This window comes from Brachyhypopomus gauderio, chromosome 18, assembly GCF_052324685.1.
Source record: "Brachyhypopomus gauderio isolate BG-103 chromosome 18, BGAUD_0.2, whole genome shotgun sequence".
NCBI lineage: Eukaryota > Metazoa > Chordata > Actinopteri > Gymnotiformes > Hypopomidae > Brachyhypopomus > Brachyhypopomus gauderio.
This window is the reverse complement of record NC_135228.1, coordinates 12,536,527-12,596,526: the sequence shown is the minus strand read 5'-3', so window position 1 is coordinate 12,596,526 and position 60,000 is coordinate 12,536,527. Positions and strand designations below refer to the sequence as shown.

The window sequence follows — 60,000 nt, the reverse complement described above, 5'->3', positions numbered from 1 at the left end:
TGAGTGAGTGAGTGAGGGAGGGAGGGAGGGAGGGAAGGAGGGAGGGATGGAGGAAAAGGAGAGGCGATCTCTAAGGGCGAGTGGCTGTGGAGAGACTGGTCTCCCTTGGTTGGTCTGTCTCTAGGGGACTGCCATCTTTTGCAGAGAGAGACAGAGCAGAGGGAACACAGCTCTGTATGAGGTCACCTCCCCATGGCTTCACCGTCAAACAAATAACGCTCCACTGTGCACTCAGACGTGGATACACACACACACACACACACACACACACACACACATATACATACACACCCATTCCCACACACAAGAACATCTTTAAATCCTAAATCTTTTTTTTCTAAGACAAAAAAAAAGTTACTTCTACAACCCTTGTGAAGCTCCTGACCTGGTAGAAGGTAAAAACCTCTTTAGAAGAACTTCTGTCAGTATCAGAAAAGCCTGCCTCTTCCTCTGACGCGAACGTTCCATAAACCCTACTCCAAAAGTGGAAACCTCACCCTCCGTTAGGGCCCCAGTCTTATTGGCGGCCATACTGACAGATGGCAATGGAGAGGGAGGAGCAGCACGTCCTCAGCTTTTAAATGTCTGCACGCAGCAGCACGCAGCCCCTACACACATCCTCCGAGGAACCTGTTTAAGGGTGTACGTGTGTCATCTCACCCGGAACTCTCCGGCTTTTCTATAAATAATCATAGCAGACATTACTACACTTTACCGGTGTGCCACTAAAGTCTTTCGCCCGTACTGCGTAGAATTGAGTCGTAAGGGGGAGGCGGGGCTTACGCCGACCCGGAGCGGCCGACCCGCGGGGGGTCAGCAGGAGAGCCGCTGAACCCTCGCCGCCCTGTCCTGGAGTCGGCTCTGCCGAGCGTGGGCGGATCTGATTGGACGTCACCTCGACCTGACGCCCTCCCCTCCTGGAGCAGGGCCTCACCAGAGGCAGAGAGTCACGGCGGGACCGCGTGAGATGAGATCAGGCTTTCCCTGTTGGACACTTACCCAGGAGAGATGGAGGGGGGAAAGAGGGGAGAGAGAGAGAGAGAGAGAGAGAGAGAGAGAGAGAGAGAGAGAGGCAGAATGGCGGCTCGGTCGGGCATAATTGGCAGTCTTTGTAGAGAGGGGCCCTTGATTTAATAGGCACGACTGGTGACTGAGGCAGCGGAGTGCGAACAGTGCGGAAATGTGCTGGAGCCTGGAGCCCTCTGGCCCAGCGCCCCTCCCCCGCCCTTCCTCTCCCTCCCTCTCTTTCTCTCTACCTTTCTCTTTCAATCTCTCTCTGTCTCTTTCTCGCTCTATCTCTCTTTCTCCTTCTCCAGCCTCCCCCTCCCTCTCGGTCTCAGAGGACAACTGACTCAGAGGCTGCCTGCGTTCACACACACACACACACACACACACACACACACACACACACACACACCTTATAGTGACAGAGTCTGCACACTGCATTACACACATATACTTTACTGGGCGTGTAATGACGCGCGCACACACACACACACACACACACACACACGGAAACATACATACTGAAAAACACTATATAACCCGTGAAGCTGGTGTATACCTTATACAGCCTGTATTACACATGTACATGCAGGCCCAAACTCATCATGTGGCCCTTTTCTACCTGTCTCTGTCTCTACTACCTGTCTCCTGTCTCTGTCTCTGACTTTCAGCAACAGGTAAGAAATGCACACCAGACGCATGGCCTCCTGGAGAAAGGTGAACGGCCCAGGATAAGATGATAGATAGATAGATACTTTATTGATCCCGGGGGAAATTTCAGGATCCAGCACTCCAGGGCTGTGTGTTAGCTCAGCCTCTGTTAGCTCAGCCTCTGTTAGCTCAGTTTCTGTTAGTCCAGCCTCTATTAGCTCAGCCTCTGTTAGTCCAGCCTCTGTTAGCCCAGCCTCTGTTAGTCCAGCCTCTGTTAGCTCAGCCTCTGTTAGCTCAGTTTCTGTTAGTCCAGCCTCTGTTAGCTCAGCCTCTGTTAGTCCAGCCTCTGTTAGCCCAGCCTCTGTTAGTCCAGCCTCTGTTAGTCCAGCCTCTGTTAGCCCAGCCTCTGTTAGTCCAGCCTCTGTTAGTCCAGCCTCTGTTAGTCCAGCCTCTGTTAGCCCAGCCTCTGTTAGTCCAGCCTCTGTTAGTCCAGCCTCTGTTAGCCCAGCCTCTGTTAGTCCAGCCTCTGTTAGCCCAGCTTCTGAGCCTCTGTTAATCCACACTCTGCTAGCCCTTCCTCTGTTAGCACAGCCTCAGTTAGCCCTGCCTCTGTTAGCCTTGCATCTGTTAGTGCATCCTCTGAGTCTCTGTTAGCCCTGCCTCTGTTAGCCCAGACTCTGTTAGCCCAGACCCTGAGCCTCTGTTAGCCCTGTCTCTGTTAGCCCAGACTCTGTTAGCCCCGACCCTGAGCCTCTGTTAGCCCTGCCTCTGTTAGCCCAGACCCTGAGCCTCTGTTAGCCCAGCTTCTGAGCTTCTGTTAGTGCAGCCTCTGTTAGTGCTGCCTCTAACAGCCCATGTTAGCCCAGCTCACAGGTCTGCACATCCTTTGTTCCATCCTGAATTGTTTCAGAGCTGTTTTAGCAGTGCATGTCCCGCAGACACAGATCAGACTCCACAGATGTAGATAGCAGGGTCAAATAGGAACCAGCTCAGCAGCGCCACAAGGACCATCAGGCAGCGTTGAAGACACCTAAACATCAGCATACAAATGTGTGTGTGTGTATGTGTATGTGTGTGTGTGTGTGTGTGCATGTGCTTGCCTGTGTGTGTGTGGCTCACGTCAGCAACGTTGACGGGGCCTGACGAGCGTCTAAGCGGGGCGTGTCCGGGCGGCAGGGCTGTGATTACAGCCGGCCAGGGGGACGTGGGTATTGATTGGCATGGTGGAGACACCGGGCTGTCTTCCACGGCGCTCTAATGAGAAGCGCTGACCTCCTCCAGTCAGCAAGGTCGCCAAACCCTACTGTAATTGCACTCTCCCTAATGGCGTCAGTCCCGCTCTCTCCCCCAGCCCCAGTAATGACAATTACCATAATGCTCCTCTGCTTGGCGCGAGCCTCTCCATCACGCTCCGCCCCGGCTGTGCCGCCGTCTCGCCCGTTGCCGACGCGCTCCGGCCCGGAACCGGGCGGATGTGACCCTGCTCGTCGCCCGGCCACTTTTTTTTTCCCGCCTCTGGATCCGAGCCGCCGGTGCGCCGATACGTCGATGCGACTTGAAGTTTACCGATGGATCGATAATCGGATGGATTTTGCGAGCACTATCTCCGTCCCTCACGAGCAGCAAAACACAAGCATTGATCTGCCTCTCAGGACCCATATTTATATTCCCATCAATAGCCCGTGCGTTGCCGTAATACCTCCGAAATAGCCCTTCAAAACTTCTGCCTTTCCTGTCTGTGTGAGCTGCACTGAACAATAGCCTATACAGTCCTCTTACCTCGCTTACGGCCTGGAAGGTCTCCTGTGTAACACAAACCCCCCAGTTAAGCCATTGATCCATGGAGTCTACAATAAGCGAACTGTGAAATCTAAGCGTGCAGTGGAAACCCTGCTGCAGAGGCTGGGCGGGAACATGGGGCACGTGGGCTCGTGGCTGGGGGTGGAGGGGTGGGTGGGTGGGCGGGGCAACCTGGTGCGGGAACCACTGGGGGGGGGGGCAGCCTGGTGCGGGAACCACTCCCCGCACAAGCAGAACCTCGGTGTCCAGGAACAAGTGTCGCAGGACAAACGTCACACGAGGCCGACACGACCTTTCGCCACATGGGCCTGAAGAGAAAGGTGCAACAAAGTCAACCAATGCGATTTCTGTACAGCACGCACACACACACACACACACACACACACCCATGCACTTGGAGTGTGTGTAGAAGCACAGGTGAGGGGGTTTATGACTGTGTGCCGTGAGAGCTTTATGGTGTTTGGCGAGAGAGTGAGGGAGAGTGGGAGAAAGAGAGAGGGAGAGAGAGAGCAATCAGAAGAGAGAGAGAGAGAGAGGAAAAGAGAGTGGGGGGAGAGAGTGAGAGAGAGGGAGAGCAGGAGAGAGTGGGGTGGAGAGAGAGGGAGTGTGCGCGTCACAGATTTACTGCTGCGTCTCTAATTTCAGCCGGCCACCGTATTTAAGAGAGCGGCTCGTAAAAGACAGCCGAGAGGGGGAAAAAACAGCGAGGGAGCGCGCGAGCGCGTCCGGACGCGAGCTAAATCAGAGGCGGCACAAAGAGGCAGGCGTCTGAGAGGTATTGACCCCACATCGATCCTCAGCCTGCACACCACTATTGACCAAACAGGGCAGAGACCTGGGGAGCCGACACACACTGCGCCCGACCGTAGCGGAATAAAAAACAACCCCATACGCAGCGTGCGCACACGCGCGGGCGCGCACGCCAGCAGGCCCGCCCACCGGCCCACCACACACCCCCCCCCCCCTCCCTGACCTTGTGCGGGGTCGGCCTCCTATGGACCCGGCCGACGTGACGTGCGTCCTGTCCTTCGCGCGTGCTTTCACGCCGATGCCCGCGCGTTTCCGGAGGGCGGCTCGTTCTGCTACGGCGACGGCGTTCGATATTTTCGCGTTTTCTCTCTGGATCGCCCGCACGCACACGCACATGAGCGCTCTGGCATGACTCTGAGCTGATTGGGATCACTTCCTTTCTGCTCATCCTCCACTGGTGCAGGTGACAGGAGCCCTGGCAGGGCACACACACACACACACACACACACACACACACACACACACACACACACACACACGTGCATGCACACACACACACGTGCACACACACACACACACACACACACACACACACGTGCATGCACACACACACACACACACACACACACACACACACACACACACACACACACGTGCATGCACATGCACACATACACACACACAGGCCAGATGGTCCCAGACCCCAGTGACAGTCAAGGTGGGCTAGAACCCAAAGAGCACTACCTCTCTGTCTCTATCTCCCCTCTTATAGCTCCTGTTTTATCTCTCTCCTCCACCCCCCCCCCCCCTCCCCCCTGCTACGGTACACCTTCTAATCACAAATGAGTCATGCAGTTAAGGCCAAGCCTGGGTGAAGCAGCTCGATGGAGGAGAAGCTGAGCTCCCTGAGACGTTGCTATTGTCCGTCCCGTCTCTCTCTTCCACTATGTCCACATAACCTGCCCCGAAGAGGCAACCCGGTGTCGTGGCACCCCGTGTACCAGGTGCCCCAGCTCCCCTCCTACAGACTCTCTTACCACTTGCGAATTCCGGCCGCACCGCCGATGTGCCGGAGGATCTGTGGCGGATATTAGCGCGGGGCTTTGCGCCTGGTGCTGGGGACAACAGGTGGCGTCGCCTGCTCCCCGGGGCAGCCCCGTGGCCTCGCTGGCCCTAATTGGGGGGGCAGGGCGTGTGGCAGTCTGGGGGGGAGGGGGGGGGGGGTGTGGGGGCAGGGGTGGGGGGGGGGGGAGAGATTCTCTGAAGACGGCGGAAAGAGAGAATGAGGGCGTGAGGGGAGCAGAGAGGAGAGTGGAGAGGAGGAGGAGGAAGGAGCAGAGAGGAAGAGGAAGGAGAGAGGAGGAGAGAGGAAGAGGAAGGAGAGAAGAGGAGAGAGGAAGAGGGAGGAGAGAGGTGAGAGGAGGAGAGATAGAGGAGGTGATAGCAGAGGAGGAGAAAGGAGGAGAGAGAGAGAGAGAGGAGGTGAGAGGAGGAGGAGACAGGAGGAGAGAGAGAGAGAGAGAGAGAGGAGGTGAGAGGAGAGGAGGAGGAGACAGGAGGAGGGGGTCATTAAACTGGAAACCAGGAGCCACACGGGAGGTAGAATTTTAAATGATTCCCCCACAGCAACACCGGCCCAGCAACCCTCCCTCCCTCCCTCTCTCTCTTTCTCTCTCTCTCTCTCTCTATCTTTCTCTCTCTCTTTCTCTCTCTCTCTTTCCTGCTCTCTCAGAGATGCAATTAATTCGGATGGAGGCTGCCAAGAGCGGAGAGATAGAGGGATGAGGCGTGCTCTGTAGCAAGCAACCACTCTCTTCCTCCATTACAGCAGGCTGCTCTCCATGTGCTTGTGGCCTTGTGTCTCCTCTTAGTAACCACCAGCAGAAGCCTAAACAGCCCAACAACAGATTAGCCCACAGAAGAAAAAAGCTAAGAATGCACCTTCGTTCAGGGTGAACGCAGCCGGCACAAAGCAGGTTAGCACGTTTCACGCAGCGCACAGGCCGCTATTTTTTTTTTTATGCTGTCAAAGCTGTTGACGGACGCGACATGGAGCGGTTTGGGGTTCCAAAGGCACCGGCAGGATGTTTGTTGGCTGGGATCAAACCCGTGACCCTCTGGGTTGTGGCTGAGTTCCCAGCGCGGAGCTGTCGCTAGACCTTCCCTTAGCTGCTTCTCCCAGCCTGCACACACGCACCGAGCGCCCAGGAGAGCCGGCCAGATGTAGCGCGAGATGAGTCATAGATACTCCTCACTCCAGGGGCCATGGGCAGACAATCCCGCCAGGATCTGAGCAGGGTTAGGAGAGCTGCAAAGAGAGAGCGAGGGAAAGAGAGAGAGAGAGAGAGAGAGAGAGAGAGAGAGAGAGAGAGAGAGAGAGAGAGAGAGAGAGAGAGAGAGAGAGAGAGAGAGGGAGTCATGGTACACAGAGCACGTAGCATGTAAAATGCAGGAGGGAGTGTTGCTCAGGGCCAGAGAGAGCGTCAATACGAGGGAAATTGATCGTAATCAGCAGCGCCTGCAGAGCAAGCGGCCGTGTTCGTCAAAGCTCCTTCTCCTCCCCTCTCCCTTCTCCTCTCCTCTTTCCTCTCCTCCCTTGACTTTCCTCCTCTCTTCCCTTTCGTTGACTCCCCTCTCCTCTCTCCTCCCCTCCTCTCTCCTCACTCCTTTCCTCTTCTCCCATCTCCCTCCTATATCCTCTCCTCTCTTCTCCTCTCCTACACCCTGAACATCCAACATCCCTCACTACAGCCCCACCAAGCCCATCCCTGAGCTTCCAAAGCCTACATAAACAAGCTGGAAGGCGGGAGAAGATACTTTATCCAAGTGCATTTCTGTGTGTGTCTTTGTGTCTGTCCGCACATCTGTGTGTGTGTGTGTGTGCGTCTACCGCTGATCACCATATCGTGTATTACGTTGAGCGCAGTGAAGATTATGACACCTATTTTGGGGCAGGTACTATAATAAAGCCCTGTTCTTTAACCCCACTGCTGCATGGGCAAATCTGAGACCGTTCATATATAAGTGGACACTTCGAGAAGGACTGCAGCATTAGAGAAGGTGAAGGTCTCTCTCTCACTGTCTCTCTACCTGTCTCTCTCTCTGTCTCTCTCTCTCTCTCTCTCTTCCTCTCTCCCTTGCTCCCTCGCTCCTGCGTTCTCCACGCTGCACTGTGGTATAATTTCTCATTTGAAGACGCCAGCGTACCTGGCTGTGTGGCTGTGCTGTTAAAAGCGCCGGCCCAATTATAGCATAACACCTAGCCTTACGGTTTACCATGGCTGCGCGATGCATCTGTCCCGCGGGACGCGGCGTGGAGGAACGAGCGTCTTATCAACCATCACCCTGGTAATAACACTCCCCCGAGCCCGCGCCGCGCAGCCGGGCCTTAACGAGAAGCCCGGGTGAAATCTCCCCCGCCTCACCACCAGCCATTGATTTGTGCTTAATCTGTTTCTGCGTGTGCGTGCGGGAGTGTGTGTGTGTGTGTGCAGATGTCAGTGGGTGTGAGCGTTTGTGTGTGTGTGTGTGTGTGTGTGTGTGTGTGTGGATGTGTGTGTATCTGCGCTCACGCGTATGTGTGGGTGTACGGATGTCAGTAGGTGTGTGTGTGAGTGTGTGTGTGTGTGTGCGCGCGTGCGTGCGTGTGTGTGTGAGTGTGATCAGGATGGGGGGGGCGTCACTGGAGTGTGAGAGGTAGCGGTTATTTAACTTCAGCTCGAGGGCTGCATCTTTCCAGGCTCTATTCTGTTGATGTAGTTTTGCTGTAGGTGAAAGAGTGCAAAGGTGAGAATATGTGCGCGCGCGCGTGTGTATGTGTGTGTGTGTGTGTGTGTGTGTGTGTGTGTGTGTGTGTGTTTCTTTCTTATTTTTTTTAAATCACCTGTATTTATCTCTCAGATTCCATCCATGGCTAAAAAAATGACGCTATGAAAAATGGTGCTGAAAACGGCAGGATTGAAGCACTCTCCAAGAAATAAAAACATTGATTAGACTATGAAATGAAAGTAAAAGAGCACTCAGAAGGACATGGCGGAGTGGTCCGCTACACAGACAGCTGGTTCCCACAATCCCATTGATGTCCTCGTGAAGCGGTGTTAAGGCCATGCGGCTTTTAACTGTAGGAATGGAAGGTCTCACTGCAGGTGATTTAACATTGTATAAAAAGCAACGCTTAAAATGCAAGCGATAGAAAGGCCTATTCCAGCGTCCGTCTAGCCATGAATGTACAATCATTTACGCAACTACACCTGGTCCGGCTGCTTAGGACGGTCCGTAAATAGCACGCTAGGCACTGAGCATTCTGCCACTGCTGTGGTGTGTGTTTGAGTGGACATCGTTCTTAACAACATGAAAAAGTCGATTTCATTTCATTTCTGGACATGCTAACATAGTCACATGCAATAATGCTGTATTTTATAAGTTGTATATCTCAGTATGAATCTATAACGAAAAGGCAGTAATGTTTCAGTATAACGTTGCTTAAAATATCAATATCATATTTCAGCTTTGGTGAGCCAGTGACCCTTAAAAGTAAATTAGCACATGGGTGGTTGTTTTCTACATTAGACGCTGAACCAGCCAGTTGGCAAACTCACAGCCTAACTTGTGCAAGTGAATTGCTATGTGGTTTGATGTTACATGGTGGATGATATTATTTGAAGTCAAGAAAGTTAATGCAAACTTTTTCAACAAATGTACCGCAGTACATTCCGAACCATGACCAACGTGGTATGACTGAACCGAGCTGAACCAGGCTGAACCGGGCTAAATTGAACTCCTAACCAAAATCTGCTGAGTTGTTGTAAGGAAGATCATTGGTATGAATCTCAGTCAGAGGTGTGAGCAAACGCAAGCCTGTGGGGGAGACGTGGTCTTAGTTGGGACACATTAAAGGTTGTGCTTCTATGTATAGCTAGACGTCTCTCTCATCGGGACACGGCATAGTGGGTGTCTGGTTCATCACATTAGTCCTGTGTGGAACCAACACTTGTCTAGACTAAAACTAGACTAAAATCATGTTATATCCTAGTGGACAAAAAGAAAGTCAATACCCAGCTTGGGCAGACCTTAGGCATGGAGCCTTAACTCCAGTTTTAATGAGGTACACAAACCCACTGTAATCGAAATTAAAATTAGTAGCCAACCCACGTTCGGTTGGCAACTCGGGCAAAGGGCGTCATGAGGGGCGTTGAGAGAGGCGGGCATGGAGGGGGGGGGGGGGGGGGGTTGCTCTGCATGTGGTGACTCTTGTGGAGGCGGTGTGGAGGGGGTGGAGGGGGTGGAGGGGGTGGAGGCGTCTCCTGCGTGGTGAAGGGCTCGGGTGTGGACAGTGACACAGCAGCCTGTCTCCACCTGCTGCGCCTCATCGCCCCCAACGCCTCACACCTCCTCTCCAGCGACGCACCCTCAGGCACTGCGCCTGCCGCTGCCGCCTCCGCCCGCAACACACACACACACACACACACACACACACACACACACAAGAACCCCACCCTCCCGCAGCTCAGCCAGAGGAGAACAAGGTCGCCGGCCAGAGCTGGTGGAGACGGAGCCGCCCGCGTGCTTTGTCCTGGTTAAATTGCGGACGCCCAATCGGAGCCGCTCTGTGTGTGTGTGTGGGGGGGGGGGGGGGGGGGGGGGGTATGCAGGGTCAGAGCGTTTCACATATCCGAGCGTCAACGCAGCCCTCTCCGTGCGCTCCGGCCATGATGAGGGCCAGCATGTGTATTGACATAAATGCAAACGTTGTATCTGGTCATTATAGCTCAGTGCACACACCAGGAGAGCTCAGGACCGGCCGTTAAGGACCGGGCAGAGCCGCCCTCGCCGGTATGTGTCCGCAGGACGTCGGCGTTCTGAAATCTCCTCCTGATTCGTTAGCCACCGGTCCGCTCGTGACCGGCGCGTCGCCCGCCGTGAGCAGGGCTGGACATCTTGCCTTGGCGTGGTCAGCAGCGCCGGCGGGCTGAGCTGGCCGGCGTTGTCGGCTTGGCTGCGGCCAGAGCGAGGGCGGAGGGGTGGGGGGGGGGGGGGGGGGGGGTGTGGGGGTGGGGGAGTGTGTGGGCGTGCTCAGGGCTGGGGGGTGGGGGCACTGGCCGAGGGCGAGGGCGAGCGGATCAGCTGCGCTCCGCGTCTGTGAGGTGCTGATAAGATTCCCGGATTCTCTTGCCGTGACAGGTCCGCGCAGCCACCCTGACCCTCCTCTCCACGGCTCGCCCGCCGGCCCCGCCCACCTCTGCCCCCGGGGCCCCGCCCCTCTCGCCCAAACACCAACTTCCTCCTCTGGGATGCTGCTACTTGTGTCTTCTGTAGGTGTGGCGTCCAGCGTGGCCCTCCTCACCACGCCATCCTGACACGGGAGCGTTTACGCAACACACGCTCGTCTAGCTCAGGTGTACTTTAGCTGGTCTGGGACACTTGTCATTTTTCAGTGCGATATGATAAACTATGTTTTAATGTGGCTACTTGTTATAATTAATGAGCATATTAGTCGTTTCAATTTCCCTCTGTTTAGACATTACGCAAATGCCTCCATCTTTAAACAAGAAGCCCTGCCTCACGGCGAGAAACGGAGTGAAATCTGTGCCCAAACGCGTGTGAAATCATTCGAAGCGTAAACAAGCGTTAGTGCTGGCTGTAGATCGTCTGTCCACGTTGATTCAGCCATACCAACCCATACGGTGCCAGACTGTCCACATAAACACCTTTACACTCACCACGCTATGCTTTATTAACTCAGCTGAAACTGAGGCTGAAATTTAATTATGATACCAATTATTGTTTCCTTTACCATCTCTTACCAGCTTAAAAACTTTCAGCGGCCCACCCCTATTATTCTTTAATGTCATTTCTCTCCACGATGGTGCAAGGTGATACTGGAAATAAAACCAACAGCTATTTATAGTTGATAAACTTTTAAGTAGGTCTAGTTAATGGACCCAGACATTCGACTGTATCCCATCATTCGTTATGATAAGGTAGTTTCAAACTCATTGAAGATAGGGATTATGAATCACAGTGCTATCTCTTTCAGATAATGATCAGTTTTTTTAGTACAAACAGTTCCGAAATGCCTAGTCCACGGTCAGATGAGGTGCACATACAGTTTTGCATCCATAGATTTTGATTGTACTTGCACAGACACACACACACACACACACACATGTACATAGACAGAGGCAGTCCTGAGTATACTGGCTGAAAAGGACGTCTTGCCTCTGTCCTATATATTCACACTGACCTAAAGGGGGGAAAAACATTTTCACGCTCTCTCACGCCAACACACGCACTCACACACACACACACACACCGCATCCACTAACAAGCACCACCACACTGCCCCCCACACCTCACACCCTCCCTTCTTCCTCTTTCATTCTTTCTTTATCTGCCCCCTCCTGTCCCTCTCTCCGTCTCTCTCTCCCCCTCTCTCTCTCTCTCTCTCTCTCCCCCTCTGTGATGGCAGGCTGGGCAGTGAGCTGTGTGGAGGGGAGGAGGTGCGGACGCCGTGGTGCACATTAATAATGCAGGGTTTCAGCTTCCTCCCAGCACCGTGGCCATGGCACCGGCCCATCGCTGTCACCAGGGGGGAGCTGGGATCGCTCCCTCACTCTCTCTCCTTATCTCTCTCTCTCTCACACACACACACACACAAACACACAAAACTCACGCACACATGCTCCCCTCACTCACTCACACTCACGTGCACACGCGCGCAAGCCCAGGCTCTCCCCTTCACTCCCGCGCTCTCTCTCGCCCAGACCAACCCCACCAAGCCGGGCCCCCACCAGAGATTTCGCTTCATTACAGATCCTCCTGCGAAGGCATCGCTGTAGACCGGGCCTCATTACCAGCTGAGGACTCTATCCAGGACGGAGCGGTGCGGGACCCGCTCCGCCTCCCCCGCCAGGCTCACAGACAAGCCCCTTCCACCCCGAACTCACCCCCCGCCGCGCCCGCCCGCCCGCGCCTCCCCCCGAACACTGGTCCACTCTCACCGTGCTAACTCGCAGCTAATTAGAGACGGCGCGACACGTTTCTCACCCGCCTCCCTCCTCGCCTTTATCATCCGCCGTGCTGATCCCGCTGCTCACTAACCTGGTAAATAAGAACGCGAAGGTTGTCATTTGTAGTTACTGGCCATAACAACCCTTTGCCATTTGCAAGCGTCCGGCCTGAAACGGTTTTTGACGCCGTTCTCGATACGGCGAGGGCCGTACACGCCGCCCGGCAGCTCGGACGGGCGGCCAAGCTCGTTCACGGCGCTCTGGGGTGCCGTCCCTGGTCGGAGGCCAGGAGCGTCCGCGGGAGCACAGCATCACTCCATCTCTACAGCCAGCTCCTCTCCTCCTCTATCCCTCTCTCCTCTCCGACTCCACCATTCTGCTCGGAAAACCCAGACGGCGGAAGGGAGATACCAGCTCTCTATCAATTATTCAGCCTTCTCTAATTGTGTTTTTTACCTGTAAATGTCAGACGACGTGTTTGCCGGTGAAGGTACCTGGGTGTCTGGCTCAGCGGAAGTGTGACGTCCTCATCCTCAACGCTCCTCATCCTCGCTGCTCCTCATCCTCACCACTCTTCATCCTCCCTGAGGTAGTGCGGCACGGTTTCGGACTTTAATGTGCTTTCCTACGAGTTGCAAGCAGGGCCTCTGAAGGAGACGTCTGAGCAAGCATCACAGACCTGGACTGTGTTTCAGATTTCTTGTCCAACTGTTTTTTATTTTTACCTTATTGAAAAGGGAACAGCCTATAAGGTTTATTAACATTTCCATACCGTCTTCTTCTTTCAACTTGACTTTTTTGTTAAAGTGTGTTGCTGTTTCTTTAAAAAACATGCAGGTAGACAAGTAGACAAACATCAGAGCTGTGAATTCTTGACACAAATACATGCATTTGTTTTTATTCACAAAACCAGCCCATATTTCTAATCCAATACAAACATTGCTGTTCGATTTAAAAGATGTAGCTACTGGCAATGTCATGAAAAAAGTAAAGAACAAATAATTAAAAAACAAAAAAAAAACTTTTTTCAGTGTATGTAATTGGGCGGAGGAAGTGCTGTCTCTCTGAGCTGAGGAGGTTTGCTCTGTAAACCCCATGTCAGCACGCTAGGGACGTAGTAATGAAAACGTAAGGCTACCAGTCGAAAGAAGAAAACAGAGCAGACTGAAAGGAGACACGGAAGGTTTGGCGATAAAGGAGCCCCACATGAACCGTATCTTCCTCATCCTCATCCTGCTCATCCTCACATCCTCCTCTCTCCCAACCGTACACTGGGGCGGGGTCTCCACTTAGATTTGATCTCTCTGTTCTTTCAGAAAACTGGATTATTACATCTCGAAATAGTTCCTTTTCTCTTAAATGACAAACATTGATCAGTTTTTCAAACTATAAATTTAAAATCAAACAAAAAATAAAAAGGGAAACCATACAGAGGTTTAAGAACAACGGTGCTAAATTACAAGAGTGCTTGCCATGAGCCACTAGCTTTAAAATATAGCCGTAAAATTTACATTCTCTACACAAGTACTGTATCTTTCCACACGTGAACGACATTAACACCAAACACAGAAATTTTGTTGATTGTCCACACTCAGTCTGTCATTTCTGTTTGGCAATGAACTGTTCCATGTCTAAGCCAGAGAAAAAACCTGCTGGAAAAGGACATAAAGGTACCAAAATGGAAACATATAAAAGGGAATGAAAGTTGCCATAGATTTCTTCTTCTTTATGTTTAATTTTTGGTTCAAGGAATAAGTAGGTGCATCCATTACTCGATTGATTACGTTGTAGCGTTTCTGCTTTGCCGTGTATGTTGTCATGGAGTTTGTTGTGGTTGTTTCCTTTTTCTTTTGTTGTTGTTTTTTTTTTTTTTTTTGATTTTGTGGTGGTTTGAAAGCTTGCTAGCCAGTGTCGTCGCCGGAGACAGTCCAAGTGGGAGTTGGCATTGCACTTGATGGCAGAGCTTTGGGTGGAGGTCAGAGGTCACAGCCCTACTGGAACCACCGGAAGGCCGCGCCCGTCGGCAGCATCACCTTCTTAGAGAAACAAAGGACAGAGGGGGAGAAAGAGACAGGACATGGCAGTTAAGTAAGGGTCCTTTAAGGAGGACACGTTCACAATATCATCGAAGAAGTGACACACAAGCAGTGAGTCTGTTTCCTCTCCTCCTTCCTCTTCCTCTGTTTCTTTTTTGCTTAAGGCCATTTCCTCTATCTCACACACACACTCACTCTCACACACACGCACATTTTCTCTCTCACTCTCTCTCACACACATTCTCTCTCTCACTCTCTCTCACACACACTCTCACACTCTCTTTCTCTCTCTCTCTCTCTCTCTCTCTCTCGTGTCCCTCTCCCCCCCAGCCAGCCATGGGCCATGGACCTGGCTCCATGTGAAACCCGATACGGCACATTTATTATTTAGTCCCCACGCAGTCACGGAGAGCTTCCACCGCACTGCTCACACCAGTAACACACTCCCTCCCTCCGTCTCTCTCTCTCCCTCCCTCCCTCCCTCACTCTCTCTCTCTATCTGTTTTCCTCTCCTGTCAATGTGGGCGTGTGGAGCTCTGAGGGGGCATCCTGAGGCCTGTGGGGAGCGTGGCGTGGGGAGCAGGGTGGTGCGGAGGGCGGGAGGAGCGGCGTGGTGAGGAGGAGCGCCGTAGCTGGGCCCCAGCTGAGGAGGGGAGCTGTCGCCTCGCTCCCAGAGGCAACACTACTGCGGCAGAGAATCTCACACATTCACCAGCACTGCCCGGAGCCAGAAGGAGCTCCACAGAGCTCTCTTCACACACACACACACACACACACACACACACACACGCACACACACACACACACACATGTGCACACACACACAGACAGGGTAGCCCACAAAAGGACACACATAAACCCTCACAGACATAAGCAGGACACAAGTGCAAATGTGACACTGTGAAGTCTCAGGCATAATAAACAACAGGCCTCGGTACGCCATCAACAGTCATATTTGGCACAGTCAGGACGGTTATCAATTATCTCAGCAGAAGAAGGAACATACACGACTACCACATCAGAAGAACAAATCACCATAACGTCCAGCACGGGCCAGATCACAGGATGACGGCAAACCAGAGATGACGGCATCAATCTTTGGCTCTTCAAATGAAGCATCCTGTTAATGATTATGTCTGCGCTCTGCATTTTTGTGTCTGTGTTTGTCCGCTGCGGCAAAAACTTGGACAATCAATTCCAATTCATGTCCATGCTTTTTTCCCTCAGCTCTTTCTCAACAACTACAGTATTGTATCTCAATGAATTTCTCTGTAAACCAATTACTCATCTCCAAACAATTTCATAGGAGAGTGATCAACAGTTAAAGAAATACATTATGGCTCTTACGGCTGGATCAAAAAGGCGGGACCGTGTGGGAGTGGCCTGGGGACAGAACCAGGCGGGATGAAGAAAGGGATTCTCCATCACTTCACTCATTTACTCCAAGTCCCACAAACTCTGCCTCGGTATACATGACACCATAACGATAGTTAAACCCAGAGAAATGAAGGCGTAACACATCGATACGCCCTGATATAGGTTTATTACTGGATTCAGTAGAACACAGCAGAACACTTTAACATTTAGAAATGTGTTTTCTTTTTTTTCAATGGACTTGTATGCTGAACCAGAGCTCAGGTGTATACGTCTGTATCAATCGTCTGTCCTTAGATAAACTTCCACAATCCAGAATCGCTGTGAACCTCCACGTCAACTACTGCCAACGCGTCAGCCGTGACCTCAGGACTCACCCTCACACCTTCACACCCTCACCCCCACACTGGACGCTCACAAGTGAGGCCCAATGACCCATGACCTTTGACCCTAGTTCTATGAAAACAGCAAAGCCTGTAGGTGCTTCCGAGGTCACCGTTCCCCCAAGACGCTCTCGTCCCATCAGGGCTGCGGCGTTTAATCTCTGTTTATTGATTTTGCTATGAATATGCTAGCGAGTGTCAGCCTGCTGAGAGACCCCACCCTCCAACACGTCCCCGCTACCAGCCCACACCTGAGAGACCAACGCCAGGGTCACCTTAAGGCCTGACACTGAGAAAATAACGAACACACACACACACACACACACACACACACGTTAGCTTTAAAAGCACCGCTAACTCTTTTCACAGTATGTCTGCTCTGTGTGTACATGCCAAGTCAAAGCCCTGCCACACACTGGAGCTGCCCCTTCATGAATTACACATATTAATCACTCTTTCTAATATGGGCATCAGACACACACTCATGTACACACACAAACACACACAGACCCAGTTCTTGAATATCCACACCTGAAGTTGGCTGACTGTAAATGAAATAAACACCCCTAAACTCACAGAACAAACAGTAAACATAAACAACAACTCTAGCAGGCACGGAGCATGCTCAGACACACCCACCCTGCTTACAGCTGCCCCTCTAGCGCGGGGGGGGAGGGGGGGGGGGGGGGGGCGTGGTGTGGGGGGATGTGTGGGGGAAGGGGGCGTGGCCCCAGCGTGTGTGTCCAGCTCTTATTCTCCTGTGCTTCTCTCGTTGCTGTTCAAACGGAGCGTTCCCAAAATAAATCCAGACATCTCCCGTCAGCGAGGTGTGAGGTGGTGCTCTGTACACTACCCCCCCTCCACACTCTAGCCCCCTCTCTCTCTCCCCCTCTCTCTCTCTCCCTCTCTCTCTCTCTCCCTCTCTCTCTCTCTCTCTCTGCCTTTATGGCGCTCACTTAGGCAACAGGAACGTGCTGTGAAACCTCCAGACCCTCCAACCCCCCAAATACTGCAGCAGCATCAACTCTCGATACTCTGTCTGTCTGCCTCACACTCACACACACACACACACACACACACACACACACACACACACACACACACACACACACATACACACACACTCACACTCACACACACACACACACACACACACACACTCACACACACACACACACACACACTCACACACACACAAGAACAGACATAGATCAGTCTACACCACTCACACTGTTTCTTATGTGGAGCAGCTTTTGAAGAGTCCTTAATAAATAAAGAGGATCATTTCTATCATCATTTAACTATGTCTTACTAACGGGCTATTTGTTCTATTCAGAAAGCATCTTCACAATAACAAGCTATTTGTTCTGAGGTAAATATTTCTCATTGAACACATACTAGATACTAAATATTGTATTTGTATTATATCAACGATTAATGTTTTCACACCAGTCCATGTCAAGCCATGTATGAATGTCAAGACTGATATTTTGTCTTACCATAATCTCTGTTAGACTGTATGCCAACAATGTCATTCCGAGCTTGTTCTGCAATTAGTATTTGCTTACCAAACTGCCGTTTGCATGCCAAACAATTATGTGTCTTGTCAAAACACACGCGTTTAGTCTGCGCACACAACGGACAGTTTAATAATGGAAAAACTCTAGCAGGCAACACTGTCAATGAGATCTAGTGGAACTGTGGAGACCAAGGAGCAGCTTCTCCTGGCCAGTGTGCACCTGTTCACAGAGCTCAGAGACACGGAGGAAGGTGACCAACTCCTGCACCTCTTCACACAGGCATGTCAACGTGCGCAGCTTTAATCACTCACGTAAGGTGCCACTCTCAGCAATTACAAGCCACGACCTTGTTTGACTCCGGGGTGAAGCAGGACCCCCTCAGCTGGGGGCCGTCCCACACTGTACCCACAGCAGACTTCTTAGTGAATACAGTGTTACGGAAACGTGTATTTATAGTGTATCGATAAATACAACGATCTGTGCTGCATCGTACGTTACTGAAGACAAAATACTGCTGTGTATGTTCGCCAAACTGCTGAAACTGTTTCGCCTGCCTGAAGTTTTGGTTTGTTTAAGGTTTGTTTTCTTTTGCTTTGTCGTAACGGTTGCCACCAAAATGAATTCAGTTCTGACACTGAATTTGGCAGAAGGTGAAATTAAACAAAATAAGTATGATCATCAGGTCATTTCAGTACATCACAAATCTTATTTTGATTATTAATCATCATACATTTTCCAAGCTACCTGGTTTTGAGTCTGGCAATATTCGGCTGTAAAGTACATTTTAGAAGGTAACCTCGCTGTTTTGCATTCAAACAAATACAAACACTGAAGATAAATTAGAGCTCAAACATTTCATGATTACAAAGACCCACACAGACAAATAAACTGCTGTCATCTGAGACGCTGATAGGCCAACCACACTCTGTATTTAGCAGAGCAGCACAGATGCATTGAGGATTCTGGTTAACACTCATGCCCTTTGACTTCTTTAAGACTGATCTGTTCTCAAGTACTCTCAGACTATGCAATCCAGTTTAGCACCCTGCTGTTATTAATAGGTACATTTACAGGCAGAAATGCACGTGGGTGCAAATATTCTTTTTCAAACATTAATTATACTGCTAATTCATTACAGCGATTACATTTTCTTTGAAAAAGCCATTGTAGCAAAGGACGGAAAAAAAATACTACTGGAATTCATGCACCATACATAATTGCAAATCTTATACAAATCAATGTGCAATTTAAATACAAATATTCCTCACAGTAATTTAATTAATTACACACAAATCTTAGAAAATGAATTGTGTGTATTTTAAATGCAACAATAATTACTAGTTATGACTTGTGAAATTACCACTTTCATAAGATGAGGCTTTCGAGATGTTTTTGTACTGGGAGAGAAAGTCCATGAAGCTCGTTAATATACCACACCTGTGGCACCAGATTATTCCTTAAACATCCTCGTGCAGTGTCGGTGTGATGGTGCAGGGCACAGTGCATGCTGGGAGTTCCAGCCTAGGCACTTTGCTCACTGCAGCCGCACTGCACGCACAGCGACACTCTCATTTCACTATTAATCGTGTGTGCACGACTGTTCCTAATCACTGCGTTAAAAGCAGTGATACTAGGGATGCTCACTGTTACAAGCCACGATGAGAAGCGTGATGAGAATCACGGGAGACGTACTACACTGACACGCAAACACGAATCATCACGTCTGGCTGCCTGTTAAAAGCATGACACATGATTTAAAACAGTAATGTGATCTAACTGATCCTGAGCATAATATGCGACAGAGAGCAACAACGGGTAATTGAACAGGCACTGCTGATCACTGGCGTACGGACATCTGTAGATGATCATGTCAACAATACCCAGACAGTTAGTATTTACTCCGGATAGCAGCATATAAGGGAATATCCAAACGTGCCATTCTAGATCACGGTAGATGCGGTCAGACCAACTTAGGATGACCTCAGCAAGAAGTTTGGAGGGCCATGGACATGAGGGTGAGAGAGAGGGGGGAGAGAGAGAGAGGGAGAGAGAGAGGTAGAGAGGGACAGACTGAAGAGAGGGAAAGAGAGAGAGAGACAGGGAGAGGGAGAGAGAGAGGGCGACCACGACACCTGGTGCTCCAGATGACAGTGCTATGGCCAGATGGACCATGTCACACACAACCACACACAAGAACACACACGCACCCCACTCTGGCCACCGCAAACGTACACCCTACCTCCTAGGAGTGATTACACACATAGCTGACACGCCCTTTCCATGATTCGAACCCACCGTGTCATATGCGCAACCGTCTCCTTTTACCGACTCCCGTGAACTTACGCACACACACACACACACACACCTTTCACACTCAGCAGCCCCTGTCCAAAACCCTCTGGGCAGCCACTGCGCAGGGCCGTGACGGAAGGCGTCGAGAGAGCGTCTCTGTGCCGCTCGCTGTCAGCGGAGCAGCCTGTGTGGTGAGTGACGTGATGGCACGGCGGGGGGCAGATTAGAGCGGACCTCATGCTGCCTGTCTGCCCATCCACCCACTCCCCCCATTTGTGCCACTGCCACCTGTCACCCCAAAGCCTCATCACCCCCCTCTTTAACCCTGCCAATCTGGACCTCCAGGAAAGCAACAGACCCTCCGAGTAGCACTGCTACAGCCACCCCAACCCCGTTAAACCCCCGCCTCAGAAAACAGGCCCCGCGCTCTCCACCGGGGCCACTTTCGTGCCAAAAGTCAACCACGTACATTCAAACGAAGCCCACCACCATTGGCCCAGAGCAGCCGGGGTTCATCCAGAGGTCATGGGGGGGGGGAGGGCGTCTTACCTCCAGCGCGGCGGAGGGTTTCTTCTTTAGCTCCTCACACTTTCGGAACTTGCAGATCTGGTGACCCGTCTTGCGGTTACGGCAGCTGCTGCACTGCTCGCAGTTGATTCTGCGCCGGCAGGGCGGGCACAGGCCACAGCGCTTCCGTTTCTTCTTCCCGGAGCTGATGGCGGAGGCCAGCTCGCTCTGCGCCGGGTACTCGGCCAGGCCGGCCATGTGCAGGGCGCTGTCGGCGAGGAACACGCCGGCCGGCGTCATGATGAAGAGCCCCGGGTTAAAGGGGAACCCGCCGCCCACGCCGTACGGGAAATCGGCGTGGCCTCCCACGCCGTCAGCCGCCGACACGCCCTCCAGGTCTCCGGCACCGGCCTCGGTGCCCACGGCGCCCACGCCCACCCCCATGCCCATCCCCCCGGGCAGCAGCATGTGCTCCATGCCCGCCCGCTTGAGCAGCGCGGCGGCCTGGGCGAAGTGGAGCAGGCCGTTCTGTCCCTCGAGCACCTGCTCCAGGGTCCGGTCCAGCTTGGCAGGCACCAGGGCCGAGGCCGCGGAGGGCTGCTGGGGCTGGGGCTGAGGCTGCTGCTGCCCAGGCTGGGCCTTGCCGGCCTGGGTCTTGGCCTGGCCGTTGTGGCTCAGTCCGTTGGCGGTCTGCGGGCAGGCGGCCGTGTACTGGGATAGCGTGCGCGACCTTTTCAGGCTCTTGCTGAGGGGCTCGCTGATGATGCCGCTTCGATTGCGGCGCTCGACGACGGGGCTGTCCTCCCTGCAGCTGACCTGCTCCTGGTCCTTCTCCTTGTCCTGGGCCTCGGGTGTCCGGCTGCCCTCCGGCCGTCCGCCAGACATGGTCCAGCCCCGGGGTGTGTGCGTGGGTGGGGGGCAGGGTCGGGGAGGGGACGGGGGGGCTGGCAAGGGAGGAGCCAGGTAGTACTCTCAGTGCACTCAGTACCCAGGTGAGGGTGGAGCCTTGTTCTTCGACTGACAGACTGGCCAGCCAATGGCAGGCAGGCCCCGGCGCCCTTGACCTGGCTCTAGACCTCAGGTCTCATCATCCCACTGGCAACCTGTAAACTGTCGTACACAAAGAGAAAAGGACAAGAACAGAGAAGAAGAAAAAAGCTTAATTTCAGGCTTTTATAGACAGGTAACCCTGCAAGATGGCCCTTTATAATAACTGTAATTGCGGCTGCTGTAGGTTGCTATGAGAGGGTCACCATACATGTTCTCCACACTCCAGCCGCTGAACGCCACAGTGACAGCACAAATGCACTCTTCAAACAAATACAAAATCAATACAGAGCATGTATACACATCTCAGCGTGCGCGCGGACAGATGTAAACAAAGTGTACTTTAGATCATCTTTAATGTCATAAAACAAATATAAGCAACCATGGCAATGCATCAGAACTGTTCCATCAAAAACACAGCAAGGCAAGGGAGCATCTGCCTCTTCATTATTTAAAGGCTCACCAGCTACGGCTAGCGTCTAACCGCAGAGCTATCGCAAAAGCTGCTATTAAATGGAACATCAGACATGGCGTAGGTCATACTGGTGACGGAGGTAGTGGACAACACAAGCTAGCCATCCAGCAAGTTTCTGTTTACTATCCGTGGGTGTTGGTAGCATGGGGAGATTTATTCACCAGCTAAATAAATATAATATGCACAGCATCAATCTCTTTTTTATTAGCCTATGTCAGTTAGTGCCATGAGCTGGCATTTCAGCTGTGTTTACAGCAGCTTGGAATATTCTTGAGAAGTTTTTGGAGGCATTTCTCAGCTGTTTTCTCCACCCATTTCTCAGCTGTTTCCTCCACCAGCTACATCATCACGAGTCGCCATGTTTGTTGCTCAAACTTTGGAAATTGTGCTCGGATCATATTTTAAGCATTTTTCCAGGCTTCCTTTAATGGTGGCTGTTATGCGATAAACACTCAGAGTTGAACTCTTAACTGTGGGTCATTTGATGTTAATTAGCCTTTAAGATTTTCACATTTGCTAAAGGGGTGGTTCAGCATTTTGACAATAAAACATGCCTTTGCACTATAGTAGGTTAAACTAATGAATGGAAGCCTGTGAGGTCCAAAACGTTCTTACCAAAATCATTAGAAAAATTCCATAAATGGTTATCACATTAAAAACCACAACATTTCACATGTTAAGAAAAAGCAGTGAACAAAAAAGCGTATAATTATTTAAGGTATAATATTTAAGGAAGTATAATTATTTAAGGAAGACTTACAATTACCACTTTCAAACCAGCTGCACCTTTTATTGATATGAATTTATGAAATATTAAATGGAGTTTTTATAGCACTACAATGGCCATTTTAGTCAGTAATCTCTTTAGTCGGGTCTGTTTCTCTGCCACTCCTACCTTTTCTTCATGCCAGATTAAAAACAAAGGCCTTGATCCCAATGATTAAATAAATAAGAAATGTGCCGCGTGAATACAATCACGGTACAGTAAAGAATGCTAGTGTCACTTTCATTGCTGCCTCTTCGTTGATGAGTGGAGATGAGCTCAACACTACCGCGTGTTTGGTAAAAGGAGGCCACCCACAGTTAGAGTATGAGCTAATCTTTCACACTACTGCTGCTCATAGTAGGACCAGACCACATGGTTTTTGAGGAAGCAGAACGTAAAAGAAGAATGTTTAGTGTAAATGCGGAGTTTTCCCAGCAGTTTATTTAGCAGTCGATTTAGTTTAGATTTTGTCGTTTTAATGTAAATTAGTCATTCTCCTGTTATTTCAGTGGGTACGGTTCATAATTCTGAGGTGATTTTAGCCACCGTTACATTTAAAATATAAAAATTGCATTCACATATCCACACATACACACACACAAACACACACACACACACACACAAACACACACACACAAGAACACGAGGGCAGTGCACTCCCTCCTAATAATATGCCATGATGTCATCTCAGTAATCACGAACCAGAGCCCTTCTGTCACTCCATCTTCAGAGCGTAACACCACTTCCAATTCGTAACATTCCTTCATCGTGTCAGACTCTCCACCTGTAATGAGGTCATGTAAGTCTCCTATCCACACTGCACTCTGACTGAACTGCTCATCAGCTAACCTAACAGTTGTCATGGAGACGTACACAAATTGGCTGTCAATCATTTAACCAAACAAACTAGCTATTTGTGGTAATTTGTAACAGAAAATCCGTGAAGTCAATGAAACTGGAGAGATATTTCATGTCATTACTTCACAATGAGTTGACATAATATGCTCAAACATGAAAAAAAAATCGTGAAAAAAAAATCTCAACTCTTGTTTTTCACTAGATATACCCCAACCACAACAACCACAACACACATATACGCATGCATGCACACACACACACACACACACACACACACACACACACACAACCCCACTGAGAAAAGCTAAGGAAATGGCCAGGCCTGTCCTTATAAGGGAAACAAAGGGAAGGGGAGGGAGAGGCCTGGGGGGTTGGGGGGGGTTGGGGGGGGGGGACTACGCAGTGTGTGGAAATTGGAAGGCCAGAATTAGTGGGAGGTAAAGCTTCAAAGGCAGTAGCGCAGCCCCCGCATTCTCCCCAGCTCAGGGGTCTGTGGCGCCAGCGGACCACAGCCAGCCCCTCGCTCTCCCACACTCTCTCTCTCTCCCTCCCTCTCTCTCTCTCTCTCTCTCTCTCTCTCTCTCTGTCTCTCTCTCTCTCTGTCTCTCTCTCTCTCTCTCTCCGTTCTGTTCCTGACCAGTGGCCATGCTGTGCCAGGCGGCTTCGCCTCCCTCCTGCCAAGCCGGCCCCATCACACACGGCTCTCACGGGCTCCGCGGCACCAACACCGCGCCGACATATTTCTCATGCGTTCAGTTCCTCCTGCGCACCGCCCGCTCCGCCCGCTCGAAAGTTCCCAACACGCGCCTCCTCCCCAGCCCTCACCAGAGCTGCTCTACGTGAGCTGCCTCTGGGCTCCGTTTGATTCCCGGCTCGGAGCGAGAATACGGCACGTCTCAAATCCGCTCCACTCACATGGATGTTGCGTGGTGCCAACCGTTGGCCACACACCATCAGTGACCAACCCTCCCCCCCACACCCACCCTCCCAACCATGCACGGTACTCACCACCATCCAAAAGATGGCTGCTATCTGGGTCAGCCTTTCCGTGTCTGAAATGCAAAATCTTGGCACTTTGTTAATAAGGAGTATTAAAACCTCTTACAAGCTAGAGGTTAAGCGCACTGTTTAGTGAACAAACAGTTGTGAGCTAAAATAGCAGCCTTAATATTTCCAGTCAGTAGTCTAGCCTCGAAACACAGAACTGGCAGACCCTGCTAAGGCCTTTAAGGATGGCATGTGGGTATTTCAAAGACAACTGTCCTTCTAGACTAGCCCTACAACTGCACGGTTGTAATCCAAAACTAGGGTTTAAAAATGTGGATGTTGAAGTCACTGAGTTATTTAGTTAGTTTTGGGGATTAAAGTTGCACCGTCCAGATCACTGTTTATTTCTTCTCAATTTGAAAGTGATTTAATATGTCACCACAAAATATAACACATGACAAAATAACAAAATGAGTGTTGGTGGCGGGGTGGTTAGAGATACACTTAAATTGAATACCAGGCCACAATCAGTTGTTCAATAGAGGTACAGATTTTAATTATTCAAAAAATCATTAAATAGACAGAAACTTGCCTGCAAAATTGCGTATTGAGCAAGCTAGCCATTTATAGATACGTTCTTCTGTTAGTTTCTCTAAAAAGCTTTCCAGGAAAAAGTAGTGATAATGGCTGACTTGGTTAGCTTATACTGCAACACTTAATACCGATCTCTCCATCAGCGGTGTGCCGGTGATGAAGTTTCGCAGCATTGTTTAGCATGTCTCAGTGAGTCACCAGCGGCCACTCACTGCCACTTCCCTGACTTCTGCATCTCACTCTCTGTTTCTGGAACACATCGTCCATGTCTCTTCAGATAGCTTTTAGACCAGCAAGCTCACGCAGCTTGTGTCTGCCTACATCACTAGTGTCGCTGTCGGGCCCTGACAGCACGTCTCACTCCTCGACGTCGGTGTCACTCACGGCCGCGTGTCAGCGGTACCATAAACCCTCTGGATCTTAACTATAGCGAACTATCAAAGACTCGGCTCGCTTACACACTCGCCTATCAGGGGTTGTCTAAAACAATTGAATATTTCTGTAAAAGTGAAATAGAGCTATTATTTCTGTGAGCTCAGAGGATTAGATAACAACCTACACAATACTAAAATAAGACACAGAGTATCACATAGTATCAAATAAAGTCTGGCCATGTAAAAAAAAATACAGTGTGACCTGCTAAAAAAATTTGTATTGGCCAAGACAGTTACTTCCTGTTTAGACACTGAGAAAAATCATGTGGTCCACCATGTGACTAAGAGTAACAGGTCACAAAAGGTGAAGACTACTGTTATAAGACTATGATTTTATGACAACTGTTTAAGACTAGAGTTATAAGCCAACTGTGATATAACAACTGTTATAAGAGTATTACTAAAATAAGACCACCGTTATAAGACTACTGCTACGACTACTATTATGAGACTACTATTACACACGGTTGAAACCTACATGATGGTGCATTTGTGATGTAGGGAAACTTCCACTACACAATTAAAATTCGAATTCATTAATTCAACCTTTAATAGCCATAAGCAGGTCAAACAAGAACATGGCGAGGTCCCATGTAATTCATAAACTAGCCGCGGATTTTAATGAAATCAATTAAATTTGAAATCTGAAGCAGAACACATTATTCGACTTAAGAAATTTAAGACAAGGATTTTGAATTAAAAGATAACATTCAGAGGAGAGGAACGCACGGACAGGACAGGGCCTGGAGCGGCAGGGGCGTGTGCTCTGCCGCGTGTGCTCTGCCGCGTGAGCCTGCGGAAGAGACTGACAGCTCGTACAGCCGCCGCACACGTGAGCCGCTGTCTGGAGGGGTGAGAGTTCATTTCAGGCCACGCTGCTACAGCCTACAGCATGTTGTAGTTCAGCTGCAAAGTACCACAATCATATGACGCCTTTTACACGCAGTCCATGTAGACCCTAATATTCTAACTTGGGTTGTCCATAACCCCATAACTCCATACAAAGTTAGAGATATAGTTAGAGATTTAAAAGGAGAGAGAGAGAGAGAGAGAGAGAGAGAGAGAGAGAGAGAGAGAGGTGAAACAAAATAAAAGAAGGGCTGATGCAATGTTCAATATCACATTACCTCAAGCGTTAAGATTAGAGAACAAGCCTTCTTAGCCCAGCCGTGTGTTGACAGTTCAAATCAAATGGGTCATGTGAGGATATCCTGAGACACTTTGGTCACTGACTGAACATTCGTTGTTCTGGCACATGTTTGTGTACAGGGACTAACAGAGTGATGTGCACAAAAACAGCCTGAAGCAACAGTATGAGGGAGCTAATCATTGGAAGAGTTAACTCCGTTAGCACTGTTTGCTAAAGGTCTGCTAGCTGACAGAGCAAAGGCCCAAATAGAGTTACATTTAATGGTCGATTCAGTTCATTTTCACTTAATATTTAGTTTCTGTTCATAGTGACAAATGTTTCGGTTAATGTGGGACACTTCTGGTTCTGGACTCCAAAGTCACTCATAGATCATGAGAATGGGCCCGAGAACAGTGAGAATATGGAATGTAAGGGACTGAGTGCAGTCTTTTCTACAACTCTCATTAGACATCATTTACAGTTGGCATCATTACTTAAAGCTCATTATATAAAGGTAACAATATTAACTACAACCTCAATAGAAAACAAATACATGTTTGTGTTTAGTAATTGCAAATCTGAAGTCAGAAGCTCTAAATAATTAACTTGGTTGTTTTTTGAAGAAATTGTAAATAAAGGATTAAAATGAGTGTGCATCTCTGGGTGATGTTGAATTGGGGGGATTGCAGGAGTTTACACTGATGTAAAATCTTAGATCGGCACTTAACCAAACAAGGAAAAATAATCAACATCTTACACATAAGTATAGTGTGAATGCAGTTTTCTAAAAAAAAAAAAAACATTAATATTAGATAAAAACAGCTATATAGTACCTTATTATATAAGCTATATGTGAGAGAGCCATTGTTGCACACACAGTGGAGTTATCCAAGGATAGCTGAAGCAGGTGAAGAGGACTGTGGTAGTCACATAACAGGTCATTATGCCTGGACCCCCTAAGGCCAAACCCGGTGAAGCAAGAACCATACTCCGCACAGGTAGGGACAACTAACACTTTGTTCACAAAATTGACCGATCAAGAACAGATAGGTAGATAGATAGGTGCATAAAAATATATAAATAAATAAATAAAGCAAAAACATTCAAAAAAAACTTTTCATTTTGAATTCTCTCACAGACCACAAAGAAGTTAAATGCACAGGATATTACGCAAATAGTAAATGTATCCACATTTGTAATGTATAAGTCTATAAACTGTTATTACATGCTTACAACACGTGTATAAGTCGGTAGAAGCAGACAGAGTCCTTCTACAGAAACACTGTCCTTGTTTACTGTATTAGCTCTCGAGCCCTCCACAGATCACGTCAGGGGAAGCTGCTCGCAAACAGAGCTCGCGCTTCCTCCCTGGAGGTCAGCGCTCGGCGGTAATTGGTCCTTCTCTGCAGAATAACTATCCCAAACACGCTGCCCTGCAGACCCCCACACGCCTAAATCTGCGGAGACCAGAACCCACGCTGAGCAAAACGGAGCGTCCAAATTCACGCAAATGAATTCCAGTACCCATTTACAGTTTGCGACCACCGTGACCGAAAATCTGTAATGGTTCAAACGTAGGTTCTTAGTTCTGTGTTGTTTATCAGTTTCTGTTTTGAAAACAACGTCACACAGTGCCATCCAACACACTGGTACGATTTTTTTTTTATTCACAAGTGCAAAATAAAATTACTAAAGATGTTAAATAACCTAAGATCAGTCTTGAGAAACCCTCGTGCCTGGAAGGCTGACAACAAGGAGGAGAAAAAAAAATCTACTTGAGGTTGCCTCGAGACGTCACGCAGGCAGATATTTATTAGTCTAGGTAATGCGGAATCTAACGCATCACTCTCCTAAAGACGTACGGTCACGCAGACACACGCGCACACACCTTCCCCTGCTCCCCTTCTCTCACTCCCTCACACTCTCAATTTCACACACACACACACACACACACACACACACACACACACACACACACACGAAGAGAGAGAGAGAGAGAGAGTAGCGCACGAGACCCTGTGGACGCTGATGTTGACAAGAATTCATGTTTTTCAGGCACAGCAGCATCTGGACTCCCTTGAGCAATATCTTGAGCACATTATATGGCCTTAAGTTGAAATAAGCTCCAAACTTGTCAAACTATGTACATAATGACGAAAGTTTAACGACTACTAGTGTTCACACCGACAGCGTCCCTATAAGCGCGGCTGACAGCGGCGGACTGCAGCAGCACCGGGCGGTCTCCGTAAATCCCGCTCTCGGCGGCGCCTCCTCGGGGACATCGCGCCGCCTGATCCCCTAAAAGCGAACAATGAACAGCGTGCGTCGCTTCTATCTCACTACACAACACGCCAACCAACACGTTTCGATGATTTAAGTAGTCTGCGTGGAAAATGCGACGTCACTTAAGTGTAAAAACTGTTTCAATCTTACATACGCGACGTTCTGGTTTACCGATTAGGTCGGCGTTCATAATGCACAGGTGTACAGTTCGCTCGCCTACCTAAAGTTGCACTGCCATAACACAACACACCATCAATTGCAATACCACCTGTCGTTACATGCAGCAGCTACTACAGTAAACGTCAGAATTTAGACATGATTTCACTCGCAAATATTGCAAGAGGACGTTAAGTTTGTTATTGCCTTACGCGTCTTTTGTAAAATTGCAACTTGTCTTTTTCACGATGGGAAGGATCACGATAACGACGTCTACTATATTTTAAAACACGCGATATCAAACATATCTTATTTTAATCCAACGCTTATATTATGAAGAACCATATAAGAAAAATTACTTTCAGCGGATACGACCGATGCTTACCTCTCTTGACACATAGACCCAGTATCAAGAAACGCATCAGGTATACCCATAGCGAAGGAATCCTAATTTTATTTGACATTAAAGCAGCACAAAAATACCTTTTGTCTAGACTCAATGATCTGAAACCACAGTCTCTGCGGTGCCAGCGGACGGTCTGCAGCAGCACGCCGGAGAACGTAAAGGGGATCCATTCTCCCATTCACCCAAGACAACTTGATGGTTAGGAAGATGACATCCCAACTTTGAGCAGACTTCAACAAAGTATGATCTCCCCCCCTTCGACGTATCTGCATATTTGCAAACACGGGGCCCTTTTTATTCGCACCTACCAAGGCAGATGGAAGGAGAGGGGAGGGTTCCAAGTGTCCAAGCGGTCCGTCTCCAAGCCTGTCGTAGAGATTGATGTCAAAAGAAGGCAGAAAAACCTTATTCTACACTCCCAGGAATCATGTAGCCTTCGACCGAGACGAGCGCGTGACGAACAGAATAATGAATTATTGCAAAACGCACTTTCTCGGAAGCGGAGCGTGTGGGCTCTCAAACCTTTCTATTCTCGCAATCCCACCTCTACATCCCCGCTCGCGGAGACGAACATGCAAACACATTTCATAGATTTTTGGAGCTTGACGTAAAAACCGAACTGGACTTTCCGCGACGCCGAGGCGGAAAAAATACACAGAATAACAAAGACATCGTTCCCCATTAAACGCCGTTTTTTTGTGTCAGAGCTTCCAATGAAGAAACTTCATGCCGTCTTTTTTCACGATGCACATATTCAGTGTCAAAGCTTTGAGTGGTATTGTTTCGGATATGCGTCATCGGTTGATGTTTCTTTCTCCCTATGCACAGCCTGTGATTTTTTTTCCTCCACGAGCAAAAGTTGATATGTCGTCATACCTCTTTAAGACTGAACTTTCTTTTAACACATTCATGCTTACCATCAAACAATGTCATAAGGATGCACGTGGTGGCTGGAGGTCCTAGAAAACACGCAGATTTGTTGTCTTGCAGGAAAAACGTTTAGGCACGAAAACAACCAACCATAAAAAACACATTTTATCTTTAAATAATGCTTAGAATGCAAAAACCTAAATATATGCAAACATACTTATAGTGTCTCATAAGTAGGATACAGAATTGTCATAAGATATTTAATTAGAGAAAGCATTCACCATGTGAAGCGTATAACGATTTTGTTTGAAATTAATCATTCGTTTATTAACTTTACATTTTTGTTTCCCCGTATATTATTTCGACATAAAACGCATGCACCGAGTTGTGTTGTTTGAGCTACCTATTGCTTCGTGCACGTAAAAGGAGGGGGGGTTGACAACGGTCATCCGTACTGCTGCCGTCCGTGACCGGTGCGTTCGGCTCCTCTTCTCGCTCAACGCAGAAGTCCACTCCACCTCTTTTGAATGTCCTGTCTGCTGGCAGGCGGCCAACCGAAGTGTGTGGAAATGACACCGCCAGGGCGGCAGAGATTTTCCTTCATTTCTCTCCTTCCCGATCGCAGACGGGCTGACATTGGCTAGAAAGTGGAGCAGCTCGTCAGGGACAATCAATGCGAATCGATCGAGCCGTGCGGTTTGAGGCTCCGAGCTGGAAAATAACGCGGCAGCAGGAGCGCGCGAGAGCGAGAGGGGAGGGGATGTTCTACCAATACAAGTGGATGCAGCCAGGCTCCTTTCTGAACACAAATACCCCATCACCCACGATTATGTGTCGTTAGTAAACCTTAGCCTTTGATGTAACACAATGTTGTAATTGAGCAGAACTGAAATATTTATCCAGCTATTGTTTACAGTAGGGGTTTTGCCTACTTAAACGATAACATTTTATTTCCAATATTCATAGAAAAACGTTGCTACTCTTGTCATTTAAGTGAGTTGAATAACTATTTGATTAAGGACTCTTATCATGGCAGGCGTGCCAGTCTATGTAGGACTTGCTAGAGGACGTCAAATAACCTGTATCCACTTGCCCAACTATGGCGTTATCGCTAGCGTTCTTCACAATAATGCTATTGACAAGTTTGGGCACATTTGGTTCAATAGCGAAGTGTTTTTGCTCTAATTGTTGTTGTTTTAGATTTAAATTAAGTTGCTTTTTTACTTCATTGATTTTATAGCATCTATATCTATGTCACATAAAATGTTCTTTAATACACATTAGCCACCCTAAACTGACCCGTGAAGTGCTTGAGTCCTAACCTGGTGTAATCGGTCTCTAACTCAAGGCTCAAACGTGACTATTTCCTTCAATCTGTGTATTAGGATAGTTAAATTAAAAATTTAAGTCCAAAGTAGGCTTGATATAGGTTCCCTACCATGCCAGATGCTTTAATTTAAATAGTTGTTTATATATATTCTAATTAAGTTCAATATTGTGTGATTGAAAAGGGGCAATTAATTTTCAGATAGTGCTGTCATGTACGTGTTACCTAAGTTTGACAATTAGCTTTTGTTTCACTGCTGACATATTTTCGTGGTCGTGGGTTGACAGGCAAGGGTTTCGTCAGTAAGATAAGCGCACAATCCAGTCCCTGACGACGCGCTGGCGTGAATAAATTGGACACGCATTGCTTCGTAATCCCCAGAGTGTCTGCAGTGCCTGGCCTCACCGTATCTTACATTAAGCAGACGTCAATCCCCCTCGTCCTCTTTTAGCTTTTGAAAATCACTTCCATGCCGAAGTGGCTGACCGCTTTCTGTGGTCTCCGCCAACTCTCAAGCCCTCCAGAGCGACGTCCAAGTGGGGGAGGGGAGCAGAAAACATTAGCTAACAGTTGGCGTCGGCCGCCGCACTGATGACGGCATTTTTAGTCACTATTTTACTGTAGAACTTTGTTCGTTGCTCATGTTTATCACTGACTATTTTAATATAACATTACCATATTACACACAAGTGATTTTGACGTCCTCTTTGTTAATGACCCCAAGCATCTCTCTCCCCCCTCTCTCTAACACAAAAACCCATAACCAGAACACATGGCAACCTTAACCCTAACTTATACGTAAATAGCAAACAGCTGTAAATAAATTGTGATCACAAACTACTTAAAATAGCGTGAAATGGTTCATTAATTATTCTTAAGATTACTAGCTTAAATAACCATAATTCCTGGAATTCTTTGTAAAAGTGCTCCTAACCTAATCTTGATGCTAGCCTATAATTTAACCATGATTGTGTCCAGAACTGTTATTTAGATTATTTGTGATTCAATCATACTAACACGGGAATGGAAACACTAATCGTGAAGAAGTCGCAAAGCTGCTTTATTAGGAGTAACTGATAACGTAATGAATATCTCGTGAGCACGACCACACAATGTACATAAATGATCCAAGAGACCTTCGTGTTCTCTGCCTTTTAACTTCACTCGTTCTTAAATAAGTACATAAATTAGAGTGAATGGGTATCATTTGAAAATAAAGGAGTCAGTTTTGAGTCAGATTTCTCTATTAACGATAGAGATTTCTCTATTAACGAGTCTATTTCTCTATTATGATGATTGCACCTGACCCAGGAAGGTGATGTTCCTCTTCACAGGGAACACTCCAAAACATTGTCATTTTGTGAAAAGGTTTTTTTGTTAGTTTGTGTGTATGTGTGTGTTTCAATTGCAGGTACTTACCACAAAAGATGCACAGACTGCTTGTCTGATGATACTCTGTTGACAGTCTGGGTTCGAGTAAACTATACACAGACCTGCTAGCTGGCTTGTACTCCTGGAGAGAGTCAGCTTTAGGACAACCCTTCATACTCAGCATTTATCTTCTCAGATCTTGAGCTTATTCATGGTTACCTGTTTGGCCAGTAACCAATACATTTGCGTGACAAGCATGATCTGCTCTTGATGTTACATAGGTTCAGGATTGTCACCAATGACGACTCAGGAATTGAGCTGGTGTTTATGGATAAGCAATTTGTTATTAAATTAAACACCTTCCATTCTTACTCCATTTTTGACGATCTTCCTGTCAGACATAGGCTTACAGCTTACAAATGTTTTATTAACTGACCATAACTTTTTGGTAAACCTAATTTTAATGTCCTTAGTAGATCTTTTTCCTAAATTCTCTTGTGACAGTCAATAGTCATATGCCATCAATTGATTTCGATATTTATGGACGACATATACTTGGTCTACTTTCTAATACCCAATCCATAGTAGAAGTGTGAACACATGGGAGTGTCATTTTTGACACCTTGGGGCTGAGAGGTGTGAAATTCCACAGGCACACAAAGGTACGCACATGTCTCTCAGCTGCAGGTGAAAACTGTAAAGGTGGCAATATATGTGATGTGGTTACCTGCAAGGAAAGGATGTGGGAGGCATTTAACAGTGAAGCACAAATCTGCTGTCACAGTCCTGAGAGTTCATGCTTAGCAATAAGATCACTCATCATTAGCCAAAAGAGTTTCAGACAGATGGACAGTACAGAGTAAAAAATATCGACTACAGAGTAAGGGGATCCACACAGAAGCAAAGAAAACAAAAGATTTGAGATACATGAGTAAACACTTCTAACAGTCCTGACAATAAATGGGTGTGTCACCTTAACCTTTTCAGAAGTTTTAATTAGAATATGTAAAAATTGAAAGTAAGCCTCGTTATTTGCGCTGTAGATGCAAAGCTGGACCTGGGCATGGAACCCATGCTCTCGTGACTCTGATAGAAATGACCCATGAACTCACTTAGAAAAATGAGGAGAAACCCAGACAATCCAAAAATGGTGTGTTCCATAACTCTAAGATTTTAGAGCATATACAACAGCACAGATCTATCAGCCATTCTTACTGATTGAATACTTGCTAACTTTTGAAATCAATGAAGTACTTGGAATTTTTTTAATTGATTATTTTTAATGTATCAGCGTATGCTGTAGTTATGACCACATTTTTCATATCATGTTTATGCTCTCAAGTTTGTTTTGAGAACATGCTTACAGCTTTTCTCTCCTCAGATGAACTGTATGCACAGAAAATACCTTTATTTATTTGGACTTTTAATAATCAGTGCACTGCTAATATGTTACGGAAGCTTAAACAGCATTCTAATTTGGCTTGAGAATGCCGTTATAACCATATAGTCTTGTTTTTTTTTCTATAGTGGCATCTTGTGCCACTTCTGTAATACAAATAATGATAAGCACCAACCATAAAAGACCACCAGATATTATATATAATTTCTTTATGAATTGGTATTTCACCAAAAAGGACCAAAATCCACCAACAGTTCTTGAGCTATTCAACAATTCTTCTTGTATAGCACCCAAATAGTAGTGTTTAGCCAGAACACAGTACATAGAAACAAATCTTGTGGACTTCTTTGTATGACTGAGGACACCAATATTGTCTATATTTGGGCTAGTTTCTCTCTACTGCCCTCTGGTGGTAATACTGTCTGTGCAGAGGTAAAAGCTATAGGAATGAATGGTGATGTGGAAACAAAAATGACCAATGAATCATGGTGCAAATAGCTGCACACATATAAAAGTGTTTCTTTGACACTTTGTTTCATTGATAGAATTGCTGACTGTGAGAGGGCTTCATATCATCCTCTGGTGAGCTTCTTAGAATCTACCACACAGCTTTCGAGGTTGGCTTATTAATCCACTATTTGCAGTTAATTACAGACACACTGTGTGTTATTTTCATTCTTCTAATTACAGCTTGTAGCTCGTTCTTCTCTGTTGCAGGTGAGTTTTGATATGACAGTCACTTATCTTCTCAAATGAGAGGTTCATGAATAAATACATGTAAGAGTGGGCATTTGTTGTACACGTGTCCTTGGAGTACAGACAAAATGGAAAATCAGACCAAGCCAGTTTAAGTGAACATTTTGTCTCTTGGGAAGAGAAACAGGGAGAGAGAGGGGAAGGAAAGAGAGAGGGAGAGAGAGCAGCAAGCCGTGACACAGGAGATGTTGTGGTGGGCGTGCTGAGCCTTGAGGCTGCGGCCACACTCGGATCTTTGTTGTTTTCTCTCTGTGTGAGACGAGGCAGAGCACTTTCCTGTCGGGGGGGTAAGTGTTACACTGCCTCTCTCTCCAGCTGCACACATGAGCAGCACCACAGGGGTGCCCCTAAATACTGCCTGAGAAAGACAGAAAGAGATGGACAGAGAAGGACCAGAAACAGAGAGGAAGGGAGAGACGGAGAGAATGAAGGGTAGGGAGGAAGATGTCCAACTTCTCTTGCAGACACACACACACACACACACACACCTTTCACAGGTCCAGTCCTACCCCATTCTCACTACCCCTCTAAGGCTGTTCAGCAGGACGGGATGGACCCAGCCCTTCGTTTCCGCCTGTGCGAAGCGCCTTCCGTGTCCCCACAGTCACTCGCCACTGCCCCCCAACCCTCACCCCGCCCCCCAGTGGCTACATTTCAGGGCCGTGCCTCTCTCTGGACTCTCGGGAGCATATGGCAGCCTGCACAGAACCTCCTGGCATGATGAGAGGAGTGAGGAGAAGCTCTGACCCAGCACGACAGCTGAGAGGAGAGCTGGAGAGGTACGGGGGGAAAGAGGAGGAGAGAGAGTGGGGAGAGAGAGTGAGAGGGAGAGAGAAGGGGAGGGCAGTGAGAATGAGGGGTGTAGCTGACACTCCTTAACTCCACCTGGACTACCAGCAGTCCCAGCAGAAGGGTAGCGATCAACACCGCGATGTCTCCATAGTGAAGAAGTTTGTGTATCTTAAACCTCAAGGCCTGAACGACTCATAGTGTCAACACAGGAACAGGTGTGGCCAAATGCATACACCCAAGAAGTGATGACAGAGCACGGCCACCGTTGCTCACCAGCCTGGATAACAAGTGAGACTATAACTGAAACATTTACCAGAAAGGATGACATAGAATCTACATTCACTATGAGTGAATAAATATTTGGGGGAAAAAATACCTCAGTGATGGAGCACCATCTAGTGGTGTGTTGGCCACTTTACACATGACTATGTTTTGACTTAAAATTATTCCTAATTATTTGTCAGAACCATTAATAAAATGGTTCATAAAAAAATAAAAATCAATTACATAAAAATTATGAGAACATAAAATTATTTAATTGGGTTTAATTGCTGTAGTTTTATTATAAAGTTCAATTCAAGCTTACACTGCACTGGTTCCCATGATGTATGACTAATACTGTACTGAGAGGTTGGCCAGTCAGGGAGTGAAGCTCTTAGTGCAGTCACTCCAGAGCTAGAGAAGATGTTTGGTAATGGCTGGGAGAATCCCGTGTTTAAAAAAAGGCTGGCAGGACGGATGTTATCTCACCACAAGTGATGATGCATGATGAAGTAATGAAGAATGACTGTTTGGAGCTCACTGGTAGCACAGAGAGGTGTTGCATTGGCAGAAAGTGAGAAGTATGAACTGAAACATCTAATAAATTATGGCCACATTATCATCCACTCTCTGGATAAAATAAGTAAATAAAAAAAATAAAAAATAAATGAATAAAACGACACACAAAAAAGATAATTAAAAAATACTACAAAAACATAATATCCAGCAGTTTTTTTATGCATTGACAGGTAAAGGTATTGTGAGGCAGCCTCACCCATGAAGCCTGAAACAGAGAAGCTTCAAAAAGCATCAATATGTTTGAAATGGCAGGTAGAAAAGGACAAGACTGAATTGAATGGAACATGCAAAGCAGGAGAAGATGCAGCTCTACAAATCACCCCAACGGATACCAGTGAGATGTGATTTTGGCTCTTTTCTTTCACTGTGTGTTGTTTCCTTCACAATCTTGTTGTACCTGTTGGAAGAGAATGAGAGAATTTTACAACAAAGCACATTTCAGCAAAGGACAACACCATGGGTGGCTAGTTAGGGTGGTACTCTGGCCCCAGAGGGTCATAAGGGTGTCACAGCAGGGAGAAGATGGGTAGAAACACTTGAATGAAAGCGAGAAGATTCCTGCCCTGCCTGCACACACGCAGGCCCCCACAAGCCCTCCACATTAACCTTTAACACATGACGAGTAGAAGCGATTCTTCATTCTCAGGGGCAGACGTGCTGTCAGGAGCAAAAATCATTCTCAAAAATTGAGCTCAAGACGTAGGCACAGCGTCTGTGTGACCGAGGATGAACTCATGACTGATGTTCACAGGAGATCACATGTGAATTTACCAGGAACGAGCAGTAACACGATCAAAGCACAGAGTAACACTACAGCACCTACATCTGTCATAATTCGACTGGACACTCACAACCAAATTATTTCAAAAGAGAAGTTCCAATCCTTCAAAGAAAAACAAGCAAAGATGACATTTGTTGCATGGACATCCTGCATGTAATTAATGGTGTTTTGTTAGTAAAAATCTCTTTCTAAGGCCTCGATGGCACTAATATATCAGACGCTGTCCTTACTCTCGGTGTTAGGCGGTTAAATTGCAACATAAAAAGAGATGGCCAGAGGAAATAGTGCATCTACCTTTATACCTTCATAGGTCCCACACACAATTCAAACTGTGTCGCTTAAAATCATAGAACATGCTGATACTGCTCTAATTCACATATAGCTCCAGACTAAACAGAGCCGTTTGGCAGTCCACTGCGACCTCTAGAGGTTAACACAAGCGCTGCAAGCAGCACTGCCCAGCTAAAGCGCATCTAAAGCCCATTCACATCAGACGCGGTAATGACGCCGCTTGCCGCGCCATGTCGCGCACGACCCGGCCATGTAAATCACCACCCCAGTATACTTTTCTTCATAGTTTTCTATATCGTGCAACCTGGACCCATAATCACAACAGAAAATAGCTTGTATTTTCTCAGCATTCATACAATTCTCGCAGAAGTTAGAAAGAACATTTATACTGTTCATCCATAGCCTACTCTAATAAAAAAGAGTAGGTATACATTGCTCAAAACAGAAGCTGAAAATGTTTATATTAAACCACTAAAACATTAAACCATACGCATAAAAACGCAGTCATCGTTACCGAGTTATACTATCGTATGAATTCCCCATTCCAGTTGTCAACGTTTTTCATTTTGTCCTCGCGGTGATTGCCGCAGGGTGCGAAGCAGCAAACGGTGCGGAGCAGCTGCGACTTGGCGCGCCAGACGAATCGTTTCTGGTGCACAACGGGCTTAAAGGTTTCGGCCTTCGGTGGCTTGAAGCGATACTCCGTAGGTTAGTAAATGGTCATGAAGAGCACGTCACTTGGTAGGGAGAGTCATTGTGTCGCAAAGTAGACGACTTGATTATTGCTTAAATCAATTGGTTATTCCAGCAGGGGAGTACAGATCCTGATGGCTACAGATCATCATAACACCCCCATAAGGGAGGTGTAAAGTTCCCTCTTATAATAATACTTCACAGAATTATGAAATGTGTGAAATATCTTCTCGAGTTCCTGATGCTATTAACAGCACGTACTCTTTGGGACAGCAGATAATACAGGCTTGGCAAATCTTGTCGGATGCCCGAGCATACGTGAGTGTACGGTGAGGTCTACAGGACAAACAGGCCAAGTCATTCAGCTCTCAAACCCCTCAAAAAACTGCCCATGACATGAAACATGTCCCCAGTCTTCACTCAACCTTTCCTATATGCCTTTTATACATTTGGCACGGCCCAGCCTGTTATATAAATGAAACGTTAAATGGTTTTATGTATTCGCGAACTCTTGTTCGTTATGAGAACGTGAATGGTCAGCGCAGTCTGTATGATTAAGTCTTTTAGGGCCCGTTAGTCTTAAGCAATACAAAGTGGTGAGACACGCCGTCGTGCGTTTTCGTCGCATACCAGCACTTCTCAGTCAATGAGCGCCCCTACAGGCGTCAAGGCGTCATTGCAGCCGGCGGCGCAGTAATTGATTTGGAAAGGAAAAAAATCAAATAAGGAGCTGAGAATAAAGAGCTAACTTCAACATCGTAGCTAACGTACTGGTCTGGCTCGAGAGCCAGAAACATACTTAGATTGCAGGTCAGATCGCTGAGCAACACAGACCCTAAGAATAACTAGCACGTACCCAACGTACATAACGTTGCAATAGTTTCTTACCTTTTTTAATTAACCATATGAGACTCTCTTTTGCCGTTTTTTTGCTTTTATCACAAAAAAAACAACACCAACCAGGGATGTCCGACAATAATTACCTATCACAATGTATTCGCTTGAACGCCCAGTAAAATCGACTTCCGATGTACTCCTGCACCCCATGGGTGTTTAGATGACCACGTTCTTTCTTTTCTTTCTTTTCATTGTGCTGTGACCATCATGGACAGTCAAGGCCGAGAATACCGTATGCGTGAAAGTAGCTGCAGTGTTTATTGAATTGCAATGAATACAAGATTTCAAAGCAAAAGTCCCATATTAACTACCATGGATGGTAATTGATGCAGTGTTACAAAACAGTGATATCATAAAATAACATGATAATGACACTAGTAGACCACCCTGGAGGACACAATTTACTTTAGACATCTTTAGATATCAGGGTATGTATTGCTTTCTTGCTTTCTCATTTGTTTAACAATACCTTTCGACATATTTGGAATGTTCTAAAAATCAAAATGCACAGCTGAAAAGGTTGTAGGATGCAAAGTCCCGAGTTTACTCTCTAAATCTATCGATAAATCTATATCTAATGTTCGTTGATTGGCAGCTGTCACTCAAAATTGGGGCGGTGCTTTTGCACTGCAATCAATTCTACTGTACATAAATTTTCATGAATAAATAATTGTCATATTTTGTGAACAGATCAAACTAAAACACTACTGTCCTATATAAGAATTTCTATAAATTGTCTAGCACAATAAGCTAGCTTAAGTAGCGCTAGTGGAAGTTGTAAATGTAATTTATAGGATGTGTTTTAATTTGTTACTGTCCAGTGCACTATTAATTACCGTATTGTCTCACGTTAACACAACGGTGCTTCACGGGACAGTGATGCCAATTACTACCAACACCCAACAGACTTTTGCTTTGCGTCAAATGGATATTGATTAGCAAACATGGCGTGCGTATTCTCGGGAAACCCCTCCGCTTCCACCTGATGGCAGCATCAGGCAGCCCCTTAAAACGGGTGCGTGGGAGTTCCCCTCTTCGCCGTGTCGGGGTGGTGCAACGCGCCTAGAGGATCTCCCGAGTAGTGCGCGCTCGCTCCCTTTCTCAGGAGCGCGCTTGCTCCTCTCGTACCCCCCCCCCCCCCCTCCTCCCTTCTCCTCCTCCACCCGCTCGCTCCGTCCTCCCCCACACTATAGAGCAGTAGCAGCCTCGGCACCATCCACCCTCTCTAGGCAGCAATAGTCATTCCCAGCACCGGCGGCGAGACACGGAGAGACGCATCCAAGTGATGCCACTGCACCAACCGCATCTCGCACCCGCGAAAACACACCGAGAATAAAGAGCTTCTTCCGCGAGGAGGGACACAACCATTCGCCCGGAGACCTCAACCGCCCATGAAGATGTCTAACGCTGACATGGTCTTAAACGCCACCGATCGAGTAGTGAAATGTAAGTGTTGATGGTTTTAACCTCTCCTGCATCATGTTCAGTTTTTGCCTCGACTGGAAATATTGTGTCAGACTTTACCGTTGTGACTGCAATACCGATGTACAAGGACGATGTTTAAATGTCATTTAAAACGTTCACGTCTGCGCTTATGGCTGTTTGATGATGCATATGTTTGATAATTGCATTTGCGCTGATCGGCTTATGTTGATAAACATTGACACGTAGCCTCGTCACCGGCTAGATTATGCGGCGGATTGGGGGGATTCTGTCGGTAATTGTTTTTCAGACGACGTGTTTTTTGTTCGTCCGACTGATTGAGTGTGGTCCACGGGCAGGGTGAGGTGGTACGAGGCGGTGTGTGGATGTGTGTGGACGTCTCTGCGGCGGAGGCGGTGATGCAGCAGGATTTGGCTGGCACAGTAATAGAGGGCGCGTGCCGTAAACCCAGCGTTTCTAATAATGATGGGAATAAGAGGACATGGATCCTCTGTTTTTCACCCAAGTTTCACAGCGCTTGTTATTATTTTGTAGCCACACCCGCCCATTTGAGAGGCAATCATTGCTTCTAATTGATTTTATCGTGTTTAACCGTAAAAATTCGCCTTTGTTAAAGGGAAATACTTATCTGAGTGGTAACGTGTAAAGAAAACACTGACAGGGAACAGTAATATAGTGAAGCTGAGAACGTCATGTATTACAAGCGATGCAAAGGATTACTGTGTAAACAGACCGTGTTAAATGATAGTTTGTATTTAGAGACACAACCTGTGTCCAATAATAATCCAGTTATATGTTTGCAGGTGACTATGGATCTACCGCTCCTTTCTGTCCCAGCCATCAGTCATTCCAACATTTGTGTCATTATTACAGAGTTCTGTCCTTACGTGTGTGTGTGTGTGTGTGTGTGCGTCTGCGCGAGCTCGTGCGCGCCCGCCCGCGCGCATGCGAGCACTAGTGTGTTCGTATGCCAAGTACCGCTATGTCTAGGCCTTTGTAACGGAATTTTATACAATCCAACAATACGGTGGCTTACTTTGAAACCATATTTTCAGCAATATTCTGTAATACTACGGAGCCCGTAAAGTGACATCACGTGGCCACGACTTATTAACCCGTGGGAACGAGATATTTAAGGCGTGGGAACGAGATATTTAACGCTTGGGAACGAGATAATTAACGCGTGGGAACGAGATACTAATGTCGCCTTTCACGCGCGGCAACAAAGTTTTTTTTTTCACAGCAAAGCAAGCAGATCCCAGGGATGTGCGCTAACTGCCTGCCCAAGGAAGGTAAACCTGGCTTTATATAAAGTAATACTTAATTATCTTAATTAATTATCTCGTTCGCACGCGTTACTAAGTCGTTCGCACGCGTTACTAAGTCGTTCGCACGCGTTAATAAGGCGTGGCTACGCGTTATTATATTTTTTACATGATGTCACCTTATGGGCTCCGTATAATACAATCGTTCCCCAAACAGTATCTGACATTTAGCCATGCAGTATTTCACAGTATATGGTAATGACATGAGAGGTTTACAAGGAGTATCCAATAATCTACTGTAATGTTAATAACAGCGTTGCAAAAAGGTTTTTGTTTTCCAGTATGTTCTTAATCATGCAGTAATGTGGAAACCTAAGAAAAATTTCTCACTCAGTGGGTTTTACCCTATTAAACTGTCATATTTACCTAAAGCAAAACACAAAGCCATATTTACATATTTGTGGCTATGAAAATAATTTTGAAAAACCCTTAAGTAGAAAATATATGCGACTAAGAAAGGCAGTCTGAACAAATTGTCTTAATTGATTTGTTCAAGAAAGAATACAGTGGTTGGTTTGGGACATTAAAACCTGTAGGTCTCTTACAAGAAAATACTTAATTCTGTAATTTGGTGGCCAAGGGTGTAGGTTCCAATACTATAAACTCAAATTTTTTGCTGTAATTCTAATTTATGCTGTTTTGTATTGTTATCATTTATCAGACTATGTAGAACCCTAAACGACCATTTAGGAGGCCATAGGGCTTCTCCTGTGTGAGTCGAACCAGATCAACAAAACACCCCATAAGAAGCCGTATTTGCAAGAAAGTAGTCACCAACAGCAGTGAGTCATGGTGACATGCACCCACACACAGACCTCAGGGTGTTCACTCAGTGGAAGTTCACAGCACCTCCACACAGTGTCAGTGTGATGGGCCACTGCTCCGCTCCTGCACACCCTACTGTGGGAACGTGTGGTTTCCCACTCGTTCCCAACACTGAGCACCCCCACACTGCTTCCTGTTCATATAGCAAGGAGAGATTGTATCATAAGCAAAAAACACATCAATAATAAATAAGCACTTCTAAGAAACCCAGTCATGGAGTCAGCTGAAAGTTTATATTCACTTGACTACAGAACAGAACCACAAACAAACAGGCACATACAATAAACACAATATCACTCTTCAGTGGTGATGTTTTTTGATGTATTACTTTTACCAGGTTCACACATGGCCACATAAGTTAGGCCCATAAGACTACATGTCATGATAAATCGCTCTATCTGTAGCTCATCTGTTGCTCATCTGTTGCATTAGTATGGAAACTAGAAATTGATTTTGTGTTGGCTGGGAAGTATTAAAATATCATTATTTATTTGTTTTCTAAAATGCATATAATTACATTGTAAGTTGATTACAGTTCCGTGATGTATTTATTTACATTTTTAATCCGTTCTCCTAATTTGAGTTGATTTTGAGTAAGGTGATATGCAGACATTTAATGTGGCCATTCAAGTCTAAAGACAGAAAAACTATGTCGTCGTTGGTCCCAGTACTGTTTTGCACTGGCATCTGGTATGATTTAGGTCAGTGTCTGACTCCACTGCCTCAGTCCCAGCAAAGCATGGTCTAGTCTGGTGGTGGGAGTCTGCTGTGCTGTGGATGCCACTGGGCCAGTGTGCACACGGGCTCCCAGTGCAAGCGTCTCATGTGGGCTTGTCTCGGAGTGATGGGTGGCCTACTTTACCCAGTTCAGTTCTAGGACATTAACTGTGTTAGTTCAGGTGGGCCCTGGTGCGTCGTTCCGGCTCTGCGGTTGTGGTCAGGACGCTGGCGTGTACCCCCATAACACCGCATACGACTGCCATGTATGCTGCCATGAAAAAAAAGGCATTATCAGCACAGTCATTTGCTAATAGGAATGTTAATTTGTTGCTAAAGACTGTTCTGCAGATTTGAGTCAATCATCCAATCCCCTGTTAAGGGTCTTCCTTTAGGAGTTTTACATTTAGATGATTACCATGAAGCAGATGCACTGATTCAATGAGAGCCGTAAATAGACATTTGTCACAGTAGATCCTGTAGATGCTAGAAGCAAATGATTAATTACTTGTTTATTTCTACATGCAGCACCATTAATCTCTGGGAAGGGTGATTTTTTTTAACCATATACTGACAGAAAACCGTCTTACTGAGATATATTGTTAGGTTTCTTGCATTGGGGCCAGTGCTTAGCTGAAAACATTTTGGTTTTATCACCGAGGTTTTTTCAGTGAGTGGTGTCATCCTCTTTTTCTCTTATGACTCTATTGATGTGTCTAGACTGATCAAATATGGTGCAAGCAAGTATTCTTCCCTATGGGGCTGTCTGATGTGTTAGGTTTTGATGAACCTTCCGCATATCATATGTTCAGACAGTGTGGTTTAAATCACTATCTGAGCAACCCAGCTCTTAATGACTTGTGCAGACTGGATGTGCAGCAGGGCAGACGTATTTGTCCACCCAGGATCCGTCCCCAGGAGGAGGCACACTGAGGGGAACAGCGGGGAGATGCAGGAGACGTCCACGAGGCAGCGACCTGGGAGCTGGGGGGGACATGCACGATCCGATCTCACTGGCTTTATGGAGCAGCGTGGGTGAATTATTTAAGCATTGGTGTGCAGCAGTTGTTTTACTGCACACGGCTCTCTTACATAATGAAACTTCCCTGAGGTTTTTGAGATGGGGGGGAAATGTCAAAGGTAGACATGAGGACCCAGGGATGGAGAACGTCGAGGCTGAGAATGTGCAGGAAGAGAGTGGGGCTGTGGTGTCAGAAGAAGAGGATGAGGAGGCAGGAGCACAACGAAGGTGAAGGCTAGACAAGGACAAGGAGCACGAGTGTGGACAGGAACTGAGGGGGAGGTGTGCTGGAGCGGTGGGGAGGAGCTGCTCAGACAGGAGGAGGGAGCAAGGGATGATGGGAGATGAGCAGGGCCGGCAGGGGAGCACGTTCGCACATCACGCACACACAACAATTGTGAGTGTGAACACAAGATACACAAACCGGGTACTTACAGAACATAGAGGAATTAAGACGGAGGAGGAGGTGGTTACGCACCCTGGTTCGCTCAGTTATTTCTAATGTTCTGTCGGCGTTTCCACTTTTCTGTTCGCCGCTTTCCCGAACGCACGCTCTATCCATCAGCCAGACGTGGCGGAGTTTGCCACTTGGAAACAAAATGTCCAGGCGGGCTGATGAAAGATCACCCGTGCCAGCGGGCCTGGGGTTTGTAGAGAGGGGCTCCCCGTCCTGTTTGTGGCCCTTGTTTGGTGTTTGGTAAAAAAACAGGGGGAACACACGCTTCCTTCTGAAGTCCACTCTGTGATACTTGAATTCTGCTGAAATTGTGCAATGGTGTGTGTGTCAGGGAGAGAGGGTGTGTGTTATAGGTATGTACACCCAGGTTAAGTGAGATTAATCAGATAATCTCCCCGTTGGCTCAGTAGCCTCCTGGTAGTGGAAGTCCTCTTGGCAAACACAAATGCAGACCTGTGAATCCTGCTTCTCATTCCCCTCTGTGTGTCATTCCTGTTGTCCCCCAGTGATCTGACTGGATTATGACTAGTTACACAGGTTCTTTGTGTCTCTCTCTGATCTGACTGGATTATGACTAGTTACACAGGTTCTTTGTGTCTCTCTCTGATCTGACTGGATTATGACTAGTTACATAGGTTCTTTGTGTCTCTCTCTGATCTGACTGGATTATGACTAGTTACACAGGTTCTTTGTGTCTCTCTCTGATCTGACTGGATTATGACTAGTTACACAGGTTCTTTGTGTCTCTCTCTGATCTGACTGGATTATGACTAGTTACACAGGTTCTTTGTGTCTCTCTCTGATCTGACTGGATTATGACTAGTTACACAGGTTCTTTGTGTCTCTCTCTGATCTGACTGGATTATTTCTAGTTACACAGGTTCTTTGTGTCTCTCTCTGATCTGACTGGATTATGACTAGTTACACAGGTTCTATGTGTCTCTCTCTGATCTGACTGGATTATTTCTAGTTACACAGGTTCTTTGTGTCTCTCTCTGATCTGACTGGATTATGACTAGTTACACAGGTTCTTTGTGTCTCTCTCTGATCTGACTGGATTATGACTAGTTACATAGGTTCTTTGTGTCTCTCTCTGATCTGACTGGATTATGACTAGTTACACAGGTTCTTTGTGTCTCTCTCTGATCTGACTGGATTATGACTAGTTACACAGGTTCTATGTGTCTCTCTCTGATCTGACTGGATTATTTCTAGTTACATAGGTTCTTTGTGTCTCTCTCTGATCTGACTGGATTATGACTAGTTACATAAGTTCTTTGTGTCTCTCTCTGATCTGACTGGATTATGACTAGTTACATAGGTTCTTTGTGTCTCTCTCTGATCTGACTGGATTATGACTAGTTACACAGGTTCTTTGTGTCTCTCTCTGATCTGACTGGATTATGACTAGTTACACAGGTTCTATGTGTCTCTCTCTGATCTGACTGGATTATGACTAGTTACATAAGTTCTTTGTGTCTCTCTCTGGTAGCATCAGCAATCTCTAAATGCCAATGCATTCACACAATACTGAATTATTAACCACAAAGCTTTTGCTTTTGCTATATTTAACATTCTGCTTAATTGTACATATTAGCTATGTGTGCAGATGTCCACAAGTCCTTAGTCATTGACAGACACTGGGCCTGCTGATAGGACAAGGGGAACTGGCAGGCAGATGCACATGGCATATTATGGTCACAGGCTACCTTTGGGCAATCAAGCACACACACACACACACACACACACACACACACACACACACACACACACACAAGTTGGCTGTGGCATTGACACATGAGTGATCAGTTTGCCAAGGTTACATCATTCCATTGTTTAGTCTGTCTGAAAATATATTTAATTCAGGATTTTAGATCATCTTGGATGTGGATGCAGTCCCCATGGAGCCCCAGTAAAGTAAATAAATGAATAAAATAATAAATTAATTAAACCTGTTACCTGGAGTCATGGCTGCAGCTACAGTCTCATGCACTGCATTTTAGCCAATCACTTCTTGGCAGAGCAGAGTGTCCACTGACCAAAACCTGCTTTGATGATGACAGCTATGGACGGACACTCTAAATGGGGATTTACTTAGCACACCTAATGCTGTGAGCAGAGGCGTAGCGCAAAATTCTGGGGCCCCACCGCAAGGAGGCAATGAGGAGGCCCGTGCGTGAGCTAAAATATCGCGAGCGACTATGGCGTCAAATCCAAGTCAATAATCGCGAGCGCGGAAAATCATTTCGCGCGAGGAAAAGTGCTTATTCGCGCGAGCAAAAATGCTCTCGCGCGCGCGGAGAGAGCTTCCTCGCGCGAGCAAACTTACTCTCGCGCGAGCAAAATGACTTTCGTGCGAGCAAAACTACTCTCGCGCGCGAGGAGAGAGTTGCTTGCGCAAAGAAAATTTGTCACACCTTTCTGCTTGCGATTAAGCTCCTGCTCGCGGAGCAGATCGTTTGATTTTTGACAGTCGTGGGAGGGACCCAGACAGGATTGGCTTCTGGATGTGAATTGTGATTGGCTGTCAGTAGGGTCTGTTTCATGTTTATTTTTTCAGGAACTCATTTAGACAGTTGGAAGCTCCATGAACTATGGTAAAACAAATAACCAGCTAGCTAGCTAGATATTTATAAGTCCGACTAACTAGCTAACTAACTATGTATACAATGCTAATGTCGGACTTATTTTAACATACACAAAGAAAAGTATTGCTGCAAGGTATTGTTAGTTTTCACATTAACATCTAAGGATTTTTACCTCATAAACCAAGTGTCCACATATGTGGGCATTATGCAATAATAGCAATACGTTGAACGATGTACCATGTCATAGATTTTTAAGCCGTTCATATAAATAATAAAAGTAAATTTGTACAAAATGTGTTGTTGCTGTAAATAGAAACAAATATAAAAATTTTCATTTTTATTGCCTAAAAAGCTAAATCTAAGAACATTTGTGTGTGTGTGTGTGTGTGTGTACCGTTGGTGAAAAATTCATATATTGTCTTACTGTAATATTCATCAATATACACGTATGTATTGATTACACTTAGTAGTGAGTAGAATGGAAATCACGTTATTAAGGTATATATTGAACATATGTTAGGCCTAGTACACGTTGATCATTGTATGCCTTACATGCTTGTAGGCACTCTCTCTAGTAATAAAGTAGTAAATTGTGTGAAGGCACTCCTTGTGAGGTGAAGGTAGACAGCCCTGAAGGTCTCTGGTTTGTAGATAAGGATGAGTTGCGTTAGAATGGTGCATCTGACGGACCGGAGAAGCAAGGAGACCTTGGCCAAATGACCCTGGCAGGGAAGGAGTGATGGGTGTGATACCTCACCCCATCACCTCACCTCACATGGGCCACCAATGAGACCTAACATGCTTAACTCATGTCATGGAAGTATGATGTAATCATGTAGCAAAATAGTATAAGAACTATGGTCTGTGAGTGGGGGGCAGCTTTCTCTTGCAGACGCTCTTGAGCTCTGGATCGATCCATCTATTTTTCTGTCTTTTGTCTTTAATAAACTTTGTACTCTACTCTGATACCATACCCAACTGCTTTTGACTGTTCTTGCTGACCATTAAGGTTCAAATTTCAACGACAGTACATTATAGCACACATGTATATGTGTTGTTTTTCAACCAGGGCAGTGTAGATCATCAACATCACACTATACAGTTATTGAGGATATTCCAGTAGGTAGTGTGTAAGAGTCCACTTACAGTGACAGTGACATCAGCGAAGGAGAATATGAGACAGATGTGAGACTAAGTGAAAAAAAACAAAACGAGGAAGGGAACAAAGGAAATGAGGGAGGTTTAAATAATTAGCAAAGAAAACAGAATGTTAGAGGCAAGAATAGAATCTGGAGATACAATGGTATTGATTCCCATTGAGTCCCACCTATGTTCATGGGGATTTTTGGGTGTCCACATATGTGTTTATATATATATATATATATATATATATATATATATATATATATATATATATATATATATATATATATATATATATATATATATATACATCACACAATAGTAATCATATATGCTCACTGTTTCAGAAAGATGGTGTATCTAATCCATATGTATCTATTGGAACACCATCTTTAACAACCTCGACTGGAAAGAGATCTGGACCTTGCCAGCAAAATATATATCATACATAAAGTGAAAGAAGTATATTTTAAAATAATTTAGTTTATCCATCAAAAACATTTTTAACAATGGGTTATAAAGGACATGGAAGCGAATTGCACTTTCTGCAGAATTCACCCTGACAACATTTCCCATTTCTTCCAAATTATGGGAAGATATCTGCAACATATCTAGTGCGTGCCTTGCGTGCCCCTCCCCTACGCCAGTGGCTGTGAGCACTGTGCACTTTCATAGAAACAGGTAATGCAGGTAATGCAGCATAATTTCAGTGGAAACTTTCCCTTTTTAGTTTTCCCTTTTTTCTGTTTTTTTTCCTTTTATCGTCTGACAGTAGATGTGTGTCACAGCGGGCTGTGGGCTGTGAGCTGTGAATTGTGTGCTTGCATGTATGCAAGTAGCCCTGCTTGTACAAGATTTACTCCCAAATCACTGTATATACTGTGTCAGTACTGGCCAGTCTCCAGTAGTCAGTGGCTGTTGCTCGGCAACATGCATCACAGTCCAACAGCTCTCAGTGCAAGCAAAGAGCCAAGCTGCTGTTGTATGACTCTCTCTCTCTCTCTCTCTCTCTCTCTCTCTCTCTCTCTATCTATCTATCTATCTATCTATCTATCTATATATCTATCTATCTATCTATCTATCTATCTATCTATCTATCTATCTATCTCTCTATAGCTCTCTTCCTCTAGCTGTCTCTCTCTCCCTCTCTAGCCATCTCTATTTCGTCTTCTGTCTGGCAAATGCCTCCACGTTAGTGAAATGTCTCTTACTCCTCTAAGTGTGTGGGGTTCTACTTTATGCCAGATGTAGCATGTTAGGTCAATATTTAAGGCTGATATGGTGATTAGTGATGGTGCTAGAGAAGGGTGAATGGGAAACTGTACTTTCACAGTCATGTTTCATCATTTACCCTGTAACAACTGTAGTGCCTACATTAAAGCAGTATTGGCATTAGTTGATACATGCATCATTTTTATAAGTAGACTCAGAACAGCAATTGTGTCTGAGTCCATCTACAGGTGGAGTCCATCCTTACTTACAATAAACACTCATATGCTGCCTATAACTCACTGATTCCCTCTTCTTTATTGTGTGTGTGTGTGTGTGTGTGTGTGTGTGTGTGTGTGTGTGTGTGTCTACGCCTAAGCATGTGAGCTTCTGGCCTCCAGGCGTAGAGTGGGAGAGGACATGGACAGATAGGGACATTATGTGCTTGTGCCATCAGATCTATGATGAGACAGCGTGCTAAACTGCTGCTTTTGCTCAGATCTCTCTCTCTCTCTCTCTCTCTCTCTCTCTCTCTCTCTCTCTCTCTCTCTCTCTCTCTCTCTCTCTACCTCCTCCTCTCCCCTTTTATCCCCCTCCCCAAACCTCTGCCACTCTGCAGAACGAGGCATAAAACAACCCACTCAGATGGTGTCACTGTTCCTTTGCTGCACAAGTCCTTTCTGACCAGCCACAGGACACCCGTGTTTGCCCCCCCCCCCCCCCCCCCGCCTATAAACTGGCCAACAGTTCTCGCCTTGCACAGACGAAGTAAACATGCAGTGTATTACAGTTGTTAGGCACACTGCGATTTGCTCAACCGTGTTTTTTATTTATTTTTTTATTACACATTTTCTTGATGCAAAACACAACAGTATGATCAAGAAAAGTCAGGAGACACTCCACACGCACAGAGTTTCACACGCGTGTGTGTGTGTGCGTTTTCCCCGGTTCAAACCCCGCGCTGGAGTAGGGATGGTCGTGTCCGCGTCTGTCTCCATCTCTGCCAGTTCTCACTTTTCCTCCTCAAGTCGAGCATGAATTATTTAGCTTTGTGTTGCACCCACTGAGCGTGCCTCACGGATCCCCGTCCCGTCTCTCTGCCGCCGAGCTCTCGTTAGCACGTTGGCGATGCCATGTAAACCCCGCACGTAGGCCCACACTGCTGGATTACAGTAAGATGTCATGGTGCTTTGGAGGTTTTAGGTGTAGATCTGGGTTTGAGACAGGAGATATGTAGAGATGGAACATGTGATCCTGTCAGCAATTAGCAGTCCGTCTCTCTCTCTCTCTCTCTCTCTCTCTCTCTCTCTCTCTCTCTCTCTCTCTCTCTCTCTCTCTCTCTCTCTCCTTTTCTCCCCCTCTGTCTCTCTCCATTCAAGCTACTTACATACACATCTGTATTCACAGATGCAGAGTCCACGGCTTCATTGTGGTGCTTTTTCCTCCGTGCTTTTCTTCAGACTGCATCATCCATCTCAAAAGCTGGTTTGTCTGTCGACATCGATCCTGTAACCACACTCTACAATTACCGCCTCACCGTCCCCGTCTCCAACTGCACGCGCACGCATATCATTCACCATCCCGCTGCACAGGTCCACGTGTCATCGCTGTGCCCGTCGGAGCCTGAGTCAGAATGGAAAGAAACCGCCCCTGTCCCCGTTTTCAGTATTGTTGTTCCAATAGATCGGAAGCTGAATTCGAACGTAATTCTGGGTGAGCGTCCGGTTGCCCTCTGGGCTCGTCGGCTCGAAGCGCAGTGGCGCGAGCTGTTTGAAAGCATGCATAAGCAGATGAGGCTGTGAAGTGTTGTTCACCCTGTGCAGTGAAGCCCAGCTATTGTGTTTATGCTAAAAGGTCATTTTTGCCTTTTTCATTTTTTGTCAATGAATAAATGATGATGCTAATGAAACATGCATAATTAAAATAGACCAGGTTTTTAAGAACTTCTTTTTAGCAGGCAATAAGCCACTGATACTAAGGCAGTCTTTTTTTTTCATCAGTATATAAACAGTGACAGCCTGTGACAGCTTTTTGAGAAATTGAGATGTTGATCGTTCTCCTCAGCAAGGCTTAGAGTCTCATGCAGTATTGATCATCGATGTATTGATCATCACACACCTGGGTCTTAGAATCTTGTCTCGGTCACTACTGTAGTTCTTTGTGACGTCCGTAAGACTCAAACATATAGCAGTTTCCCTTTTCATGAGCTAAGAGGGTGTGAGAAGCTGTGGTCTCTGGATGTAGTTCAGATTAGCTGGTGAATGATACACTAGATCGTGAATTCACAGGGTGCATCTCTTTGTTCTGCAGGTCTAAATGTGGCAGTTCAGCAAGTTTCAGCCATGGGGTATTCCACAATAACAGCATTTCCTCAAGCCTGGAGAGACAGTCTGATTGGTAGATAAACAGTCTGATTGGTAGATAAACATAGTCTGATTCATAGATAGGATTAAATCCCATCTGTCACTTGTCCTATTATTTGATTTGCTCAAAGAACATGGCTGATGGCTGGCTTGCACTGAAACATTTGCTTTTCCCTCCAGATGGGGGGCGTTCGGTTGACACGGCTCTGCGGCACAATGGGACACACGAAGGCGAGTGGAGCCTGCTCTCACTTGGGTCCTGTAGGAGGACTGACGGGTTCCTCTGCTGTGTGCTCTCTCCCTAGCCGTGCCGTTCCCTCTCAGCCACCGGCTCACCATGAAGGAGGTGTTTGACTGTGAGGGCAAGCCACGGGTGGACCTACTCAAAGCCCACCTCACCAAAGAAGGCCGGGTGGAGGAAGCCGTGGCCCTACGCATCGTCAATGAGGGGGCAGCCATCCTACGCCAGGAGAAGACCATGCTGGACATCGAAGCGCCCGTCACAGGTGAGACAGGCGTTTGCCGCACCTGCTAGCGCATGGATGTCGTGAGCTTTTCTTTGTCCGTTGGCCAAAAGTCAAGTCCAATTTATTTATATAGCACTTTTTACAGGAGCCATTGTTTCATTGTTTATACATGTCCGAGTGCAAACACCAAGCCAAGGGATGAACTAGGGAAGAACTCCCTAGAACATGAGGAACAAACCTTGAGAGGAACCAAGACTCAAAGAGGGGACTGTGATACATATCATACACTATGAAAAACGTATTGTGATATTATGCTTTTATCATATCACCCACCCCCAACTGAGAGCATGAACAACTCAGTGGCTGACATGGGGAATGCCTTTCTACTGGTTTGAGGTAGTGCGTTAGGAGATCATTTGAAGCTATCTTGCAGATTGATCTGGAATGGCTGGAATTAGGGGAGCAAATGTGGCATTGTTCTCACTTCTAGAGGTTCTGTAGCTGAATGCATCCTGGTCCTGAGGAATTAGCACCCGAGTGAGAAGACAGTGTCCTGTGATTTTATAGATCCTGCAGACAGAACCAGACAGAACCTGCATGTGGGAAACAAGAGGTTGGTCATCTTTATAACTGTGAGTAAGAAACAAAACGAGGTAGGATGAAAGGAGAATGTGCTGACTTCTGCTCATTAGGGACTATTTGTGACTACAGTACTGTGGTCTTTAAACAAATCATTCCTTTATGACCTTTTGTTTAAGCAACTCATTTCAGCTTAGTTGGCTAAGGTGGTATACACACACATTATATATTACACACACACACACACACACACACACACACACACACACACACACACACACACACACACACACACACACACACACACACACACACACACACACACACACACACACACAGAACAAATGCTGCAGGAAAAGAATGCAAAAAAAATCTAAATCAAATCATTATATGGTGTGATCACCCTTTGCCTTCAAAACATCGGTTCTTCTGGGTACACACAGCTTTCAATGGAACTCAGGGCCACATGGCTTGTTCCAAACATCTTGGAGAACTAACCACTGATCTTTTACGGCGGCCTGTGTTCCTAAGCATTAAGGACACCATTAATCCTGACCAAATCCTGAACTCTGTTTGGTGAAATGCAGCCCCAAACATGCAGGGAACCGCCACCACGCTTCACTGTTGCCTGCAGACACTCATTTTTCTACCACTCCCCAGCCCTCCGGCAAACATACTGCCTTCTGTTACAGCCAAATATTTCAATTTTTTGACTCACCACTCCAAAGCACCCGCTGTCTCCACCCCAGGTCCTTCTCATGCACAGCAGAATCCCTTTGATTGTTTCCACGTCGACGGTACACGTCTTTCTGGCTGCAGTTCTTCCACTAAGTCCACTTCTGTCCAGACTTCTGCGAACACTAGATGGGTATGCCAGGGTGCTAATGGTTTCTGCCAGCTCTGAGCTGATGGCACTGCTGGACACATTGCGATGTCGAAGGGAAGTAAGCCATGATGTGTCTTTCATCAGGTTTCCTTGGCCGACTACAACGTCTACTGTCCTCAGCGTGGCCCGTTTCTTTGTGTTTCTTCAAAAAGGGCTTGTACAGCACACCGTGAAACCCCAGACTGCTTTGAAATCTTTGCCTGGGAGAGACCTTGTTGATGAAGTATAAGTACCTTGTGTCTTGCCGTGGTGTGTGATCTGTGACATGAAGTTATCTTCCATCACCTCACCTTTGTAGCAGAGTTTGGCTGCGTTTCAGCCTACCTATGGAAATTATGCTCATTATCATCTGTTTGGTATAATTGGTTTATTCATACACCTGACTTTTATCCTACATGATCCCTGTCTTTGTGCACGTGTACATAGAGGGACGGATGTTGTTTTGAAGGCAAAGGTTGGTTACGCCAAATATCGATTTGATTCACATTTATCTTTTTTAAAGTTATTTTGCATTTTGTCAATTGACAAAATAAACTATTATAAAAATAAACAAACTATAAACTACATTTCTGAATGCATTTAAACATTTTTCCACACCTACCTAAAATATTTACACACCACACTTGTTTGTTTTAGCGTGCTTATGTATGTTTTTTGCCAAAGAATGCACTTTTTTTAGGTAACGTGTTCTTCCACATTCCCGCTGGCCGTGTTTGTAACTGTTTTCATGTCTTACCCCAGACTAAGTTCCTAAATCGTATTCAAACGTAAAATTGACATTGACATAAACAGTGCACAGAAGCAGCGAACACTCTGAGACACACGCTGAGAAGGAAGAGTGTGTTCAAAGCTGACCTGAAAGGCATAAATAAACTACAAAGCTGAGAGAAAGTCAAAAAAGAAACAAGAGAGAAAACACCACAGAGGGAAGAAAGAAAACACCATAACAAGGAAACAAAAACACCACAGAGAGAAGAGAGAAAACACAACAGGGAAGCAAACACTGGAAACGAAAGGCAGCAGCGTGCCGGAGCTCCAGGGGTGTGTGGTCACAGGGCTAGGACGTAGCTGACACCCCGCAGCCTCCACGCCGGATTCAGCCACGCGCTTCGTCGGGGGGACGTGGGGCTGTTTCAGCCCGGTCGAACTCTCTCTGCTGTGCACTCGTCCCTGCGGGCTGGAGGAGCGCCTTCCTGTGTGGGCGGACCTTTTCTCGGCCGCCCGATCCCGATCGCGCTCGTCCCCGTTTGGGTTTTTGCCTGGTAGCGAGTGGTGAAACGTGTGCATAAATGGCACCTGCCCTGGCGTCCCGATCTAAACATCTAGAGCATGTTACCGTCTTATGTGATGGGTCATCTCCGCACGTCCTGCCCGTGCAACGTGGAAGCAGCTGTTGTGCCCAGGACCCCACGTCGTTGGGCAAATATAAAAGATGGAGCTGGGGGTATTAGGCAGGGACGCGAGGCGCTGATACACTGTTGTGTTCTCAACATGGACCCTTGTGAGCAAGGTTTCTGCTATTGAAATGGGTGCAGTCAGCACTGTGCACTAAACAAGCAATCTGTCAAATCCTCCCTGAATCATAGCTTCTTAAATCATAAACGCGATTAACCATGATGCAGAGGTTTCCCCAGCAGCCGTGCTTCTGAGAGCAGAGTCATCCAGTTTGTGAGTCTCTAATGCCGTAGTGCAAATTCTGCTGGGTCTTCACATCAGTCTGCAGGCTGACGTTTTTTTTCGAATGTAAAAGGTTTCATACATCAGTAAATTAAAATGCAGAAGTGAGGGAGAGATAGAGGGAGATCAGGAGAAGGAGAGAGAGAGATGGAGAGAGAGATCAGGAGAGGGAGAGAAGGGGGAGAGAGGATCTGCTGCTGTAGAACACACCTACACCTCTGAGTCATCTTCTGCTCACAGCTGAACTCTCTCTTCTCTCTCTCCCCCTCTCTACCTCTCTCTCTTCTCTCTCTCCCCCTCTCTACCTCCCTCTCTCACTCTCTCCCTCTCTCTGTGCTGTTCATTGCACCCTGTGTTCCTGCAGTAGTCAGTGTAAGTGCAACCCCCCCCCCCCCCCCAGTCTAACACACAGGAACATCAGAAAAGACGGCCTGTCTTTCTGTCCTTTAGAGCTTGTAGAGATTTAGTTGGGCGACGTGTGCAGTACTTGTAGGTTTATATGTGTGTGCACATGTGTGTGTGTGTGTGTGTGTGTGTGTGTGTGTGTACAGGTGAATTGACAGTGTTTAAGCAAGTGTCGTTGCTTATGTGAGAACTTTGTGCATATTTACTCAAATTTGCCAAAATTAGACAATAAGGGGAAGTGAAGTGTACTCTGTGCTGTATTATTGATGTGAGGAGGATATCAGGTATGCAGGAGCCATGCTCGGAGCTGCCAGTGTCAGTCGCTCTGTTGTCCTCGTGATTCACTGTAATGGAAAACAAAGTCCTGGGCTCCTGTTGGTCACCTCTGTCACCCAGCTCTGTGTCCCCTGTGTAATGCGATTGTTAATCAAGATTGCACACACATGCACACATTTGCATTTGCATGTTCAGGCACACACACACACACACACACACACACACACACACACACACACACACACACACACACACTATAGTCTATTTCAAGCCGAGGTCAGGCTTCATCCATTCATGCTGTGGCAGACTTGTACACCTTCTCTGCTCTCTCCTGTATATGTTTTCTTTCTTAAACACAGTCACACACACACACACACACACACACACACACACACACACACACACACACACACACACACACACACACACACCACATATTTTTGTCTTGTTCCTCTTCTCTCTCTATGCTGTCTCTTTCATTCTCTTTCTATCCTGTATTTCTCTTTCATTCTCTCTCTATCCTTCTATCTATCCTCTCTGATTAAGTCCACTTGTACCAGGAGAGCCATGCTAGATCCGCATTGTGCTGGTATAAACAAAACCTCATATCACTTTATTTCTTTCTTTCTTTCTATCCCATTTGTACTCTGTAGAGCTTTTAGCTTCTTATACACTGGGAGGTTTTAGCTCTGGATTTCAGCTGAAATTTGATTGTGGGCGCTGTGGGGCTGACTGGTGATTACAGGCGAATCATAGGACGCCTTCCCACTTTTCTCCTCTCCCAAGTCCTTGTTTTGACGGTTATTGCGAAGGAAGCAAAACCGAGGCATTGGAGAAGAAGGAGGAGATCGAAGAAGCAGGCCGTGGAGGGAGGTGGAGGAGGTGGAGGAGGTGAAGCTTCAGGGCAGCCGCACCTGTGGATGTCTCCTGCCCTGGCACCATCTGGCGTGAGCAGAAGTTCTCACCGTGTGGCAGGTTGCCCGCTGTCCAGATCTCCAGTGAAACCAGTTACAGTTTGCATGGACGTAGTGAAGAAACCACACACCACATGCATTTACTGTAACACGAGCAGTCAGAACGATTATTTACACCAAACATTTACAGTACACAGCAAAGCCTGTGCCGGGGTGCCCCATCACAGCTCCACCCACTGCCTCCTCCTCATTATAGCAAATGCCATTGGCAGCTGTCTTATGCGCTTTACGTATATTTGTCTTTACCATGCATTACCCAGCATGCAATGTGCTTGTTTCGTGTTTGGTGGCGGGGAGGGGGGGTGTTACATAACCCTCTCTATTTCTACAGAGCCTTAAAAGACACAGCTGGCAGTCGGCAGAAAAGCTTTGACTTTCGATTTTGAAGTTGGGACTTCAGAAAATCCCGAGCTCGGAGGCAGATTGAGGGAGATGGAGGGAGATTGAGGGAGATGAGGGAGATGGAGGGAGATGGAGGGAGATGGAGGGAGATTGAGGGAGATGAGGGAGATGGAGGGAGATTGAGGGAGATGAGGGAGATGGAGGGAGATGGAGGGAGATGGAGGGAGACGGAGGGAGATTGAGGGAGATGAGGGAGATGGAGGGAGATGGAGGGAGAGCCCCAGAGGGCTGGGAGCTGCTGAGCACAGAGGTGCGGAGGCATGGGGCCGTCTCGGTGGGCGCAGGCCTCTTCCCCAGACTGGCACACAGAAGGCGAGCGTCTGAATAGGGCCTCATTCACCCACAGCACTGTTCCCAGGTACAGTGGCTTTTTGAGCTCAGCCGCTGTGGGTTTCGTGATGTATTAACGTGCTGTAATAGCTTAGGCACCGTACCTTAGAAAAGCAGCTGAAAAGCCGCTGCCTTCTCGTGCGTTGTGCGAAACGTATCACGGCACCTTCATCTTTCGTCCTTTGGTGCTAGCGCATAAAGAGGCTGCGTGGTGGACGGTGGGCTAGGGAGACGGTTGTGTGTAATAGGCAGGAGGAGTGGGGTGGGGGGTGGAGGAGCGGGGTAGAGGGGGTGGAGGCGCACAGATGAAGGGAGGCTCATCTTCCCACATCGCCCGGCAGCCTTTGCTCCTGTATGTGGGTGTTTGGAAGGGGGGGCTCTCTTAGGCTCTGGTCCTCCATGAGATGTGATCATTTAACACCACCTCCACTCCCCTCTCTCTCTCTCTCTCTCTCTCTCTCTCTCTCTCTCTCTCTCTCTCTCTCTCTCTCTCTCTCTCTCTCTCTCTCCTCTCCCTAAGCTCCCATAGTTGCCTCCCCAAGGCCGTTCTGTGCTGCTTGGATACGCTGCACTGCTAAACTGCTCCTGGGGCTCCGTGCGTCGCCACTATAAACCGTGCTAATGGCTCACCATGCTAACAGCCCCTTGTGTGTGTGAGCGAGGTATGGCATGGCTCTCCGTGCCCACAGCTGCGACGTGTCTACACGCACGTCCGAGCCGTTCACGTCCCCTTCACCTGCATCCCCTAAGACTTCCCAGCTCCATATGCCCCGATGCCAGATTGACAGAGCTGGGAACGGATATATTGATCTGCATATGGACTGTTTGGGTGAAATAGTAGCGATAGCGGAAGAAAATAAGCGCTCAGGCAGCAGGATGGGAAAAGGATTTCGACATGTTACATTTATTCAGCATGAAATATAAATGCTCGTGTTCGTTTGAGGGCGCAAGTGTGTGTAAGGTCAGTGAGAGGAGATTAAATTCATAGGAAGCAGTGTTAGCGGCGTTAGCGGTGTTAGCTGGTTTGAGGCCTGAGTGGGAGAAGGGCACAGTGTAACAGATCAGCAGTGATGAAGTTGGGAGAGAAAGTGAGAGATGGAGAGGGAGGGAGGGAGGGAGAGAGGGAGAGAAGGAAAAGTAGACTACAGTTTAGCTCCACAGTTTGGTCACAGGTCTCAGTCATAGTGACGTAGTTACAGCAGGTCATCTCACACAAGCTGTCAGCTCCATGTGCACACACACACACACATAAGGTCACATACGCACATACATGCGTACACACCTACTCATACACACACACAAACACACAAGGACACATGCGCACATACATGCGCACACACCTATTCTTACACACACACACGGACACACGCGCACATACATGCGCACACACCTATTCTTACACACACACACACGGACACATGCGCACATACATGC

General features: G+C 47.0%; 2 protein-coding genes across 7 annotated transcripts in view; one reads left to right on the top strand and one right to left on the bottom strand.

Moving 5' to 3' along the window:
* Nucleotides 1-13,080: 13,080 nt before the first annotated feature.
* Nucleotides 13,081-30,321, bottom strand: cxxc5a (CXXC finger protein 5a). Of its 4 annotated transcripts, none has more exons than XM_076980187.1 (3): nt 29,771-30,321; nt 20,370-21,437; nt 13,081-14,248 (listed from the first exon to the last, which is right to left on the bottom strand). In XM_076980187.1, exons 2-3 carry the CDS (start codon nt 21,210-21,212, stop codon nt 14,207-14,209), a joined length of 885 nt encoding a protein of 294 aa, XP_076836302.1. In that variant the 5' UTR covers nt 21,213-21,437; nt 29,771-30,321; the 3' UTR covers nt 13,081-14,206. The 4 variants fall into 4 exon arrangements, with proteins under 4 accessions (XP_076836302.1, XP_076836299.1, XP_076836300.1 ...); XM_076980184.1 differs by having other exon boundaries at nt 13,081-14,251; nt 29,771-30,320; XM_076980185.1 differs by lacking the exon at nt 29,771-30,321 and adding an exon at nt 29,540-29,730 and having other exon boundaries at nt 13,081-14,251.
* A 10,322-nt stretch (nt 30,322-40,643) lies between these two features.
* ppp3ca (protein phosphatase 3, catalytic subunit, alpha isozyme) overlaps nt 40,644-60,000 on the top strand; it is a 34,771-nt gene continuing 15,414 nt past the window's right edge. For all 3 annotated transcript variants that reach the window (XM_076980309.1, XM_076980308.1, XM_076980310.1), the window contains exons 1-2: nt 40,644-40,925; nt 52,876-53,076. In XM_076980309.1, coding sequence (XP_076836424.1) covers nt 40,871-40,925; nt 52,876-53,076 — 256 coding nt within the window. In that variant the 5' untranslated portion in view covers nt 40,644-40,870. The remainder of the gene's footprint in view (nt 40,926-52,875; nt 53,077-60,000) is intronic.

Bases quoted from the DNA above. Each gene is read 5' to 3' on its own strand.
- cxxc5a (XM_076980184.1), bottom strand. From the start codon at position 21,212: ATGTCTGGCGGACGGCCGGAGGGCAGCCGGACACCCGAGGCCCAGGAC. The intron at 14,252-20,369 runs GTAAGACGCCCT...TGTTTCTCTAAG, and splicing joins AACCCTCCGCCGCGCTGGAG to AAGGTGATGCTGCCGACGGG.